Consider the following 72,089-nt stretch of genomic DNA (forward strand, 5'->3'; position numbering starts at 1 on the left):
CAACTAGCTGCTGCGCCCCTAGAGGCCTATAGTGCATCTTGAGAATGCGGGGAGAATTTTTTGTTGGGGAGGGGGGGGGGGGGGGGAGTTGGAGTGTCCCCCCCTTCATTTTTATTTTTAGTTAAAAAAATAAAATTATTTTCATCTAGGGGCGATTTCTTTTGAGAGGGTGGTGGTACGCTCTCCCAAAATAGTTATAAACCTTTCCAGGTAAGCTACCCTGTAAAGGAGAACCCGATCGGTTCATCGGTTACCGAGATCCTTCAATACAAACATACACACAAACACACAGACAAAGAGACATCCTGTTACTTTATTGAAAGTATTATCTTTGTAAAAGTAAAAGTTTTTTTAATAAGATTATTTTTCTCTAAGCTAGATTTCAACTGGAAGATTCCCTTAAATAACCCACTTGGTCCGTGTGTTCGTCAGTATAAACCTGTAATTCCTATAGTGTAAATGCCATCTTCTTTTTAACTAACTTTGTCCGTCCGTTTGGATAACTTTTACTAATTTCTATGTATATAATAATTTCTTTGCATCCCTAATTATATATCTTATCAATAATTCAGACATGCATTTTCTGTGTTATTGTTTTCAAAATTATACAATGATTCCTGTGACATCTAGGTATAATTTAACTAAACATCTATTCAGCGCTGTTACCCTACATTTAACCTCTGAACGTCTGATTTTTAAGTTTATCTGTTATGAATGTTTTCTTACAGTAAAATCGGCATTTTTTTATAGACAGAATATAATTAACAATATAAGTGAAAATATGTATTAATGATTTTCTACTAAAGAATCTATTAATTTAATTTGGAATTTTAGGCGATTTTTTATATTATCTGGGAGAAAGGGATATGTCAATTATTGTATAAAAGTAACAGGATGTGTGTCAGTCTGTCTTATTTGAATAAAGTTCTCGCTAACCGCTTAACCGATATGGTACTCCTTTACAATGTAGCTTCTGGGAAGGTTTATAACTATTTTTGGGGGAGAGAAATCGCTCCTAGAAAAAATGACTACCCCAAACTCTGTTATTTTGTACCTTCTACAAAATATTTGAGGATTGAAAATATTTTTCAGTTACATGTCCCTGTATCCTAAGATTTAATAGATTTTAAAGAAAATAGGAAATTAAATAATTAATCAATAAGTAATTGGAACAAAGACGATTGCGTTGAGAAGTAGCGAATACCCATCCCCTCCCATCCTTCTGGATAAAAGAAGTGACCAATAAACGAGGACCATTGTAGCAACCTAAAATTAGCGAAGTATCTTAACCCACGGCAGTAGTTAACGTCAGGGAGGTGAAGGGATCGAGTCTTGGCTCAACACCGTGTCAAAACAAAAGACATTAAAAATGGTTGTTAATGCTGCGAGACATTGTTAGAGTAAGGTGGAATGCCTTGGTCCAAAACAGGCGCAACTTATTACCATGCACAGTTATATAGAGAATACATGGAGGACAAAGTGTCTCAGTCTTGTGATGTCATAAAAATGAGGGAGATGACAGGAGATGTGGGAAAGAAAACCCCTAAAAAATAAATGGAAAATCCCTCATTTTTATGGCGTCACATGGCTGATTTGTCCCCCTACTTCTCGCATACACTGATAAAACATTTATTCCAGCTGGCTAATATAACCATACCCCCCATCCACCACCTTTACCCCAGCTTCTCCCCTCCAACTGGAGGAACGAACTGGCCAATCTTCGGTGCAAGTATGGATGAAAAGACACGCCCATAATCTTAAATAGCTGCGCTGCTTAATTAATTTGAAAGGAAGAAAATTATGTTATTATGGTAAAATCTAAAAATAATGAAAAACTTGAAAATATAAATTGGCCTTAAAATCATGCAAAAGTGAAATTTTCATACATAATAGACAATTTTTAGAATGGTTTTTCAGCATTCTTTTGAATTTTCCATTATAGCTTCCAAACCGATTAATATCCGGTGGATTAGAACTGGTTCCCAGCCTTACTAAAAAATCATGTAAAACATCGTATTACAGACAATTTTCCAAAAGAAAAATCTTAAAGTTAATTGATTATAGTAAAACCAATTAATGTTTAATAAAAGTACCCAAAGAAAAAACGATAACTTGGTTACAAAACTTCGGGTCCTAGTGTAATTTGCAGTCCACCCCTAATGATTATAAACCAAATTACCTCTTATGTAGATTACAATATTATGTTGATTAAAATTTTTGGATACTTCTAGTTAAAACCAACCAATTAATATTTTAATAAAAGTTAGGTTTAGTGGGATTTAAAAGGGGCTCTAGCAGGTTTAGATCAGAGAGGGACGGGATATCGGGCTTTTTATTTCAATAGTCCCCAAAGTTGCTTATTCGTTGACTCAACAACTTTGAAGACTTGTATTAAAGTTTGATTGGTTGGTTTATAAGGTTAAGTGTTCAAACATTTCAACCACTATTTGTAATCGAAAAAGGTGTATTTTGTGTATCATCATTGAGGAAATACATTAAAGATCAGCCATTGTCTTATTCACTTAAATCCCCGCAGAAGTTGTGCTTATTCTTTACATCAATGGTCTAATATGAATGTTGAAAAAACAAGGCAAATCTTGAAATAGATCAAAGAAAGGAGGCATATGAAAGGGTTCAATGCTTAAAACTTTAAATTTTTCAATTAATTGACATTTTAAATTACAATTTTTAGAATAGAAGAAATATTTCCAGTATGGCTTTGAAACCTATCATTCGGCCATCTGGTCTAAAAAACTGGTTTTAATCTTATAATTTTTCATCTTAATATCCGCGGAAGGCTGTCTATGATACGATGCGATATTTAAGTATTCCAGTAAAATTTTAACAGAAAAAAAATAGAAAAGTTCTTCTTTAAAAAAACGTTTAAAATAACCCAAAAACCAGCTAAATAACAATGGTTAAGAGAATTTTTATAAAAGCAGACGACTATCTGTTATCGCAGCTTAGAAAATCCTCGATGCAAAAATAATTTTAAGTATCGAGCTTTAACATGTAAATTATCATTTCCCTCCTATTTTTGCAAATCTAAATATTATTGCAATTTTGAATTCAGCAAATCAAGCCAACATTATGGAGTGTTCATTTAATCTCGCTAGCAAAATCTAGCACAAAACCTGCCTATGAGGATTGTTCAAAACAATGAAGAGTCACAGTTTTCCAAATATTGCAGACAACCAACCCTCGTTGGCACGACTTTTGTTTGGAAGTCTGGCTTTAACATATTAAACAATTGTAAACACGTCTAAAAAAAAACAACAAAAAATTTGAATAGTTCGTAAATTTAAGTACACATTTATACATTAAGTACTCATTTATGAATTGTTATAATTTTGTTAGCTATTAACACTAATGTTATTTTCATTTCGCGTTTTGCTATTTTAATGCTTATATTTTTTGGTGAATGGTAATAAACACCGATTATAGCGGAGAGAAAATGCTTATAATTTGAAAATTTTGACGTCCATTCTTTTCGGCCAAAAATTCTTAAAATAGTTAAAATACCATATTGGAAAATAGTAATTATCCATTAGTAAATTTTAACATTCTAGCAAATAAAGTAGTAAGATTTTAATAACTACTGAGCTGGTTGAGTTCCCCTTCTATAGGAAACTCCACATAGGTCCGGGGATGGTTTTAGGCTATTGTTTAATATTGAGCTTCTAGATTCTATGAGCGCAGCCGCAAGTCAAATTGGATTCTAAATTTGAAAATGTTTGGGTTTAAAACCAATTAAAAATTGCTGGATTAGACCCGGTTCTGGGCTATACTGAAAAATCATGTATCGTATCATAAACAATTTTCCACGATTATTGAAATAAAATTTATTATCGCATGATTTTTCAATATGGCCTACAACCGTTTCTAATCCACTGGATATTAATTGGTTTCTAAGCCATCTAAAAAAAAATAAAATGTACTCAAATCCAGCTGTTAAAAAGACATACATTTTTTTACATTTTAGAAACATGTATTTTACAAATAAGGTAAATACTTAACTATTTTGAATACAACTATTTTAACAACAAAATTATATACTTTGTAAAAGAATTAAACTTCAAAATCCTTTGAAAAATAAACCAATTATGTAGATTAAAATAGCCTTAAACCTGTAAAGAATATATATAAAGTTTTCAGAAAAGCAAATAACCTTCGCCCCTAGTAACCTATGTGATGCTCCCTGAAAATGGAGAACTCAATCTGTTCTTAAGATACAGACAAAAACAAACCTTTTTACAAATTTAAATAATAGGATTAAATATCTTTATATCGCAAAAAGGAAACAGTTTTATTCTTAATATTCATATACTAAATTTCAAGATTCATTTCTTGAATATAATTTATGATGATATTTATGTAAATAGACATAAATTAAATACAGATATAGAGTCGCTACGCTGAGCTTTTAGAGCGCAGTGATATGTCAGACATCAAACTGACAATAAAACAGAGAAAATGGAGATGGTTGGGGCACACTCTAAGGAAAGGGCATGATGATTTAACCAATCAAGCCTTAACTTGGGACCCCTTCACAGGGAAAAGGAATCCAGGTAGACCAAAAACAACCTGGAGGAGGGAATCCCTTTAGAAACTGAGAGATAAGAATTTTTCATCTTTCAGTGAAGCCTCTACTGAGGCCCAATTCAAAGATAAATGGAGAACCATTGTGCGTGGCCTATGCTCTGGAAAGAAGAGATAAATGGCGATGATGATGACGCTCCTATTACTTATTGATAGGTAAACTTCCTCAATATACATATACATTACTTCATCAGTTATATAGTTGCTAAGCTCCTAGTACTTATTAATGGGTGAACTTTTCTCTCCCAAAATTAGTAATAATCCATTACTTCATGAGCTATATAGTTGCTACGCTCCTAGTACTAATTAATAGGGTAAACTTATCTTCCCCAAAAATGCACCTAACAACCTATAAATATTTACAGTGGGGGGGGGGGGGGGCGGGGGTTTAAGGGATAAGTCAATAGACGATAAAAAATATAAATATTAACCTGGGATCTTAAGGGATAAGACTATAAACAACAAGTTACTTATAAACAAAATTACCCTTCTGTAGATTAAAATTATTGAGTACCAGTATAATTTACACTGTTCCTTTCTGGATCAACATTTCACCCTCTTAGTCATTTTACAACACACAGAAAATTGTAGAGTAGCCTCGCAAGGGAGAAAAGTAGATCCAAATTTAACTTCTATATTATTTCTCAAAGAAACATCAAATAAATAGATAATCCAGATAAATCTAGTTATGTTTAAAATGAGTAATAATTATGTGCCTATAACTTTTCCACCAATAGAATATGTTTATTAACTTGCCTTCTTATTTATGATGAAATTATATTTAAAACAAAATAATTCTATCAAAAATAAAGATTTATAAAAACATCTGGTAAAGTACGAATTCAATAAGCTGAAAGGCACCATAAGAGTTTTCCACGAGTTAACACATGAAAATATAAGCCTTCCCCCATGTCATAATTTTACCCACATATGTGCCAATTACCACTTCCCTTTGAAGATCTCTCCCTTATGCATTTACTCATTGAATCAAAACTTAATCCTTTTTATGGCAATTCATACAAAACCACGAAAAATAGTAAAATCAATAGTCAAATATTTTCTAGTATAACAATAACAATAGTGTGGATTTTTGGTTTCAGAGAGTTTTGCTTGTGATATTATGTAAATTTAATAGTCCTTTAAGATCACGAGAACAGTTATTGGTCTGAATCTCTCAAGCATAGGACTCGTTGAAATCACTGATTCCATATTTTTATGTTTAACATGTGCAAAAATACAATGTGATCACTTTACAATCTTTAATTTGTTATATTATCACTTTGTATAAACACTCCATGACTTTTCAAATGTCTCAAAGAGAAGTTAAAAGAGAAGCATTTTGGTGATACTCTCTAGGCTCAGCCGAAGAGAAGCTAAAAGAGAAACATTTTTGGTGATTCTCTCTAGGCTCTGCCCAGTTAGCTGGGAAGTAAGGCCTATAAAAGGTGGCCCATTCGGGCTATTCAGGCAGTTGCGATATAGCAAGACAGATCGCCAGTCGAATTTCTTGAGGGATAAGTCGGGTTAAATCTTTGACTAGAAACTTAGCTTGAGTAAAACTTCTCTCTGAGATCTTTGGCCATAACATACCTAAAATAAAATAGATTTTGTAAAATAAAATTAATTAAATTTCCTTAAAAATAAAGATCTGAGATATTACAAAACTTTGTTTATACTTTAGGTATAGGGGGGAAATAATAGGGTTTAAGCCCCTGTGGGCTAATATTAATAGGTAGCTATTAAGATTAAGTAAAAAGAATAATATTTGTTCGGACCTTAAGATACCACAATAGATTCCATATTCCGGGATCGCCTGATGGTTTCTAAGACTCTGACAGATTTTATTTCTTTAGCAGTATAAAATTCCTATACCATAAGATAACACCAAAGGCTAACATATAGTGGCCTAAAGGCTGGTTAGTGAACCCTAGTGGGGATCTTACTCTGAGGTTGGACGGAATTTTACTTCTCAATAATTTGTATTAAGTTTCTGACATAACACCTCAGATTGTTGAGGCTGGTCAGCCGGGTCTGCACTCTCGTGATTATCTTTTCGAAGGTAAATAGATCTAGCTTTTTCGACGAACCTTAGTATAAAATATTGGGAAATCTGGTATATTTTTGTTATATTTGAGGCCAAGACTTTAAGATAACACCGTAGGTCGGCCAAATTATCGTGGCTGCAGGTTGGTTAGTGAGACCGCCCCATGCATTGTGTTAGTCGGTGATAACTTACTCTATAGATCTTGGTCTAAAATATTTAATCAAAATTCATATAGGGCATCAATAACTTAAAAGTTTGAATTCCAATAGACGTATGATCGTCGATATACATTCCTGAAACCGCTGATAACACGTTATTTTCGGAATAAGGTTTTAAGACAAATTATATATCTACTGATTAGTAATCTATTATCTGGTGATTTGGTTTTTAAAATATAAATAGTCATTTCATTGGATGGTATTTCTAAACAGACAGGTATTAGTGTTTCGCTGAATCGAGCTTGGACCGGGAGAGGAGGTGAGAGCGCAGCGCCTTGGCCATAGTAGTGTGACAGAAGGACGCGACTGTTCCGGGAACCGGGTAGTGAAGCATTTCCTTCCAGATTAATACTAGAATTGGAGAGTTTGTCAACATGAATCAAACCATTTCAAAACCGTGAAGAAAAATCATGTCTATCAAAAACGTAAATTCTAATAACATAATCCTTTGCCTATTAGAGCCAAAAAACATCATTGTCATATGATTTTTCATTGACGTATCCATGGTTAACTTATTCATTGTTTGTTGTAAAATCTAATAAGAAAAGATTCAGTGCTTTGTCTAGCGAGAATATGACCTCCCTTTAATGCAAAATAAGACAGTGAGGGGTTCTTTGCTTAACCAGGCACTTTTAGGGAAACCACCATTGATTCTTCTCGTATTCCTATCTGTTTATCCGTGTGTGTATATGCTTATCTGTAATAATGCAACGAATGCACATAAATAACTGGGAATGCACGCTTACTAGATAACTTTATTTTTTGTTAGCGAAGCTTATGTATTACTATGGTATGTACGTCCTTAAGTCTCAATATATACCAGTAAACACAAAAATACAAATTTTAATTACTATTATTTCTTAATTTGTTGCAAAACTGCATTAATACAGAATACTGCTTAATGACGTATATACACTAGGTGAGGACACTGTGATTAAATAGACTAGCGGCTTCGCCCCTAGCCTCTAGGGGCTTTGCCCCGAGAGGTATAATTACATCTTCTATTACTTACCCAGCAGAATGGATCGCAAATTTTCGCACCTATCGCTACCCAGCAGGAAAACATTTTCTCGTTTAAATAACGAATTCGCAAAATTCGTAAAAAAAATAGTCTAATGTGTTCTCAAGAAACTACTGGTGCTTCTCATAGTCTAATGTGTTCTCAAGAAAATTTTTATTTTTTTTGGGGGGGGGTAATTTTTATTTTGGGGGGGGGGTTGGGGGTGTCCTACCCCCCAAGAAAATAGCTTAAAACCACCACAGGACCGATAGGTATATACCCTGAAGAGTAGAATCCAATTGGTTCAGTGGTTACTGAGATCTTAAGCTTCAGACGGACGGACGGACAGACAGACGGACGGACGGACGGACGGACGGACGGACGGACGGACGGACGGACGGACAGACATCAAGCTACTTTGTATTATAGATGGTTAGATTTTAACATTAGACTTTGTTGTCTTAGGAATCAATAAAGTGTAGTGTGTCAAGACTGAATAATTAAAATATAAATGTCAAAGTATAAACAAAATGGTAAATAATTTTCTTGCAAAACTGCTTAAATACATGATATTGTTTAAGGACATACTTACATTTTTAGGACTTTACTATAGAGAAGCTTCGCTTATAACATTGTACCTTGTCGTAATAGGAATCAGTATACCAATAATCAGATGAATAGGATTATTTTAACATACAAAACTTTGTGGTCAAAAAAGTAAAATTCGTCATGTGAAAAATGGACGTAGGGACTTTCTGGTAAATATTATAGAGTTGCTGCGCTTTCAAAGTCTTACCTAATTGTTATACGAATAATCAAACAAATTTAAAATCGATAGGACAATTCTAACATGTCTAAATGAACGAAAAGAGCTAACAGTTCCGAACGGATGGACCGGCCCTAACAATAGAAAAGCTTAACTTTTAAAAAGTAAAATTTGGAACAGTTTATTTATCTTCCAAAATAGCTGAAGGGTTAGAATGTTATTTTCATAAAATTTTGTTAAAATATTTAGAATTCTTTGGACTAAAAAATGTCTTAAAAAGCACATATTAAAATTAAGGAACCTACTTGAATTTGAAATTATATAAATGTGTCATGATGTCTGTTTGTATGTGTGTAGCAAATGATCTGATCTTGCTAACCATTGAACCGATATAGTTCTTTTTTACAGAAAGCCTCATATTGGTTCAGGGAAAGGTTTATATTAATTTTGTGGGAGGATACATCCCCCCTCGAAAGTTTTACCACTTATCTCAATCAACTTGTCTGTATTAATATTTACGACGTTATTGGCTGAAATTCAAAGACCCAATTGAAAGTCGACACAGGGTCCACGGATTGGCAACATACAGTTATAATTCTCTTCCCCCTCTATTGTTTTACTTTATTATAATATTATTGTATTTATTATATTCTTATTGTAAAGCCTTTACTAACTGCATAATATGATACAAAAATGAGGTATTTTTTTTACAGAATTTTTATTTAAACAAGGATGACAACATCCATAAAAGCGCTGAAATGGAAGGACAAACGGACATTAACACTTGTATATTGTCAGAACTGAATTAGCAGAATATTAATGCAGATCAGTACAAACAAAATTGTAAGTAAATTTGTTGCAAAACTGCATAAATAGATGATACTGTTTTAGGACATACCTTGCAGAGTTTGAAATCGATAGGACAATTCTAACATGCAAATTAACGAAAAAAGCTATCCGTTACGGACCCGACCCTATTTATAGAAAATCTTCACTTTTTAAAAAAGTAGAGAAAGATGGATAGAGAAATAAAATAGGGAGAGATGGAGGAGAGAGAGAGAGAGAGAGAGAGAGAGAGAGAGAGAGAGAGAGAGAGAGAGAGTAAGAGAAAGAAGGGAAGAGAGAGAGAGAGAGAGAGGCGAGAAAAAGAGATAAACAGAGTAAAAATAAAGAAAATTATTAAAGGTTTAGGTCAAAAAGGGTTCACTTTTTACCTTCTTCACATATTTTAAAACAGTTCTTTACAAATTTACAAAAAAAAAATATTAAAATAAAATGTGGTACTTAGGTAGATCAATAAAAGGCATGGAGTGAATGGACATTTAGCTGTTTTTTTACTGGTCCCCAAAGTTTTATAATAAGGGTTTCTTATTTGTTGGCTTTGGGGACTTTAAATTTTGATGTGTTGGTTCATAAAGTTGAATGTTCAAACGTGTTTACAACTAATTAAAATCGACAGAAGGGTTAATTTTGTGTATTATCATTGAAGATGTACAATCAATTTAGCGGCCATCCTATGTCTTATCCCTTTATAGTCCTGGTAAAAGGAATTAAACACAAAATCATTTCTTTTTAAGGGTTTTTTTTTGAGGGGGGGGGGGGCATATTATCCTTCTTAAAACACAGTCTTTTAATGTAATATATTAAATAGCAAAAATTTTCTAATCTTTTGAAGAACACTAATTTATCTAAAGATGCAACTCTTTGAAGTAAAACAAGGGCAATTTTGTACATAAATAGCGAAATAATTTTTTTAGAATGGAGGGGATAAAGGGGGGTTATAAATTCTTATAGGAGAAGACATTTAACTTTGGGGCAGGGGTGGTGTAAAATGTTGAAAAAGCACCGAAAAAGTTTTTCTTATAGGGTATGGGGATATTTATATATTTCAAAAAATTTATTTAGAGGGGAGGTAATCAATTTTATCCCCCCCCCCCCCCCCACTTGTACATCCTTGCTTGTAATTATTGCACTTCTCATGAACCATATTGTCCTTGTCATATGTCTTTGCAGGTCGAATAAGATACACGGACACATCAAAATTGAAGAGTAGTTTTACGCTTTTTACAAAATAATGTTTTATGACATTTTTTGTCCTAAAAATATGAAAATAGAAAAATTATAGTTTAACCGCCTAGTTTTGTAGCTACTTTACACTTCATTTTATAAAATGGGTTTATTTTATACTTTACTAGCGGCTTCGCCCCTAGAGGCCTCAAGGGGAAGGAAGAAGGGGGGGAGGTTCATGTTCAAAAATATTTTTGGAGAACCATATCGGTCCAGCGGTAAGCGAGATATAAAGCAACAGACACAGACAGACAGAAGGACATATTTTTATTTTTATTTTACTTACATAACAAGTATACTATTGTCCATAAGTATGGTAGCAATGACAAACTAACTTTCAAGATGCTTTCCCTCAAAGTGGTTAATGAGCACTAAAAATCCAACATTATTTTTTTTTGTAAGAATTGAAATATTTGATTTAAGTTTGATCGTTTGTGAGTAATTGATTTCCCAACTTTTTTTTAGCAGTTCTTAAAAGACGTTTTTCTATTTGTGCGTTAAAATCTCCAAATCTGTCACTATTATATGGCGAGTTAGTTAAATATTAGTGATGCCAGAAAATTGCAGAAGATGGTGGATACCACCTCGATAGAAACTCAATATATCCCTTAATTAACAAGGAGGGGTGTTAAGTTAAAATGTCAACCCCCCTCCCCCCGTTAAAGTTTACACTATCCCAGCTTAAACCAACAATGAAATTAATTCAGAAAAAAATCACGAAACCTATACGTGTTTTTCAGCTGTCGTTGGGAGCAACACATCGTAGAAGTGACGACCTCTACATTTGCCCCCCAAATATTACTTTAGATTTTTTTCGCTTGTTGGTTATACCTTTTCCTGACACTATCCACGATTTGGGTTTAAGGAAGGTGTCAAAATTTACACCCCCCCCCCCCCTTTCTGGTAAAACCCTTTGCACGTCACTAAAATATATTTTTAAATTATTTAACAAACAGGAGACATCCCATTTTGTCCCTTTTTTGTATCATTTTGAAAAGTGCGACACCCTATGACGTCATCAACCTTTTGGGAAAGAGAAAGGGAAGAGGGGAAGAAAATCTCTTCAAAAGAGATGGGAGAAAAGGGGGCTTTCTTACTATAATAGGCTGAGTCGATTAGACAAAAAAAATCATATATAAAGATGCAACGAGTGCAAACTGCAATATTTGCTATGCTCTTTGTAATTCTACTTTATGTTGCCTTTCCATAGAGAAATTAATTTGTACTTTCTAGAAATTAATTAACTTTTAAATTCATCCAGCTTGGAAATGATTTAGGGATAATCTCGTATTTTGCTGGTTTATTGCCCCTACAGGGCCATATCCTAACCTGCGTTCGACTCTTACCCTGCAAGAACCTAATTTAACCCTGCGGGCAAATCTAACCTTAACTTAATTCTTCATAGTTACACACTATACCTCTTAATATTAACCGCCATGCCAAATTTTAGTGTTGTAACTATTTTTTAGTTGAGTTCCTTTTACTTTTGGTATCTTTAAGTGTCACACCCTCCCTCCCCCTTTGAAGGCTATAGATAAGTAGTTGTGTTGTTTGCATAATTTTCATAATACAAGGATAACCACATCCATAAAAGTAAAGCTCTAACAGTAGGATAAAAGTACATTTACACTTGTAGAGTTTCAGAACTGAATAATCGGAATATAAATGTTTAATAGTCAAAACAAAATTGAAAGTAAATTAGTTGAATAACTGTCTATATACAGGATAATGTTTAAGGACATTCTTACATTTTTGGGACTTGATTATAGAGATGATTCGCCAATAGCATTATAACTTTCTTGTTCTAGGAATCTGTATTCCAAAAATCAGATGAACCATAAGGATGACAATATCCATAAAAGGGAAGCTCTGAAGTGGTAGAACAAACAAACATTAACACTTGTAGAGTGTAAGAACTGAATTATCAGAATATAAATGTACAAAAGTCGACAAAACATTATAAGTAAATTTCTTGAAAAAATGCTTGAATACAGGATAATACTTACATTTTTAGAACTGATTATAGAAATAATTTGCTTATAACATAACACTTTGTTGCCATAGGAATCAGTATTCTAACAATAAGATCAATAGGATTAATACATCATATAAAAATTGTTGTTAAAAATATAAAAATAAACATGTCTAAAATGGAAGTACGGACATTCTAGTAACAATTGTTGAGTTGCTACGCTTTCTAAATCCTACCAACTACTACAGGTATCACTATGCAAAGGTTGAAATCAAGAGGACAATTCTAACATGCCCAAATTAACGAAAAAGATATCCTTTCCAGACAGACACACCCTAATTATAGAAAGCTTTGCTTTAATATTTAGTGGTAAAAAAGTTGATAATGTTTCAAATGGGCGTACGGGCATTCTGGTAACATTTATAGAGTGGCTATGCTTTCAAAGTTATACCTAACTATTATAGGAATCATCAGCTAACTGTTCCGACGGATGGGCATACGTAAGGACAGACCCTAATTATAGAAAAGGTTTAAAAATCAGACATCTGGTGCATTATTTGCCAAATGTACCACTTTTCTGCACTACCTCTCCGATTTTGTTAATACTCTATATTTTGGTCCGTTGGGTCATTCAAGGATGCTGGATGGCCAAAAAAAAGTTTCAGAGTCCCTGGATATCTAGATATCTAGCTATCTATGAAGGTAGGTAACAAAAATGTAAAAAACACCCATTTTTTCACAATTTTAAAAATTAATTTTTTCATCAATCTTACATCCAATCTATACATTTTATACACCAAAATGATCGCTTATTCATGTAAAAAGCGCACATAATGCTATTTTGGCCAAAACTCTAATTTTACAGGGTGTCCAACAAAAAGTGTATTTTGGATATCTAGCGTAATACCCAAAATACCTGTCCGAAAAAAATCATTTTTTTTGGCTTAAATCCTGTGTTTTATCTGTGTGCATATGTGGTATATAACGGTTCAGACCACCCGGGACTATAAGGTTGTCAAATTTCACTTTGGGACACCCTGTAAATGTGATTTTTGCGTCTGTAGAGCTAAAACTTGGTCCAAATTGGCTATTTTTTCAAATTACTCTAAAATGTGTCTTAGTATGTTTGGCCATAGTGTTTTCTGACCAGATTAATATTTTCATATTTTTTGGACACCCTGTATTTTCAAAAAAAGAGAAAAAAAAATTTTGTTTTTTTTTTAAATTTTTTTTCTATTTTTAAGTTACTTAAAACTGTCATATAGATACAGATTTTGACTAATAACAATAATATTTGCCTATTTTACATTTTTTTACACTTTTGGGACACCCTGTGCATGTTTTTGAAAAATGATGGTTTTTGCCCATTTTTTGGGGGAAGGGGTCATTTTAGGGCCATAGACTATTTCTTCATTTTTGTAGAACTTTTCAAGACACATCATTTGTTATTTATGCAAAAACCGCAAAAACCGAACCGTTTTGCCGTTATTCACCGCCAAAGGCGGAATTTTTTACGATTTTGCCGTTCCGGAGGTTGTAATGGGCATTTGTGGTAAGAAAACGTTGATTTATCAAGATCCCTCTTAAATACTTTTATTTAGGTAATTCAATTTACTAAATTTCATATTAAGTAAAATTTTTTGTGCAGCTAACCGTTTTTCGTCGAGATGGATTTCAATTGTTAAAACAAGAAAATGAAGTGAATATAACATAAATAATTGCTATAACATAAGTGATAAAAGAAACATAAATCATGTGCATTTGAAATTCCTTTTGACAAAAATCGGTTGGATATACAAAAAAATTTACTTCACATGAAATTTAGTAAATTAAAATGCCTAAATAAAAGTATTTCACAGTTATCTTGATAAATCAACGTCTTCTTACCACAAATGCCCATTAGAACCTCGGGAACGAAAAAAAACGTAAAAAATTCTGCCTTTGGCGATGAATAACCTCAAAACGGTTTGGTTTTTGCGGTTTTTGCATAAATAACAAATGATGTGTCTTGAAAAGTTCTACAAAAATGAAGAAATAGTCTATGGCCCTAAAATGACCCCTTCCCCCAAAAATGGGCAAAAACCATCATTTTTCAAAAACATGCACAGGGTGTCCCAAAAGTGTAAAAAATTGTAAAATAGGCAAATATTATTGTTATTAGTCAAAATCTGTATCTATATGACAGTTTTAAGTAACTTAAAAATAGAAAAAAAATTTAAAAAAAAAACAAAATTTTTTTTCTCTTTCTTTGAAAATACAGGGTGTCCAAAAAATATGAAAATATTGATCTGGTCAGAAAACACTATGGCCAAACATACTAAGACACATATTAGAGTAATTTGAAAAAAATAGCCAATTTGGACCAAGTTTTAGCTCTACAGACGCAAAAAACACATTTACAGGGTGTCCCAAAGTGAAATTTGACAACCTTATAGTCCCGGGTGGTCAGAACCGTTATATACCACATATGCACACAGATAAAACACAGGATTTAAGCCAAAAAAAATGATTTTTTTCGAACAGGTATTTTGGGTATTACGCTAGATATCCAAAATACACTTTTTGTTGGACACCCTGTAAAATTAGAGTTTTGGCCAAAATAGCATTATGTGCGCTTTTTACATGAATAAGCGATCATTTTGGTGTATAAAATGTATAGATTGGATGTAAGATTGATGAAAAAATTAATTTTTAAAACTGTGAAAAAATGGGTGTTTTTTACATTTTTGTTACCTACCTTCATAGATAGCTAGATATCTAGACATCCAGGGACTCTGAAACTTTTTTTTTGCCATCCAGCATCCTTGAATGACCCAACGGACCAAAATATAGAGTATTAACAAAATCGGAGAGGTAGTGCAGAAAAGTGGTACATTTGGCAAATAATGCACCATCTGTATTACATTGCAGGGAAAAAAAATTTCCGCTTTGTTGATATCATGTTTTCTAGCGCACTACAGACTGGCTGACCAAGTGGGTTGTATAGTAAACGCAGATATTATAATCTTCACCTAAACAATCATTTGTAAAACCAGCTGAAAAAAATTCATTTTTCTTACGGAAATTAAGTTTAGTCTCCAATTTTTGTTTTCCCCTAAACATAGCTAACAGACAAACATTTCTAATCTTAGAGTAGCCACGCTAGTAAAGGCTAAACATCACAAAAACAAGTAAATCTTTCAAAAATGTTTTATATTTTAAATTAAAATGGATTGTGATTAATGGCATTTAGGAACAGTTTTGGCATTCTCCTCTTAGAAATATTTTTTTTCAATTTTGAAAATTTTTATACCCTCCCCCTTCCCCCCTGACAAAACAACTATTTTAGGTTAGGTTAGGTTTTAGAATAGGGAGCCGAGCGCTGCGATTAGGTAGGCAAGGGTGCCGAGCGCCGCGGCCAGAGTTCATAGTTCTGTCAAGGGGGGGAGAGGGGGGGGGGAATTTTCAAAATTAAATAAAATATTCCTAAGAGGATATTACCACAGCTTTTACATAAAGGGATAGTTGCATGAAGTGCATTTCAGAAAAACAATTTCAATTGATATTTTTAAAACTACATGTACAAAATTAAAATCTTTTTAAATATATGCCCTATAAATATAGCTTAAACCATTTAAAAAGAAAATATATGCAGTTCACTAATTTCATAAATAAATGCATTTCGTGCAACTAACCCTTTAAATATACAACAAGTAACATTTTGATATTACATAGTATATAGTAAATATAATTATAATTCAACAGTTTCACAAAATTTTTAGTGACCTTAAATTTTATAATTTCAATATATTTTGTTTGTAAAATTCATTATTTTCTAAATTAAAAAATTATTTAATAAAAAATCCTTAATTTTAAGTTACAAATGCATGGAAGAAATGAAAGAATTAATATTTAAATTTAAACTTGTTCTTACCTACTTACAAACTATGAACAATATTATTTTAACAAAATAGTTTTTACTGAGAGAGAAAAATTTACCCGAAGAAAAACAATTTAACTATTTGAAATTATCATTTTTAGCAAAATAGCGTAGACTACTGTACACTATTGTTTTAGATTATAACTAACGAAAAAGTTTGATTATAAAGAGTTTTTCATTGGATTAAATATCGCCCCCTGTATTTTTTTCTTACATGTCTAGATTCTTAAGAAAATACATTAGATAATGTTCTGAAAAAAGATGTGTTAAATGTAGTTTCACTAAGTATAACACGTTTTTTATGCCAAATTATTAATTATGACTTAATAGATTAAAAAATGAAGACTGAAAAACTGTAGTTTCAAGTTTTGATAAACAAAATTATATAAGGATAGATAAATAATCATTGATTACAACCTTGCATTTATAAATCTTGTAATAATTATAGTTTTCTGTATGACCCGTACAAATATTAATAAGCTTTCAATTATAGCTTAATGACAAACCGAAATGACTGTTATGTTAACTAAAATTTTACAGATATAAAAAGTCTGTTTTTTATTGTGATGTAGGTTGCGATTAGAAACCAGTTTTCTGCAGGGCTGTTAGCATCTGAACAAAAAATGATATTTAATACAAAGATTTATAATAGATGAAATGACTTCAATTTTTAAAAGAGAACTTAAAGGTTCGCTTTGTCCTTCATTAACGGTTAGCACTTTTCATTAATTTTTTTTAGGTAGTTTTCGAAGTACATTCTTGCAACTTTTAATGGTGTATATGAATGAATAACCATGCATAAACTCTATTTCTTCCTAAGCAATTTTAAAAAAAGGTAATATCACCTACGAATACAAAAATTTCGTGACATCATTTCGTTGTCATGTCATGAAATGACAGACTGATGAATAAAACAATGAAACAATTCAAAATCATATTCATCCTATATCGTTACGGATTGAATGACGGACAGACAGAAGAAAATTTTAGAGTGGCTTCACTTAAAAAAGTAATTTGAGTAATTTCACTTATGATCACTGCATGATAGACTCGAAATAAAGTATTACCAAACTTTACCAATAAACTGTAAACAAATATGATAAATATACAAGCAAAATAACAAATTAATGTTGAGATTCAATTCCTTCTCGTTCCTTCTTAAGCATAAAATGAATTTGAAAATTTTTAACATAAACTTTAATATCCTTATCAGGATGTTGATTTTATATGTCGTCTTTATGACAGGTGAAGATGTTATGAATATATTTCTTAAATTATGTATATAAAAAAATATTGTACGGTAATATCAAATTAAATTAAAAATGATTTATTTTTTTTGTTTTTTTTGTACCAGAATCATCCCTGCAATGAAAGAAGAAAAAAATTTGTTTTGTTTTACATAGCAGACTAAATGTATTATGATAACATACAACGTCTCTTTGTGAGTTCATATTTATAATATTGATTTTTATAAATGAATTAATGAAAAAATATTTGTTTGAAATTTGACGAAATGTCATATTGTATAATTTACTTAATTCTTAACAGTCGGGCCCCTTGGCGCATCTTTATCGGTCGGGGGTGAGGGGTGGTGTTCGACGCCCCCTCCCCTATTATCTGAGCCACTATTAGAGCTAGAGGTCTTAAAATTTCTGTGTATGTCCCCTGTTTGATAATAAATTTCCGACTATAAGTGAGTCAAAGTAAATTTTCGCTTTCTTCATCCTTTTATTTAACAACCTTGGTTTTTAGGTCCTTTTTTACTTAAATATTACTAACGGCTGCCTTTATTTTATTTTTTATTAATATTTTATTTTCTACTGAGAGCTACAATTGAATTTTCATCAGAGCATATTTAAATAAATTTGTAACTACAAATAACTTTCTTCTTTAATTATAGTTAAGTAGTTAAGTGCTGCTACTCTATAATTACAATCTTCTTTAAAAGGACTGTTAATGTTTATGATAATTCATATTAGATTTCAGCAATGTGAAGCTGCTTTGTTTAGGAGTGAGGGGGTGTTTGAGCTAATACTATTCAGAATCAAATCTTTAGTGGTGAAGCTACTCTATAATTCACTTTTTCTGTGTGTTAGTTAGTCCGTAACACTAAGGGGAAAATGTAATTTTCTTAGGTCTTATTGGAGACAGCTGAAATATTCAGTGAAGATTCTTTTGACATTAATTCTTTACAATGCCTTTTTGTCTGTCTGTTGGTCATGCTTCAAAGACATATTACATATTCTCTCCTCTCATTTGTATTTGTTAAGAAAACTTAACATCTGCTCTCACTTTGTGCATTTGACCATTACAAGATTTTTTGTGCTTTGCTACTAATGGTTGTTGTCATAAATGTTTTATTTTGACAATGATCAAAGTATAACCCAATAAATTTTAGCATGTTAGCTTGTTCTGACATTTTTGCAAGGGGGTACTTTCATGAATAAAAATATATCACAAATTCAGTTTGTCAAAAATATTAATAAGAAGAATGTTCATAAAAAAATAATACTAAAATTTTTGTTCTGATCCCACAATATAAGTTTCAAGTTAGTGTGAAACTGCATTTTGATACTCCGTGCATCATTTTACCCACAAACCTGTCGCATAACTCTTTTTTTAATTTGAATCCCAAAAAAGCTTGGGTGTCTTTGATTTTATCCTTATATAACAGTAACATGATGTCTATTTATCTATTTGTCTCAAAGGATCTCGCTAACTGCTAGACAGATATGGTTTTTCTTTACATTAAAGCTTTATATACATATGTCCTAGCCATGTTTATAACTATTTTGGGAAAAGGTACCTCCACAATATAAAAATTGCTCCTAACAAAAAATAACCCTCTAAAATTTTTGAAAAACTATGATCTTAAGTGTAGTTGCGACTCTCCACCCCCCCCCCCCCCCCCACTCCCTCCCCTTCATATCCCCAAGTGTCCCTAGAGGATTTAAGGGTACGTAGCCGCTAGTCCTTATATGGAAATAACGGGATGTATGTATATCTGTCTCTAGCAAAGGAACTCGTTATTCGCTGAACAGATGTGGTCCTTGTTTTTTTTTTGTAAAACTTAAATTAAAAAATAGAGGGGATTAAATTCTAGTGCCCATAATGATTGCTGGGGGCGTAGCGTTTTTAGCATGGCAAGCATCGTTTTAGAATTAAAAAGAAAATAAATGTTTCAGTTAATAACAGCCCAACAAATAATGTCTATAGCAATTTGATCAGCTGATTGGTTTTAATACTAGATGTTTTTTTAAGTAGCGCAGCTACTCTAAAACTAGGAAATAAATCTAATTTTGCTTAGAATTTACTTTTAGGTGTTTTAAACGTTGTAAATTGAAGATTTTATTTTGATAATTAACATTTTACAACAATACCCTCTATAAACTGTGAGGAAGTTTGATAAAATTACGTTTGTTTTGCAAGCTTTTTTGAAAATACTTCATTATTTTTATAATTCTGACAAAATAGAATTTCTGTTTAAGTAAATAACATGGCCACAAAAAGGTTTAAGCAGTTATTGAAATATTTTATTACCATTCTTGCTAATTAAATAGTCGTTAACTATGTTTAATTTGCATTTTTTTAAAAGACAAGAAAAATATTCTACTTAAATGCTACTTTTATGAAGTTATCTTAAACCTTTTCCAAAAGTTTGTTTTATAAAAATATTTTATTTTCCATTGATTTTATTGATTATATAGGTTAAAAATATCAAAAGTATTTTTGAAAGGCTATAGATTAATTTTGATTAATTCCGATTTTTAATTTTTTAAATTTTTTTCAAATCTGAAAGAATATGCCTGTCTTTTTAAAGAATAGATTATATAAAAAAACTAAATTAAACATATTCAGGCTATCAAAAAGTTAAAAATATTTTTTTTTTACTATTAAATCGCTAATTTTTAAAATCATTAGATTTTAAGCTTATTTTGCATGGAAACACACTTTTTCAGTCATTTCTTCTCAACAATGGATCTTAAATGATTATTACTGAAAACTTTTATGAAAATGTTATTAACCAAAACTCCAAATAAAGGAAATAATTGCCGTTTGCGAAAATGTGTGCAAAAAGTTGCCAATATCTCGTTAGAAGGGACTTAATGGATTTTAATTTTTACTGCTTACGACTTAGTGGACTATAAACTATAAGAAAAGTATCACTTCAAGGTGGAATTTTAAGGGTCAACTTTTTTTCTTTTAAAATTCGCAGTGTGATGATAGCAACGAATCTTAATAAACCTTAAAATAAAAGTTTATACCTGAAAATAATGGCAGGTTTGGTGGTTGTGTCTATGTGAGCGGCCGCCAGGCTGCTTTTAGGTACTACGCAATGCGCGCTAGGGCCGAGAACACGCGGACAAAGGCTAGCTGTCTTGGACTGCTGGTCTCCTAAAACAAAAAAAAAATTTATTTTCACGACAAAAATATCTTAAAACATTTCTTTAAATAACAAAAAAATAATAAAGAGCTTTAAAATTATTTGTTGAAAAGTTTTTACACTTCAGGTTTGGAACCAACCAATCAAAATTAAATTAAAGTATTGAATGTTTTAAGCCAACGAATACAATAACTACAATAGCGTGGTTGTTATACTTTGGGTTCTAGTGATTTTAGTAAATATGATTTTTGACTTTCTGACTTTCATCTGACCGTATAAATGAAAATATTATATAACTAATGTTAACTCATCAATGTTTATGCACAAAATTACTCCTACTGCAGATTACAATTAGTGGTTGAAACTTGAAAATAAACCAACATATCAAAATCTATTAAGAGTCACCAAGTTGTCAAGCCAACAAGCCAAAAACATTTTCTTATAAAACTTTTGGGACTAGTGTAAAAAAAAACAATTTTCCCGGACCTCTAAGTACCTGTACTGGCCATTAATAGGTGGATTGAATGGCAGGTTATTGGAGACTGGAATGTGATTATCCTCAGGATGAGGAACTGGCCGGCTATCTTTAACCTGGACAGAAATTAATTATTTAAAGGGGGGGGAGGGGGCGAAAGTGACACTTTTTGAAACCAAAACTAAAAGTCAAAGGAACTCAACTAATTTAAGAGTTACAGATCTGACATTTTGCATGGCAGTTGCTTTATAGGGGTACAATATGGAACTGTGAAGAAACGGCGTCGCAACCGCCGAAAACCGCCGAGAAAAGGCAAAAAAAATTAGGCGGGAAACGGCGGTTGCGCCGCCGTTTCTTCACAGTTCCATATTTTACCCCTATAAAGCAACTGCCATGCAAAATCTCAGACCTGTAACTCCTTTTTTAGTGGAGTTCCTTTGTTGACTTTTAGTTTTGGTTTCAAAAAGTGTCACTTTCGCCCCCCCCCCCTTTTAGTTTTAAAAATCTCAAGAAGGAAAATAAAAACAAACTAGGAAATGTATTTAAAGAACAGATAGAAATTTTTTGAGCCAAGCTACTTCCAGTAGCGACTTCAACGAATAAACAAAAAGGTAGCGTTTTAATATTTTTAATTAAAGCGTTTTCCATTCAACTTAACATTACAGGAATATGTATTCGTTATGAATGGCTGAAGTAAAAGATCTCAAAATTTCAAAGAATTTTAATTCCATTGGTCAATATAGGGCTTAAAGCTATTTTGAGGACTGAAAGGAAAATAAAACAGCCCAACCTATAAAGTATAGAAGTAACACCCAAATAACCTAATAGAACATAATCGCTCAAAGCCACATGAACAGAAATAGGTAAATAATAGCTATGATGAGATGATCACAGACTCAAGAAAAATCAATTTGTTTACCTTGACAACGTCGAGATAAAGATTTCTGTTCATTTCAGTAGCCAGGTTCATATTGAACATATCACTATCCTTCTCAATATCTTTAACCTAAAAACAACAATGTATAATAAAGATGATTGTAAAGTGTAATCCTAATAAAAGGTCTGCCATTTTCGGTATGAAAGTGCAAGAGTGTGTATGTGTTTATATTCTCTTTAGGTCCCTGAAGGGTTTTAAACTATTAATAAAAGGTCACGTCTACCCTCCCAAGATCAAATAAATCCTAAAAATCTCCAATCTAATTTTATTATCCCTAAAATTATGTGGCGAAGTCAATCTCACCTTCGGGAAGAAGTATTTGTTGTACATTTATGTTTTATTATCTCTGCTAAAAAATGAATGGGGAGACAACGACTAATTAAAAATAAAACAACTATAATGAGCTTATTTTCGCTGGATTTTAAACCTTTAGTTATATAAAAACAGATTGAATTTTATACAAATATTAAATAAGAAGAATGAAGGAAACTAAACATTACAGATAAACTCTTTATCACAACAATAAATATTCACCTTAATTTGATTCCATTGATTGCCATTCAGATTTTGAAAACTTGTATTAACAACATCATTCTTGTATGTACCTTAAGTAATATTTGATCATTAATAATTAACTAGGGTGACAACATCCTCCAGTGGCGAAGCACAAAACATTCGTGTGTGTACATTTATGAAAATAAAATACATGCATTCAATATTTTTTAAGTAATAAAAATTAAAAATGTCCTAATCAGTGAAGTTTCAACAAACTAATAAATTAAGTTATTAACTGTCTTCCCTGACATTTTTTTCTGTCCTAAAATAAGACGCTTTTAACTTAAAAATTATGCCCTATAATATTAACTAGGGTTGGGCCGGATATCCGGTGTGGCCGGATATCCGGTGTGGCCGGATATCCGGCCATTTTCAATATCCGGCCGGATACCGGATATTGAAACTATCCGGCCGGATATCCGGTTCTATAATTTTTAATACTTTACACCAAAAATCTCTGCTTTTAAAAATTTTAAATGGCTATAATTTTCTTATTATTGAAGCTAGAAGAACTTTTTTTCTGAACAAGTTTAACTTTATGTAAATTTGTATAAGATTTCTTAAGAAATTTTTTTTGCTACTGTAGTATCTAGTAATTTGGCCGGTTATCCGGTAATTTGGCCGGATAACCGGATATCCGGCCCAACCCTAATATTAACGTCCTAGAAATTGCTCTATACAAATAGATCTTGGGACCAAAACTAAGCTTACTTATGTCTAGCTTCATTCTCTTGGTGTTGATGATGTCCAGATCTGGCATGTTGATTGTCTTGTTGAACATGGAGGTCACCTCGTACGGTTCAGACTGACCTAAATTTAACGGAACGTGTTTAAGCTGGACTTTAACGAGTAGTAAAATATTACTAGATTTAAATCAGGAATAAGGTATATTAATATTAATCTAAGAAAATTTGGGTGGGAGGGTGGCAGTCAATAGAACAAAGATCAATTATCATATCCAAATTGTATACCTGCTTTTTACAATATAAAAAAATGTGTTTTAATTTAAATTTACGTACCTAAAGCCCTGTTGTAAACATCGTTTACATCAACACCAGAATCAGCACTGGATTCGCTGGATTTCCGCAGAGATTTCGTTGGCATCAAAGGTCTAAACAATAACAATTTTTATTCAAAATTTTAACATTCGTTAATAATTAAGTCTAGTAATAGAAAACTAGTCTTTGTTAGAAATAATGAAATAATATTTTCTTTTCGCACAGGAAAAATAGCTTTAAACCAAGGTGTAAAAACTCACCTGAATCCAGATTGATGTTCTCCAACTCTTGTCTTCTCTGCAATGTGTTGCTCCTCTTCCTGGTGAATGAAGTTGCATCTGAACAATTAAAGTTTGTGAGATTTCAAACAAAATACATAATTTTAAATTTTTTAACTCTTTGAATAATGAATCCTTTGGATAAATTCTGTAAAAGTTAAGATTATGTTTGATGTAATAAAGGTAAATCCCTGTACTAATAATCAGGGATCTAAAGGGATAAGACAATGAATGATAAATTGATGTACATCCCCAATGACTACCGTTCTGTAGGTAACAATTATTGTTTCAAACATTTTGACATTAATCTTTATGAACAAACTACCTAATCAAAATTTAAGTAAATGTTACTCCAAAACTAACCAATAAGAAAACTTAATAAAAAATTTTTAGGAGACTAGTGTAAAAATTATAACAGTCCAATGACCCCCTCTTGACTTATTAAACTAATAGACAGGTTGCATAAACATGGAAAGTACCTTGTGCCATAAGCACACCATCCCTTGATCCAATATTTCTGGCACAGCTTTGTCTTGTACTTGTTGTGGCGGATCATATCATGCTGAAAGTAATTTACGTATTTTATACAGCTTTCTGCGGATACTAAAATAAAAAACTTAACTGTTTTAAACCGGATTTAAACTTCTTTTTTAGCCCTTTCGATATTGGATATTTAAAATTTTTATTTAATATCTTACCCTTAATTTTGCTTTGCCATGAGCGAACTGGCACTGATTTCCATAAATGCATTCACCCTTCTCTCTAAAGTTGCGACAAAACTCTGTCTTAAACCTTAAAGACAAAAAATATGTAAAAGTGAATAAAAATAATCTCGAAATACTACCTATGGAAGTAATACAAAGGGGGGGGGGGCGGATGTGCCACTTTTTGAAACCAAAACTAAAAGTCAACAAAGGAACTCAACTAAAAAAAGAGTTACAGGTCTGAGATTTTGCATGGCAGTTCTTTATAGGGGTACAATATGGAACTGTGAAGAAACGGCGGCGCAACCGCCAAAAACCGCCGTTTCCCGCCGAATTTTTCGGCGGTTGCGCCGCCGTTTCTTCACTGTTCCATATTGTAACCTTATAAAGCAACTGCCATGCAAAATCTCAGACCTGTAACTCTTTTTTTTATTTGAGTTCCTTTGACTTTTAGTTTTGGTTTCAAAATGTGGCACATCCGCCCCCCCCCCCCCCCCTTTATAATGATTAATAAATTGTGTCTATACCTGGGATTTGGGGATATAATCTGGCCAGGCTTTCCATCCTGTGAGATCATTTGACTTCCCTAAATTAAAATAACAATTTTAGACCAGCTAAACGACGGATTTTAAAATACATAAGTTTCTTGTGGTGGCAAAGTAATAAATTAGGAATAAACAAAGATTTTATTGAAAGCTTCGTTAATTAAACTTACATCTTTAGATTCATTATCAACTCCACTGGCGTAACTAGCTGTATCCATATGCTGAACCTAAAAAGTAACATAAGTTAACTGAACGGAAACCCCAAAATAAATATTAGAATAGGTATTTAAGTGGCTAAATAAACTGCACACTTTTCATAGAACTATTACATATTTATTAATATAAAGGGGATATTTCCTTAACACTAGTTTACACTTAATTTACCTTATAAAAATAAAATATATAAACCTGTAATAATTTTTGTGCCAGTCTAGTAGCACTGTCATGGTCCCATGTGTCAGGATTACTGTCCCACAATGGAGTCTCTTCGTTTGTACCCCAAATTTCCTGGGAATCACCGAGAGTGGACCATTGAGATTCGCCTAAAATTCAAATTCGCAAGAAAATTTTAAAATTTGGTTGGGTTCATACAGGTACTGCAAGACCTGATCATATAAATACAACTTAGTTAATAATAATAAAATGCAACCTTATTTTATACGTCGCCCCTAGTTTCTAGAAGAAGGTAAGGGAAATAGCTTAAAACCACTCTAAGATATCCACTTAAATTACATCAAATTAGGACCAGCAATTAACAAGATCTTTAGCTTCAGACAAAAAAAAACTAACTACCTTAATTACAGGTTAGTCGTGCGTTAGTTGACAGGGAAACTACTTGAACATATTTCTATTACCATTCGGCAACTACTTGTTAAACTAGTGTCTATAATGTATGGGGGGGGGGAGATTCTAATGGTAAAATGTTGTTTACTTGTCAGCAGCACGATGAGCCAAGCCCTCAAAATTTCTTTAAAAACCTTTAATCTATTAATAACGCTATGTGTAAAGCTTGATTTCATATGACTGATATTTAAAATTTAGGAAGTAAAAAATAACCTGTTTGTTGTTGTACTATAGGTAAACTAGAGGCATTTTCTGCGGGTGTTGTTGAAACAGGAGCTGTTGAAACTTGTGGAGTTGTTAGAGGCGTCTCTGATTCTGTGCTTACTACTGTTGTACCTTATCAAAATCATAATTTGAAATAAAATCTTTTAAGTTTTTTATTTAACACAAATAGAAACTTAAACTCATATCAGAAGTTCATTTTATGAAAAATAACAAAAAATTTGGCGCGAGAGAGGAATTTAAGCTTTAATGTTCTTATCATGGGGAGTAATACTATGAACAAAATGAAGTAGAATGTTATACATACCTGATTCTGTGCTCTGTTCAGTAACCTCCTGGCAGTGGCGGCAGTGGCTGCTGTTGCAGTTGCAGCTTCGTCAGTAACATCTCCAGGATCCCCATCAACTTGAGAACTGAACATACACTCTCCGTCCAGTTGGGAATTAAACATTGACATATATTCAGCAAGATCTATATGATGAAATTCGGTGTTGACATCGCCCTCTTGAGGTGTCACCATGCCCCCGTCAACCTGGCTGGCACCAACGGGTGCTGGCAGCATCACTAGTTACAGGGCCATCAACGGAACCTAGGAAAAAAAATATACATTTTAAAGGACATTCAAATGTAAACCTTATTTACTTACATTAATCTATAAATATCTTTCCTTAAAATATATGTTTCAACTTCCTTTGAATTTTTCTAAAAAGGTTAATTAAGAAGTCTCAATACCTGTAACACTAGCTGTAGGTTGGTTGCCAATACCAGCCGCCGACATAACGACCATCTGCTGGCCGCCTCCTGCGCTGCTGCCAACAACAACCTGTTGGCCGCCAGCGGTAACTAGCTGGCCGTGGTTTGATGTTGGTTGGCTGCTGACTGTGTTTACTAATTGAACTGTTTTACCTCCGTGAGTGGCACTGCCAGCTATGCTGGTCAAAACTGTTACGGGTTTTCCTCCTGAGAAAAAGATCAATGTGAAGTTGAACAAACAAGTAATGCATTGTATTTTTAAGAGATAGATCTTAAAAAGTGAATTTTATAAATAATCTTTTGCATGATTTGTTATTTCTATTTTATTTGATAATAGAATTTAGGTGTGATTGTAGAAAATTAAAATTAACATACCAATCATCATAGTCTGTGTGCCGCCAGGTAGAACTCCCTGGCCTGCCGGCAGCGTCAAAATTTGTCCGGCTCCGCTGGAAATTATCTGAGATCCGCCCCCCGGCTTACCCAACACATTCACTGTCTTCACCCCCTGCTGGTTAGGTATGCTAACCATAACAGGTCTGGAGAATGATGTTCCAGACAATTGTCCACTGCTCACAACAATCATTTTATCACCGCCCCCGGCGCCCTGTGTAGCATACATTGTCTGTCCCGGACCGCCGGCGGTTGAATATTGGGCGCCCAGTGATTTGACCGCTGCGCCGCCGGCTGTGGTCATCACAATGACCTGTTAGCCACCGGCGGTGCGGATGGTTTGACCGCCAGATTTGTTTCTAACTATAGTTTGTTTGCCGCCGATATTTTGAACTTGTCCTCCTTGTCCTAAAATTTACACAAAAAAAATAATTTTTAAGATATTGTCATTCTTATGTGTTATGCGTGGAGCTCATACACAAAACATACGTATAAACCTAACATCCTATATCATTATTTATACACATATTAGTCAAAACAACGTTAGCTTTTGAAAAAAAAGTGGGCATCATCGTGAGTACACAGTAAAAATACGTAGGTATAACAATACCATAAGTTTAGAGTTATAGCCAGGGATATGAAGTCATAAGACAATGGACTATAAATTGATGTACAATACATTCCGCATGCAATGTTAATGCACAAAATTACCCATACTGCAGATTACAATTAGTGGTTGAAACGTTTGGACACCCAACTTAATAAACCAACCAATCAAAATCCATTAAGAGTCACCAGGTTGTCAAGCCAACGAATAAGAAAACGTTATTGTAAAACTTTGGGGACAATTGTAATAATCAGCTCATCTCTCTGGTTATAGAACTGCCATACAAACAACTAAAAATAATGTATACCTGTACGCCCTGAATGCCTCCAGATTTAACCATTATGCCAGCTGTATTTATTGTCTTCACACCAGAAACTGCTGGTTTTGTCAGCTTTCCAACTAAAGAAATTAACACATTAAATTAATATAAATAAATGTTCCCCCCAAACTTCCAGAACTCGATTGTTAGATGTAAGGTGGTTTAAGGTTGGGAAGGGACAATTCTAAACAAAATAGTATCAAAATCTATTGAACTATTGGTTCATCATTTACAATTGAGGTAAGGAATAATTCCCCCCCACAGGGTTGGTTATAAGGGGAAAAATTTTTCAAAATTAATGCAATAAAATTTTTTTTGGCGGCGGTGGCGGAAAACGGCGGCGGAAGTTAATTAGAAAAGTTAATTTTCTCTAAAAATACACATGAACCACCAGAAAATTTTTTTACGTCTTTATCTGTAACAGGAGCCGAGATAGAGGGGGGAGGGGCTCTTGGAGCCCCCCCCTCCAATCTATTAAGGTGGGAATTGGGGCCCGATCTGTAAGGGTTAAAGGAATGTGTTAACATTTAAATGCATCTTATTTTGATGGTCTCTACCTGGCGCTCCAGCTGTGGGTCTACGGAGCAGTGGCCGCCGTCAGAGGACTGCACAAGTTTTTACTCAGTTAATTTACATTACATAATTACATAACAATAACAATAGCAACTTAACAAGAGGAGCAATTTATAACAAATGATAATTAAATTTTTAGCTTTAGCTAATAGGAAAAAAATTATATCACTATTCATCCCTTAGAAACCTTTAATTAAAGGTACACTGCAAGAAATATACCACTTTAACTACTGATAGACTGCCACGAGTAGACCCAATACCCAAAATTATGGTTTATTTAAATTGGTCATTGACAGTTATTATTAAAAAATCACGCACTTTGGAAAAACCAGTTTTCAGGCATAATATGTTGAAAACAATGAATTATTTTGTTCTGATTCAAAATGTCCCATTTCAATGAAGAAAATTAGACATTGATTATTGAAAATTATGATAATTAATTTTTGTACATGCCTATCTTGAGTCACTAGAAAACAAATCTCTAATATAATTTTTTCCTTATTAGAAAAAACTTCTTTAAAATATGTAAAAATACACATTTTTATTTTATGTCCATAGAACTTCTTAGCCATTTTCATTCGGTCTGCCATGCGTTTCAATGTTTCCAACTTTCGTCTGGGGGCACTCCATTTGTATGTACTTTTTGAAGCCTCCAACCAGGGATCACATGTCAAAATTTTTTGTTACACTACTTTCATACAACAAAAACACTACTTTACACAACTTTTTTTTTTTTTTTTTTAACCCGCGACCGTGGCTCAACACGTAGCGCATTCGCTCGTCGTCGGGAAGGTGATGGGTTCGAATCTCGGTCCGACACCGCGTTAAAAACTAAAGACGTTAAAAATGGTTCCCACTGCTACTATGTCAAATGCGCGATGTAAATAGTTAGAGTGGGGGGAATGCCTTGGCCCAAAACAGGCGCAACTCGTTACCATGCACAGTTAGGACTTCTCAGACAAAGGTCGTGCATCACAGAGAGTTGGTTGTACTGTACCACGGGTATGAGGTGAAGGACCAAGAGTCTAGCCTTGAGTTGACAAGTTGACTGTTCAGTCCAGGTGCAACTCACCCATACGACATTAGCATTACACGACTTTTTAAAAAGAGAAGGGGGAGGGAGAAAAAAGGGGGAAGGGGATAAGTAAAAAGGGGAAGGGGATAAAGGGGGAAACTTTTTACTTGCATCCAGATTTTTAAGTAAACATAAGTAACATTCAAATTAAACTACAATATCGATTATTTCCTAAAAATCTGCTGTGATTTCATAGAAGGAATGTTTTAAATATTTGTATATATGTGTTCCAAAGGAGATAAATTTAGAGAATTGCTGGATGAAGTTTATAATACCCCCTAGGGTGAAATATAACTCCAAACAATAAAAAAATGTGCACTTCATTATTCAATTTTGGTTCAAAGAGAATTTTCTTTGGACATATTCAAAATTTAAGAAATACACAATAATTTTGGAAATTACATGACTTTTAGCCAAAAAAAAGGTTGTGTCATGACTCAATAATTTTTAATTGCAACCAAAGTGAAATACACAACACGACATTGTGATCCATGCCTCTATCATATCTTCGTGTGCCTGTATGTCAAATTCTAAAAAAATATTACAGGGGTGTATATTTTGCACAAGATTCATTTTTTCCCTTGCTGCCAAAATTTTAATTTTTTTTCTCATCCTATTTTTTCCAGCAAGGAAGGGTATAAAATGAAAAAATATTTTCAGAACTCTTTACTTTATTCTTATTATCCTCCCTCCCACATATTTTTTTAGTTGTTTTTTACCAATACTTATAGTTTTCTTAATTTTTCCATTTTTCCCCCCAACCAAATATTATTTTTTACGCCCCTTTAGCAGGGTAAAATTTGCAGAAATTACACCCCTGAAATATTATCACTCCTCAACTTAAACCTTGTTAATAGCATTTCCTTATTGAACAAAATATATCATCTATTATTAATACTTTTTGTAAACATACAAGCTATTTAAAAAACAAGTAGCGAAGCACAAAAATCATGTATGGGAATACATAAAAGTAGATTTAAAGTATATTTATTAAAATCAAGAACAGATTTATCGAAGAAAATAAACACATGTTTTGTATAATAATGACGGTCAAAGTAAATTACATAAAAGATGCTCATAATAATAGGAAAAATTATTTTGATATCCCAAAAAAGTTTTAAAATTGAACCAAAAACACCAAAGACATGGGGAAATATGTAAACTATATAAAATTAGCCGAAAACCTGATAAAATACAACCTGACCGCCATGGTTGTTTTCTTCAAACAACAGGAAATTTAATTTTTATATCCTTAACATAAAAAATTTTGAAAATCGGACTATATACATCAGAGATATGGAAAAATAGGGAAAAAATTTAAAAATAGCCAAAAACCTGCAAAAATCCCGGCAGTCTGACCGTCATGGTTGTTTTCTTTAAAGGGCGAATATAGGTTTGATATGATATGAGCTTATATCAAAGGTGCCATTACATAGTTTTAGAATATCTATGCCAAATTTAAAAATTCAAAAAAATCCTTAAGTAGATTTTGCAATTTTCTGTTTCAATTGAACATATAATAAATCAGATGGCTTACAAAATCATTTATTTTAGCCCTTTACAAGACTTTTTTTGACTAGTTTTCTTAAGTTTAATTGATTATTTCATTGGCATGCATCTTAAATGATAATTTGAATGTTTATTTTCTTTAATTATATACTATTTTAATCAAATTTTAAATAGCGTCAAAAATTTTGCTTTATAGTGCATCATAAAGATAAATATTAAGTTTTTAAATTTATTTTCTCTACTAAGATTTTAGATTGATTCATGATGAATACAATATATTTATATAGAAATATATAATATGTAAAATATATTTACCCTATGGAACCCACAAACATGATGCAACTTTTAGCAAACAAAAATAATATTTTAATTTTGAAATATTTTTTTAAAATTAGTTTTCAGCCCTCCCTTTTTCAATGTACTTTTACAAAATTATGTTATGAAAAATTTATTTGATCAAAAGTAAAAGTTGCAGCATCCTTTTTTTTCCCATTCCTTTCGTCTTCATTATGACTATGATTGAACAAAAGCTTTATAATACAACCTTCCGACGCAGCCTTGTGTGATGCAGGGATGTTTGGATTTCTTAGGGAACCACACTAGTACGCGAAATGGCGTAATTATATCAACGAATCAGTTCGGTTTTAGGCTAGAAACGGACTTATACAGTTAAATATGTCAATGTCTTTAAGTTATTTATAATCTATATAATTGCACGCTTGAAATAAGCTCATATCATATCAAACCTATATTCGCCCTTTAAATGACAGGAAATTTAATTTAAACTAAGACATAGGGACATACGGACATATTGACATATCAAATTATAGAGTAGCTTCGCTACTAAAAATAAAATCTAATAACACACACTTGTGAGAACAGCACAACAGTGAGTACCAATTAAAGAGTAGCGCTGCTACTTGAAATCAGATTTAACTTTTACACAAATGACAAGATAAATTACCTTTAAACCTTTCAAATGTATTGCATATGGTAGGCTTGCCTATCTGTCTCCTGTTGTATCGGCTGAAAAAAGTTTCAACCTGAAAAATTACAAATTATTAAGATTATCTTTTTATATAAAAAGGAAATCTTTTCTATAATTAGAGTAGGTATGTCCTTCCCTAACGGATAGATTTTTCGTTAAATTAGGCATGTTCGAATTGTCCTATTGCATGCTGATTTCTGTAGTAGTTAGATACAATTTAAAAAAGTAACAATTCTACAATCATTATCAGAATGTCCGAATGTCCTTTTTAAACATGTTGATTTTTTAACTTTTTAACAACAAATTTTTATGCTTTTCCCATTAATTCAGGCATGTTAGAATTGTCAAATTGATTATAAACTTTACATAGTTTCCTTTATTAGTTAGGTAAAATTTAGAAAACGTAGCAACTTTATAATTGTTACCAGAATGTCTATTTAAACATGTTGATTTTTTAAATTTTCTATAATTAGGGTCTCCGTCCAAATAAAACTGATAGCATTTTTTGTTAATTTAGGCATGTTAGAATTGTCATTTTCAAACTTTACATTGTGATGTAGTTAGGTACGATTAGAAAGCGTAGTAACTCTATAATCATAAATTGAATTCTACCAATGAAATGTTAAAAATTTTCATGTACTTATAAATGCAACTTTGTTATTGAAGCTAGAGACTTCAAATTTTGGGTATTGGGTCTACTCATGGAAGTCTTTCAGCAATTAGACAGGTGTATTTCTTGCAGGGATCCTTTAGGCATTAATAGGGTTGGATTTGATTTTAAAAGCTATCAGATGTTTGAAAACAAAAATATATAAAATGTAATGCTTTAAAAGTAAAAGCCATTAAAGGTTAGATCTATTTTACATTACCTTTAATTTTAAAAAAAAACTTACTTTATTGTTGGTTATATTCTCCTCATGTAAAATTCTTACATAGAGATTCCAATAAATTGGATTGAACCTATACAAGAATTTAGAATTTAAGTTTGTTTTATGTAAAAATAAGCCTTAAATTGATTAATGAAATAAATTATTCTGGAGCTCTATAAAAAAAATCTTAAAGTTGTGGGTATTTCATCATAATAGAATTATTTTATCTTTGTTAACATATCCTCTCAGTCCAAAGATAAAGCCTATACTCATGGTTTATGCAAATATGTCAAAACTTCACTTCCCCCCCCCTTAACAAAAATTTAACATAACATGTGTATTGACAACTTTTACATGTGTAGAAATCTGTGTGGGTTAAATTTCATTTTGACTATTCTTTCCTACCTTGTAAGCCAGGTTCTTTCAAAATAATCGCAAACGAACCTTCCCTCCGATGGACGTTGTAGCAAATAAGGGCGTACAATGCATCTGCCAAAAAAATATGCAATGATCTAAGAAACAAAGTAACTAATTTTAAAAGAAAAGTTTTTCTTTAATTATGGTCAGTCCGTAATGGATAGCTTTCATCGTTAATTTAGGCATTTTAGAATTTTCCTATCAATTTCAAACTTTGACAGGTGATTCCTATAGTAGTAAGGTATGTTTTAGAAAGCGTAGCAACTCTATAATTGATAGCAGATTGTCCGTGTGTCTATTTCAAACATGTTCATTTGTAACCTTTTCAACAAAAGATTTGTTCAGATTTTCAAATACTGATTCCCAATACAACAAAGTAAATTGTTATTAGCAAAGTATCTCTTTAATCAAGTCCTATAAAAAGTATGTCTAATATTCAAACAGACAGACAAAACACTAATAAGTTACCTGTACGCCCTTAGCACCTCATGGGGAGGAAAGAAGGGAAGGCAAGCTAGAAAAATCTCCCCTCTTTCAAAAAAGATGTCCCTTAGATTTGAGATTAAGTTACATACAAAATAGTACAAAAACAATATATTTATATGCCTGTAAATGTTTAAAAAAGGGAAAGGTGAAAGTGCTAATTAAAAAAATAATATGCTAAGATTGTATCTATTGATATCAAAAGTGACACAAAATTAGGGTTGGCAATCCATATCTGGTATCTGGAATCCGCCCATTTTTTGGTCAATGTTTTAATCTGAATCCGTATCCGGAATCCTTTTTTTAATAGCAGATTTGGATTCTTAATTGGTAGGCTAAAATTAGCTAGCGTCTTGAGTTTTTTCTTTCAACTCCCATTTATGAAGGCAAAGATTATCATCATTATATATAAAATCTTTGAAAATCTGGTTTGATTCTCAGAAGAAAATTATGAGAATACCAAGAACATTAATTTTTAGGACATATATAACACTTAATTTTTTTAAAAAGCCTTTTAAAATATTGGAAGAATCTAGAATCCGCCAATAATAAAAATCAAGAATCTGCAGGAATACGCCATTTTTTTTGTCGGATTCTTGGCTATTCCCTGATGTTAAATAAATGTATCTCAATTCCTGGCAATCAATTTTTTTTTCTTCAACTTTCTCATCTAAAAAAATATTGTTCATATAAACAAGATTAATGGAATTTTAACAAAACATTTTTAAATAATAGGGGGAGGCAAAAATGAAAATTTTTAAACAAAAACTAAAATTCAAAGGAACTCAACTAAATAAAGAAATACAGCTCTGAGATTTTGCTTTAAAGAGGCACAATATGGAACTGTGAAGAAACGGAACTGCCGTTTCCGCCGATTTTTTTTTTACCTTTTCTCGCCAAATTAGGCTATATTCACCTTAGATGAACCATTTTTATCAGTCCGTGTATTTGCACTTGACACTTTAATTTTTTTAATATTGACATAATTGAAAAATTCCAACAAAATTATCTAATTTTGCGAGAAAATGTAAAAATAATTCGGTAGGAAACGGTGGTTTTCAGCAGGAGCGGCAGTTCTGCCGCCGTTTCTTTAAATTTCCATGTTGTACCTCTTTTAAGCAACTGCCATGCTAAATCTTAGAGCTGTAACTCTTTATATAGTTGAGTTCCTTTTTGTTATGGTTTCAAAAAGTGTTACTTCTGACTCCCCCCTTTAACAGGAATCAACAATTTAAAGTTTAAATCAATCACTTGATTCTAATATTGTTAAATGAACTATCAGAACTACTTCATATAATAATTCAAACTGAACCTAATCTAGGATAAGCTTTACTTGAAAAACTTAACCTATGTGGCTATAAAGCTTAAAAGACAAACCTTTAACTTAACAGCTTTTAAAAAATGGAAATAACATCCATTGATTGAAGCTTTCTTAAACACATTTTTGATGCTGTTTATCACCTAAATGAGATAAAGGCAGTTATTTTTTTTGTTTAAATGGAATACTTTCAAGTTAGAAAATATGAAATTTTACACAAAGGATCAATATCATATATAGAAATGACGACAATATTTCATATTTTATAGAAATTATCAATTACAACATTTGATGAACAGGCATTAAACCTTCGCACCAAGGGATTGGAAAGAAACAGAATTTACTAACAATCAGGCAAAGAATAAACTTATAAAGCTACTATGAAATTCAGGGGCATTATAACTAATTTTTCTATTTGTTTGTTTTACTTTCAAATATTAAAATGTGATTAAAGCGAAAATAAATCAACCAATATAATACTTACAGTAATTTCAAAATCAATATTGATATTAATGGGTCGGTCCTGTCCGATATATGTTCTTATATGTTGGAACAAGCAATTGCTCATGTTCGTAAATTCCCACCCCTTATTAATTCCTATAATCCTTTAATTTGATTGACAGGTTAAGATATAACTTCATAATTTATCCATAATTTGTAATTAAATGCTTTAATAAAAAAAAATCAAACTTCAATAACTTTTTTGTCTTTAGAGATTTTTTTGTCAAATAAGAAGGAGTTTTTTTTCTTTTTACTATAACCTACGTTATTAAAGAAGATTCTTTTACTGCAAATGCATCACAGTCAAGAAATGTGAAAAAATGACAAATTGCAGTTTCTTAAAAATGCTTTTGTGAGGAGCTAAAAAGCATTTCACCTTTAAAACTCATTAAGATACTTTTCTTATACCTTATTCTAAATTAATATTAAAATTTTAAGATTTTTTTATACATAATAGAAGAGTTATTTTAATTAGTATTATAATAACCCAGCATATACTTTTATCGCATTATTTTAAGAAACATGTCGCATTAATACGTCCTTAATGACGTAACTTTTTTATAACTATACAAATGACGTTTCATATTTTTAAATTTTTTTTAAAGGACGTGTTGTGTACCAAAAACACGTCGTTATCTTTAAAAAAACGTCACAAAAAAAATATAAATAATAACAATATTTTGAATTTAATTAATGACATTTTATCTTAAATAACGGCGCATTAAAACGTCAATTTTTCCTTTAAAACATCCAGAAAAACAAGATGGCCGCCAAACTTTCAAAATTGTATTATAATTTTTTATTATTTGTGGTAAATAAAATGATTAAATTTGATTCAATTTAAATCATTTAAGGCTGTATTAAGACGTCAAATTTTTATAAAACGTCAAAAAAAACAATATGGCTACCAAATTTGGTAATGTATTATTTACTTACAAACAAAATAGTAGAAATAATTCAGGGTTAAAATTAATCTAACAATTTTGAATCAAACACATAATATGTTTCTATTATTTCATTGCTTACAGAAAAGTTTCATGACCTATATATATGGTTCTATTCTTTCTAGAAGGTCTCACCAAAAAAATTAGTTTTCATAATATACATGCATAAAGGAACTAAAATATAAATTCATAGTGGTGTCTGTAGTACTAATATCCTTCATTTCATTACAAAATAATAATTGTCAAACTAAAAATAAGGTCAAAACATTGAGAAAACAAAGCTAAACAATTAAAGATTTCAACTGCCATCTAGTGTCAAAATCAGTAACTATTTGATCCATTTCCTTATTAAATTTAGATAAGATCATTTTAATGCGTCCTTATTTATCAATACGTCATTTAAATTATTTAATTAATAAAGATGACTTATTACAAATAAAGGACGTTTTGAATCCACATTATTTATTTTATTTACTGTCATATTAATATGTATTCTATAACATATATATTAATATGTGGAAAAAATAGAATATGACGTATTGAAACAACCTTAAATTTTATATTTAATCAGGCATTAATTTGTAATTTCTTTTTTTAAGAAAAATAATGGCAAATAAAAAACAATTAAGGCCATATTAATAAGTCATTTTCTTTAAATACGTCACAAAAAAGACGTATTGAAAATTAACGACATGTCAATGCAACATTTCTAAAGAAACAAAACCACTTTAGTAGATGCTGGGAAGTATAGATGTATATTGTATACAGATAACTACCTGCCCCCCTTTTCCAAGAACCTTTTTGTCTGCTAGCAAATTATTTTTTCTGTTACTTGGCTGTGTTAATATTCCCGACAATATAGGTTGATTTTTAAAGACCCAATTGAAGGTCGGCACATAACAGTTATCTAACCCCTTCCCCCTCTAGTGTTTTACTCTGTAGTTTTGATTTACATTTTCATATTGAGATTTTTTACCTGGTTAGGGGTAGAAGGTGGTTTTGGGGTGTTGGCTCCACTCATTATTCCGCCATCCGTGGGGGGTCCTCCCATTTCTGGGGGCGGGCTGGTAGCCATGCTATTACGGGGACTGTTCCTGTATTCATTTGTGATTTTCAAACATTTTTATTTCATGAGAAATTTTGTGTAAATCATACCTATCTATAATTAAAGAAACGTCGCTTAATTTTTATCTCAAAGTGCCTTGTTTAATGTTTACTTCAAATACTCCCATACTATTGTGTATGAAATAAATTGAAAGCAAGGGAAGGGGGCGAATAATTTTTTTCTAATTCTTTAGGGCACTGAATCTATTTGCCCCGCAGGGGTTAGCAATAGGTATTTTTAAAAAACAGAATTTGGTACATTTGAAGAAATCATAATTCACAGATTATTGTTGAATCATTAAATCAAATGTATGAAAACCCATTCCTGTCATGCTGATTAGGGGGAGGTCCAGTGGAATCTCTGGGACTGGTCGACGGCTGCTGGTCATGAGAACTGCTGCCAGACTGCCGTCCGCGGTCCTAGATAGGTAATTAACATTAATGATATGGTGAAATGCAGCCAAAACAGTGATCCTCACTCAATCAGTTAGCATGTCACTGTTCATAAGTATTATTTTAAAATTATTAATATGTTTGAACATAAGTTAAGGCTATTATCTTGGAAGATTTTTAAAAAGTTTAAGGGGGGGGGGGGTTTAATGCAACCATCTCGTAATCAGTGATTAAATTGAACTGAAATTTTTCATGGGTAATCCTTGGTAGGTCTATTTTCCCTAAATCGAACAAAAAGTTGGAAAAGTAACGGCTGGCGGCTCAACCATTTACCCGCGTTTTGCCTATTTTCAGGGCAAATTCATCATTAATTACGTATGAATCAACTTTTAAAAACATATTTTTTTGTTTAATTCATGTAAAATGATAGCAATAGCCATTTTTTAAGTTTCTAGTACCAACAGCAACCGGCTAGAACTTAAATAAGATTTTTGAGCCAAAAAAAAGTAATATGTGTTCTTTTTGTTCGAATTAGGGAAAATAGACCTACCAAGGATTATTCATGCAAAATTTAAGATCAAAATTCGAATTCTAAGTGTTATTCAATCATTGATTACGAGATGGTTGCATTAACCCACCCCCCCCCCCCCCCCTCCTTTAATCCTAACATACCATGAAGAGTAAGTTTCCTTCTTCCTCTCTTCTTTTCAACTCCTTTAATTTGTTTGTCCATGAATTTTTACCCATAGTTCTAAGTTCTGAAATAAAATATTTTATGCTGATACTGTTGTTCCTGCCTAAATACACTTTACGACTTCCAACCATTTTTAAGATTTTTAAAGAAACCAAAAGTGTTCCCAATTTTCAGCCCATTAAGGGGAAAAGGGAAATGGGCATAAACCGGTTATAAAATATCTGAATCAATTAAGATATCATATGCCCAAGACCGCTAAAACGGGACCATGGTCAGAAAAAAACACCCCAAAGGAAGTTCCGGGAATGCCTGATTTTAGCAAACCAAAGGGGGGGGGGGGGGGGTTAAATTTTGACATAATTTGGCTTAATGTGAATATTCTCATTACAAAATACCTTATTCTATCCTTCAACTTACTAAAAATATTACTTTAAGATAATAAGTATTTTAACATTGTGTAAAAAAATTTTAAATTCAGATTTTTTACCACTAGCACAACAAATTCACATTTTTTAAAAATTTTTTAATCCAACTCTTGTTTGGTCTTATTAAAGACTTATGTTTAAATTCAAGCCAGTCAGGTGCCTAACTCTGTACATCAGGCATGTAATGGGAATCCCCCTTCCCTTTCATCCTTTCAACCAGGAGGAAAAGTCATCCCCTCTCATGCGATGCTCCACCCTTTATTTTTGAATGAAATGTATTGCTCAAGTCTAACCGGCCAATAGAGGAAGAGGCTTCCACTTACCCCCTCCCCCGACCCTCTGCTTATTTGACCGGTTGTGTATAAAGAAATTCTATGGATTCTTGGATATCTTGAAACCGGTTTGTGACCATTTCCTCTCCCCCTTTATGGCCCGAAAATGGGGAACACTTTTGCTTTCATGAAAAATCTTAAAAATGGTTTCAATAAGTGGGCTCATATTAACCCCTTAGCTGATGATAACGTGAACAGTCTTAAATAATTTATTTTAAAAATATTTTTTTATATTCATTTGGGGTTTATGGTTTTTAGTGTCGTTTTTTATGATTGTAATAAGTTTATTTGTATTCATGTGATATTAATGAAATTTTATTTAGAGACTACCAATTACTTTAACTAGCTATGTTTAAAATGTCATCGATCTACATTGAAAGGCCAACGAATTAACGACACTGAAAGACAATCAACATTTTTTATTTAATAGTATAAAAAAAGACTTTTTTAAATGTAGTACCTACGGACAAAGTTTGCATAATTAAAGGGATTTAAACATAAAAATGGATCATGAAGCATAAAAGAACTGCGATTCTCATTTGTCTAAAGAATCTACACAAAAAATTTCAGACTCCTTTCTTTATTTTTAGTGGTTTATTTTTGCACGAAAAGTTAATGTAAATTTTGTTACAGGAAAAAAATAATTGATCCGAAATTTAAACCTACTAAATGAAAACTAGCATAAATCCTGCCCTGTGGGTCTGCCCCCAACCCCTTACCACTTACAAATAAATGAGGTCCATATTAGCAACCTAACTATACAACATGTTCTACCTTGTAAATATTTCAATGAATGAGGGATCTTTTATTTTTTCAGTACAGCTTTGCAACCGATAAATATAATGGATATAGAATAACGTTTTTCACTTCGTTTTTAAGTTTTTAACTCTTGTATTTTTATTTTAATATCTGCGGACAGCTGTCTATAATACGATGTGATAAATAACTATTCCAGTATGGCTTCCAAACCAATTTATATCCGCTGGATAAGAACCTGTTCTAAGCCATACTGAAAAAGTCATGTATAGCATTGTATTACAGACATTTCCCACGATTACTAAAATAAAAATCCTAAAGAATAATGTCAGTTTTTTTTAGCACAGGCCTTAGGCAGGGAGGAAGGGAGGGGACAATGGGCAATTAATTCAATTTTATAGTTGTGACACTGTAAGGTTGAAAAACCAGATAATTCCAGATAAAACGAGTATTTCTGATAGTGCAACTTTTATTGGAATTTTTTTCATTTTTTAATTAATTTTAATTCAAAATGCACCATCCCCCAAACGCTACTTTACTAAAAGCCTCTGATTATCAAGATAAAGAACTTGGTAGCAATTCATTTACTAAAGAATATTAGTTTTAGAATTTAGCGTAGAAAAATAGCATAAAACCATCTTCAGATTTTAATGATGAAAACGGTCTAAAAGGATTTTAGAACCTTTATGCATCTTCCCTAAAATGTAGAACTTAATCGGATCGGTAACCAAATTCTTAAGCTATATATGAACAAAGCTTACTACTTTTTATTGGATATTAGCGCAGATTACTATATGTGTATCAGCATATTATAAATGGACGTATGGATTCTATGGTTTCTAAATCGTAATAAATAATAAACAAGAATCAGTTAAAACAATTGTATTAAAAATTATTAAAATAACAACAAATTCTACTTAAATAATACATATATAAATATAAAACAATTGAATTAAAAATGATTTATGGGTATAGTCCCATTCATGGCAACGCCCCTTAAGTGGCGATTCGTCGTATTTTCAAAATTGCTTGGGGCTAGAAATAGGAGAAAAGCTACTGTGAAAATACAAAGAAACTCCCCTTAAGGGGTGTTGTCACGAAAGGGGCTACCCTGATTTAATTACAACAAAATAATAAATAAAAATAAAATCCATTAGATTAACTTTTTAAAATCTAAAAAATTTGTCAGTTTAAAATTTAAAGTGCTTGTATACGACGTACCTACACAGTTATATACACTAGGTATAAACAAATTAACTTGATTAAAAATGTTTATGAATAAAAAAGGTTGCAGAATAGAATGTCTCAAGGATATTTTTAGTTTTGTATTTAGATTTATGGTTCTAATTCTTAATTATATTTGGTCTAGTTACAAAAAATTTACTTTTTATTGATAAAGTCTTAATAAAACATATTTTGGAAAGTATCAGATAAAACAAATGGATATAATAAAATAAACTTATAAATGGCCCCCTTTTAAATAAAATTAAACAAGGATGACAACATCCATAAAAGCAAAGCTCTGAAATGGAAGGACAAACAAACATAAACACTTGTAGATTGTCAGAACTGAATTAGCAGAATATTAATGCATCAGTACAAACAATATTGTAAGTAAATTTGTTGCAAAACTGCATAAATAGATAATACTGTTTAAGGACATACTTAAATTTTTAGGACTTGTTTATAGACATGAAACATTTTTATGTTAATTCATTTATATATTATAAAGAATTAATTTTTAATTAGTTTTGATTGATAAAATCAAAACATGTAACTTTACTGTATACTAGCATACAATATTTATGACGCAAGACACTCTAAAAGCTGAGTATTTTACCCACAAAGGAAAGAAACATCATGATTCAGTAAAATTTATTGAATCCATAGTAAAAAATAAACTTTAAAATCCTAATAAAAATCGACGTGGGCAATTGTTCTTATTTTTGGCTTTGCAGTATGATTCTACAGGTGTCACAGTATGTTTTTTATATACCTTTCAAAAATAGTTTAAAAACAGTTTAATTTTCCATTTTAATATCCGTGGACAGCTTTTTATAATACAATGCAATAAATAACTATTCCAGTATGACTTCCAAACCAATTTATATCCGCTGAATAAGAACCGGTTCTAAGCCATACTGAAAAATCATGTTTAGCTTCATATTACAGTCAAATTTCCACATTTTCCCACAATTACTAAAATAAAAATCATAAATAATATGTCAGTTTTTATATCACAGGCCTTTATCACAAAACTGGTTTTAATCTTATAATTTTCCATTTTAGTATCCGCAGACAGCTGTCTATAATACAATGCAATAAATAACTAGTCCAGTATGGCTTCAAACTGATTTATATCCGATGGATTAGAACTGGCTCTAAGCAATACTGAAAAATCATGTTTATCTTCGTATTACAGTCAAATTTCCACAATTATTAAAATAAAAATCATAAAATTAATGTTAATTTTTTACCACAGGCCTTAGGCACATCAGGGCCCACAAAAATGGTTTTATTTGTATATTTTTTCATTATAAATAACTGTGGAAAGCTGTCTATAATACAATGCGATAAATATATATTCCAGTATAGCTTCAAACCGATTTTTATAAGATGGATTAGAACTGGCTCTAAGCAATACTGAAAAATCATGTTTAGCTTTGTTTTACAGTCAAATTTCCAATTATTAAAATAGAAATCATAAAATAATGTTTAATTTTTTAGCATTGGTCTCAGGCACCTCAGGGCAAACAAAACTGGTTTCATTTGTATATTTTTTTATTCTAAATAACTGTGGAAAGCTGTCTATAATACAATGCGATAAATACCTATTCCAGTATGGCTTCCAAACCGATTTATATCCGCTGGATTAGAACCGGCTCTATGCAATACTGAAAAATAATGTTTAACTTGGTATTACAGTCAAATTTCCACAATTATAAAAATAAAAATCATAAAATTAATGCTAATTTTTTTACCACGGGCCTTAGACACCTCAGGGCCCACAAAACTGGTTTTATTTGTATATGTTTTCATTCTAAATAACCGTGGAAAGCTGTCTATAATATGAGGCGATAAATTGATTAATTTAAGCATGTTAGAGTTGTCCTATAATTTTCAAACTATGGATTTCCAGCCCAAAAGTTGTTGATCAACAGTGCAGTTACTCTTTAATTTATTTGCCTTGTGGCTTTTCTTGGATGGAATTAAATATCTAGGTTTACAATTCAAATATTATGCTTATTTTATTCTAAAATCTTTTAATCATTTTTAGTCTTTTAAAATCGCTAGGATTTGTAGTTGAACTTAAAAAAAGAGCGAATTATGAGATTTCCATTTTATTATTGTTATTATCATAAACCGGTTTCAAGATATCCAAGAAACCATAGAATTTCTTCTGCTACAACCATTTGACCTTCCCTGGTACACTGGAGAGAGTACCTCTCTCCCCCTTCTGGCGATTCCAGCTTCCGTGTCGCTGGGGCCCCCCCAAATTCTACACAGTGCCTAGGATGAGAGACTTTCCCTTTTCAGATGGAATCTTTTGGGTCCTCCACAACTTTACATATATGATCAAGGGATAGGATAGCCTAGCTGGCCTGGGTCCTTGCCAAAGAAGCTGGCCCCAACGTCATCAATTAAAATAAATTTCATCAAATAATATAAAGTTCTAATGCTGAGTCTTCCCTCCCCCCCCCCCCCCGATGACCCCTTCGCCGCTCATTCCCCCCTCCGTCTGTACCCCATTCGACCCCATCCATAAAAACCGACAATTACTGTCAAAAGTATAATTTAAAGATGAATAAATAAACCCTTCTCTTACATCTACTTAATCAAACATAACCTAAACTGAGCATCATTTGTTGTCTAGATGCAATACAAATGGTATTTTTAAAAGTTTTCTTCAGTTTTGGTTTGTACTAAATTAGCTCTTATAATAATTTAAAGCTGGCAATATTATTCCTTTAATTATATTTTGTATGCATTAAGTAACAATAAATGTTTATAACGGACCTATTAATGATTATAAAGTACCATCACTTTCTATATTTTATTCTATATTTCTATAATTTTAATATTTTCAACAAATTTTAAAATTGTTATGAAAATTATAACACGCCTCTAATAACAATCAAAACAATAATAAAAAATAGAAATCAGCTGATGTGATGAACATTGAAGATTGAATTTATTTAAAAAGTAGCAAAAAAACTAATTTTGTTACAAAAAAAAGAAGCAAATACGTTTTATAGAAATTATGTATTGTTTTTAAGATTTTTAATATTTTTTTTAAGCATTAAAAATAGTTATTTTAAAAAAAGTTGTTAATTTTATTACGATCAACTCTTCCTATTTCATTGACGTCACAGGGTGTCGCACTTTTCAAAAGAGATACAAAAAAGGGACAAAATAGGCGGTCTCAACAAACAGCCATTTACCATAATTTTCTTTAAGTTATAAACGTATAAAAGTTCTGATGGACTGACGTATATACATACATCTTTTATAAAGTAGCTACGCTCCTGCAAACCGATTTGTTTAGCTCTGTTAATAATCAAGAAGTAGCACGATCTAATTCTCTCTACATTAAGGGGCGTTAACCACTATAATGGATATAATAAAAATATGAATATTATGACAGGGAAAAATTCAAGGTTGATATTTTTACTGTCATTTAATGGCCAGTTTGTTCATCCAGTAAGAGGGGTAGGATGGGGTAAAGGGGATGAATCGTTAAATTGGCAATCTGCAAGTTTCACCTGACAAGAGTACATGATAATCTGGTGTAAGATCCAGGTAATAATAAATCCATTGGGCGTTACCCACAATTTAGACCAATTAGTGTCCGCATAAAACAGCAAATATTTATTTGTTTAAAGCTAAAACTACTTTTCCCTACGTACATCCAAATAAGAAAATATTTTTACCGCAGAGGGCAGAAGCGAAGCTTTTCTATGTTTATTGTAGGTCCGTCCGTCTGTAACGGATAAATATTATAATTAATTAGGCATGTATGAATTATCCTTTCGTTTTCAAGATTTGCATGATGATTCCTGTAACAGTAATGTACCTTTATAAAACGTAGCAACTCTATACTTGTTTCCAGAAAGTTCGTATGTCCATTATAACAATAAGGTACAATATTATCAGCGAAGCATCTCTATAATTGAGTACTAAAATATCAGTATGTCTGTCCATAAACAAACTTCTGACAATCTACAAGTGTTAAAGTTCGTTTGTCCTACCGTCAAATTTAAAAGCTTCACTTTTATTGATGTTGACATCCTTGTATAAAGATATTTGGCTATATGACAAATATTGTGTGCAATGTATCAACATAACTGATACACACACACACACACACACAAACAGCAAATACACATACACACCTCAATCTTCAAAGTGTAACACGCCCTGATTTTCACTCAACTTTACCATATTTAGCTCAAGCGGTCGCGCATCTTGCATCTAGGGGCTCTGCATTTGAGAAGGATAGAAAAATAGCCTAAATAATACTAAAGATTTTATTCCAAAACTAAAGTAGCCTAAAACCATCCCGGGGTCTATGTGAAACTTTCATTTAATGGAGAACTCAATCGGTTCATTAGATATCGAAATTTCAAGATACAGACTTAAAGACCTTGCTACTTTATATAATAGGATAGATTAATATTTTAATTATAACGAAAATTGAAGATGATATGCAAGAAAATGGCAGATAAATTAATCTGCAGACTTATGATAAAATATTTAAGAAGGGATGGAGGGGGGGGGGGGGGATTAATGCTTTATCACTTTATTATTGACCTTGCTTTTGATGTTAGACTTTAGGTTATTTTTATGAAGAAAAATTTGACCTATTTTTGTATCATCATTGGGGATGTATATTATTTTATCGGCCAATGTCTTATCCCTTTAGATCCCTGGAAGTAAATACACAAGTCTAACTAACTAATAATACTTAAAGAAAGGTTGTTCTAGAAAACATTTGGCCTTAAATACTTAAAAATATATGAATGAAGGCACTAAACAACTTATTGAGCTGCTTTGCTACCAAAATTGTGCCTTAACCCCTTACAGTCGGGCCCCTTGCCGCACCTTAATCAGTCGGGAAGGGGGGCGTTCAACGCCCCCCCTTATTATCTCAGTTCCTATTAGAGCTAGAGGGCTAAAAATTTTTGTGCAAGTCCTCTGTGTTATGATAAATTTCCGACCTTAAGTAAGTCAAGGTCAATTTTTGCTTCCTTCATCCTTTTATTTAACAACCTTTGTTTTTAGGTCCTTTTTTTACTTATAAATTTCAAACGGCTGTAATTTTTTTATTTTTGAAGCTAGAATAAATTTTTTTTGCAGAAAATGTTTATTTTTATGTAAATTTTATTTTTGTAATATCAAAATATAATTTCAGCGGCCGCAGCTGTACTTGGCAGCTGCCAGCCGCCGCATTTGGCGGTCGGCGGGAAAACGGCGGCAGATCTTTATGAAATTTTAATACATTATGTAGACATGTAAGATAAGCTTAAGTTTAAAATTTGAAGTCTCTAAGTCAAAAATTGCGGCCACAGGAGCCTTTTAAAGATTTCTGGAGACCTGGAGGATCAGGACCTGCAGGATCATTCCTGGAACCTAAAATTGACTTGAACACCTGTATTTAATATGAGGATGTACTACTAGAGGATATTTTAGTATTTTGGTAAGATAAAATGCTTTGTTTAAGTCAAAAAATAGTTTTGCTCTTTACCTGAATGACCCTGCCAGGTTTGCTGGCATCCTGTGCCCGCCAGGATGGAGATATTCAAAAAATTTCAACTCTCTGTTATGTCTCATACCCACACTTAAAAAGTCAAGCAGTTTGGGCTCTTTATCTTTCACACACAGAAAATGAGATAAAAAAAACCGGATGGGGGGGCGTTCAACGCCCCCCCCCCCGATCGTTAAGGGTTAAATGCCATAAAATTTCATTAGACCAAATTATGTTGCAATGAAGTCATAATCGCATAGAAAATAAAATAGATTAAATCTTTCAACCATAGAAATATATATATAATAGAGTTGTCCTAGACTATTGAAACCCTTGGTTGTTCTTCTATAATAAAGGGCTCTCTAGGAAAAACGCAGGAGTGACAATCGACGGAGTGGACACTTAACCTAACCTAACCTTTTCAAAACCATCTTATAGGTTTGTTAAACCTGATACCTTAGGCGATATGGTACAATGTTGATAATACACATAACTCCTTTTTTTGTCTTCTTCTAAAGAAAATGAAATTTCTAAAACTCTAAATCTTTACAACGTGTTTATGTTTGTTTTTCTTTATTGTAAGATTTCTTATGGATGATGTCATTCTTGTTTAGTCTAAAACTCAGGGATTTTAAGGGATAAGACAATGGACGATAAATTGATGTACATCCCCAATTTTAACACATAAAATTACCCCCTTTTTAGATTAAATTAGTGGTCAAAACGTTTAAACACAATTGATAAACCAACCAATCAAAATTCAGTAAAATTCCCCAAAGCTGTTAAGCCAACGATTAAGAAAACGTTATTGTAAAACTTTGGGGACTAGTGTAATAAACACCCCATAGTCTCCTCTCTCTCGCTGTCTAAAACTACTTATTCTAATATAAATATGAAAATATACATAAATATATAATAAAACCATCTTCCCAAATCCCTATAAAGTCATCAACGAGGTTTTAGGCTTTATATTCCCCCCAAAAAATTTCTTGTCTATTGAAAAGTTTAAACATTTAAACTTAGATGAGGAATAATTTGTCATATTTAGTGATTTATTTACAATACCTGCTTAAAATTTTAAAGTTCTTCTATTTTGGCAGATCCAAAACACCAAAAAGAATTTTAACTATAATTATTTTATTAGCAAAGCTGCTATATAATCAATATTGCCTGTCAGTCCGTCCGTCGCTTAGTCAGTACATAATTCAATGATAAAAATGTTATTTTTTCGGCTGCTATTTGAAATAGACAGCTAAAATTTTCAGTGTAGATTCCTAGATGAACAGTGCGCACAAGATGTTTTTATTATTTTGTCAGTCTGTCTGTCGTTTATGCTTTCAAAGACACAAAATCTTATTTTTCATGAAGGTTTCGTGATTTGGTTGATTTTTTTTTATAACAACTTATTATCTGCTCTATAGTTCACTTTGTTTATTTGTACATGGTTTTTTTGTGTATCGCTACTTATAGATGTTGTCATCCTTGTTATTATCTGACTTAAAGTTAGCTTGTTGTTGCTGCTTTACTTATAGACATAATTGTCCATAATTGAATATCACTGGCGGATGCGCCCCTAACTTAGGGACAATACATTCGAATGGCAAAAATTGCTTAAAATCATACCCAGACATGTTTATAAAAATAAGACAGCCTAAAAACATCTCAGGACCTATTAGAGGCTTCACTGAAAAACAACACCACAGCAGTTCAGCGTTGGCGAGATACTTCGCTACAACCAAAAAAACTTACTACTTTATAATAGAATAATTTTGGGGGACTATATAAAGCCCTGAAAATTGAGAAATCGTGGTAATGTATATAAATGGGGGCATGGTTTCATCACGGATAAAGGGATGGACAATGGACAATAAAATAATCTCTGAACTCTGCCTTTAGTAATTTATTCCTTCATATAAGTTTTTTTTTGGCTGAAGCTAGAGATCTCAAAAACTTCTTGTCCGAGTTGATTGTATTTTTATCTTGAAAGTTACATGAATGTCTTTGTTTTCTGGTTTCAGGCTGTTTTCCTGACCTCTTTCGCCCTTTCCTAGATGCTAAGGGTGAAACAACTAGTGTTAAAATAAAGGTTCTTTAAAATGGAGAATCCAATCAGTTCTGTGGTTATTGAGATCTTAAGGTACAGACCAAAAACCTTACTAATTTTTATAATTGGATTGACATGCTCAAGTTATGTTGGAAGATAGAGGTGTATATCAATGTAATCATTATATGCCTATTCCTATATTCCTGCTGGGGTATATTCATTCTTAAATGGGTAATAATTGGAATAATAATCTTCAGGCCTCAAGATTAATTCTATGCCATACAAAAGGGGGGGGGGTTGCTACAAATTTTGTAAACTTGCGGATATTGCCAAAGAATCATGAATCTAAAGGGATAAGACAATGGCCGATAAATTGATGTACATTCTCAATGATGATACACATATTATTCTTTCTGTAATTAAATTAGTGGTTGAATCGTTTGAACAATCAACTTAATGAATCAACCAATTAAAATTCACTAAAGTCCCCCAAATTGATAAGTAAGTTATTATAAAACTTTTGGGACTAGTGTAATAGATAGCCCATTGTCCCCTCTCGTTTCTAGAAATAAAAGTAAAACAAAATCATGTGGTAGCGGTGGTTTTTTATAGGTTCAACATCTATTGACAGAGTGGATTAACCTTTCTGGGTCTAAAATACTGTTAGCGAGATCCTACGCTACACACAACATTTAAGGCAGGCAGACCCTGTTACTTTTATATGAGTATTAATTTTATTCTAATAATGATGGCTACATATTTTAAATATGAAACTGTTACATATTGACAACACAGTTTTGTACTGTTTTCAACAATAGGGATTTCTATACCTACATCTGTCCGTAAGTCCTTCAGTCATCCTTTTTCTATAATTAGGGTCGGTCCGTGCGTCCGTACATACGTCCGTCCGTCCGAGATAGTTAGCTTTTATTCGTTAATATAGGCATGCTAGAATTGTCCTATCGATTTCAAACTTTGCATGGTGATTCCTGTAGTAGTTAGGTACGATTTAGAAAGCGTAGCAACTCTATAATCGTTACCAGAATGTCCGTACGTCCATTTTAAACATGTTGATTTTTTTACTTTTTTAAGAACAATTTTTTATGTGATAAAATCATCCGATTGATCTGATATTTTTTATTACTTATTCCTATTACAATAAGGTACAATATTATGAGCGAAGCATCTCTATAATTAAGTATTAAAATGTCAGTATGTCCTTAAACAGAATTCTGTATTTAAGAAGTTTTGCAACAAATTAACGTATAATTTTGTCAAACCTTATATTTTCATATTTTGTATGTTCAGTTCTGACAATCAACAAAAGTTAATGTTCGTCTGTCATATCATTTCAGAGCTTCGCTTTTATGGATGTTGTCATCCTTGTTCTTTTATAAAAGAATAATTAAGAATGACAAAGGTTTATAGATACTATATAATTATTGCAGGAATCATATGATTTTTCCAATTTTTCAATTAATTTCATTTTCTTGTAGCACCCCTCGTTCTGCAAGCATAAACCATAAGAAAATGGTTCTCCCCTCCCCCCCCCCCCCAATCTAACCCCCGTGGACCCTCCCTTTACACTTACCTAACCCCTGGGCCCCTGCAGGCCCTATTTAGGGCATAATCATTTTATCGCGCCATAAATACCCTCCACTTATATTCAGATAGGCAAATTTGTGTGTGTTAGCATTTTTGCAGCGTGGCTACTACTCATTGTTAGGGTCTGTAGGTCGTTTTATTGGTCTGTAATGTATTAACATAGTAGGGTATGGTCACAGGTTTCCATTTGAGGAGCAAAGCTGCTTGATAAATCGTCTGTCTGTACGTCTATTGAAAAAATAACAATCATAATGGTTGGTAGAAAAATTTTGTCCAATAAAGTATAAAACCAAATCAAACTTATTGAAAAAAATATTTGGATAATGGAAAGAAAATGAGGTAGCGGGTATCGTTGTATTTTCACAATAGCTTTTTTCTTATTGTTAGCCTCTGCGAGGGGTTCTAACCATTTGGGGCAATAATTAACATTTACCTAACCTAAATTAACCTATCAAAAGATGTTGAATAGAACGAAAATTTCGTTTTCTTTCCATGATCCAAATATTTTTCAGTCGTAGGAATATAAATTTCAATTAGGGCGTTCTTATAATAATAAATGCTGCACTACTTCGACAAAGAATCGTTCTTGTTTTTAGGAAGAAAACGTGGTTTGTATGGTCTAGATTTCTACAAAAAGATTTGTAAATTGTTTTGAAAACCATAATTTTTCGTTTCTGCATTTTAGAATGATGACTAAAACTAGAATAGTTATGCCCATAAGTAGGACAATTTATCCAGGGATCTAAAGGGATAAAACAATGCAGGTATAAGGTATAACCAACAAGTGAAATAAACCTTAAATAATATTTGGGGGGCAACTGGAGAGGTCGTCAATTTTACGATATGTTGCCCCCCAACGACAGCTGAAAACCACGTATAAGTTTCGTGATTTTCCCCCGAATTAATTTCGTTATTGGTATAAGGTGAAAACAATGGTCGATAAATTGATATACATCCCCAATGATAATACACTAAATTACCCATTCTGTAGATTATTATTGGTGGATGAAACATTTGGACATTAAACTAAATGAACCAACCAATTAAAGTCCCCAATTTTGTTTAGCCAACGAATAAGAAAATGTTATGATAGGACTTTGTGGACTAGTGTAATAAACAGCTATTGTCCCCTCTTTTTCTGGGTATGAGGTATCCCCATGAGGTAAAAAATACAAAAAAGCTTGAAAAATCTCAGAAATGGTAAAATGTAAAGTTTCCCTAAAAAGACAGTTGGTGCAGATGTTTGAGAGATATTTTGAGGCATAGACGTGTAGAGATTGACTAATAAATTGTAAAATATAAAAGCTTTTTAAATATGCAAAAATAAGACTAAAAAAATGTCCGTTTTTTGTTAAATAGACAGATGGCAAAATAACATGAAATATTCTAACCAAATGTACAAAGTATTTTTGTAACATTTATAATTTTTGTAAATGGCCCATATCTCAATATCTTTATACTAAATGTATTTTTAGCTATTTCTTTCTTAGTAGCAAAGCTGACCTAAAAAATTATTTGTCCGTCAATCTGTAAGGTTATTTAGTCTTTTATTTTGTTCTTTGTTTAGTTTGTTCGTTTGGTTATAGCGTAGCTATTGACTTTTAGCAAAAATATACCAGAAAATTGCAAAAAAGACAAATAAAAAGATATTAAGTATAAAGAAAAGGTTCAATTTGTGCTGTTTTAATAATGTATTTTTCACATAAAAGGATGAATAGGATAATGGTGAAATTAAAAAATAATAGTTATTTCTCGCATTGTATTATAAACTGCTTTCCGCTGATATAGAATGTACAATTATGAGATTCTGATTAAAACTAGTTTTTTTAGCCCCGAGGTGCCGAAGGCACCGGCTAAAAAAACTGGTTTTAATCTTATGATTGTACTTTTCTATATTCGTAGAAAGCTGGATATAATACGATGCTAGACATAGTTTTTTCGTATGGATGAGAACCGGTTCCTATCCACCGGATTCGAATGAATACGAGAAATACTTTTATATATTTAGGGTCGGTTCGTACGTCCGTAACGTATAGCTCTTATTTGAGTTGTCCTATCGATTTAAACTTGGCTGCATGGTTTTTGGTTATTCCGGCATGTACGATTTAGAAAGTGTGGCAACTCTATATAATCGTTACCAAAATTTCTGTAAGTCCATTTTAAAAATGTTGTTTTTTATATGATTTTTGGAATACTGATTCCTATTACAACAACGTACAATCTTATAAGCGATACTCTCTATAATCAAGTCCCAAAATGTAAGTATGTTCTTAAATAGTATTCTGTATTTAAGCATTTTTGTAACAAATTTGCTTACAATTTTGTTTAGACTGTTTATTCAGTTCTGATACTCTACAAGTGTTAATGTTAGTTTGTCCTACCGTTTCAGAGCTTCGCTTTTATGTATATTGTCATCCTTGTTTAAAGATCATTAGATTTTGAAATGAGCTATGAACCTCTCCTCCCCCTCCCTCATAGATACCCAAAATGCAGGGTGAGGGGGACAATGGGTTGTCTATTATACTAGTCCCCAAAGTTTTTTCTATTTTTCCCTAACAACTTTGGGGGATTTTATTGAATTTCGTTTGGTTGGTTAATTAAGTTGAGTGTCCAAACGTTTCAACCACTAATTTTGATATATAGAAGTTGTAATTTTGTGTATCATCATTGGGGATGTACAACAATTTATCGGCAATAGTCTTATCCCTTCAGATCCCTGCTCAAAATGGCATGCGCTAACATAATAATTTTAATTAAATAAGGAATTTATATAAATAAACTATTTCAATGTATTATATGCATTGCATAAATATGTATAAAATTAGAATAAATAATTGAAACATCTGTCTTTTGCTTTGAGCGAGGCTACTCTACAGTTGTAGGATACGTTTGTACGTCCGATGGTAACGTATAATGCAGAGAGAGAGGGGACAATGGACTGTTTATTACACTAGTCCCCAAAGTTTTAAAATAACGTTTTCTAATTCGTTTAACAACTTTAAGGACTTTTATTTTTGATTGTTTGATTCAATAAGTTGAGTGTTCAAACGTTTTAACCACAATTTTTAATCTATATTTTCTTAGTCATTGGCTTAACAACTTAAGAGACTTTTAATTTTGATTGTTTGATTGATTAAGTTGAGTGTTCAAACGTTTCAACCACAATTCTTAAGTTAGTTCTTACATAGCCATTACATTTAAACGCTTTACGTATTTTGCAGTTTTACAACGGCGGATTGTATTTTGGATGTTGTCATCCTTGTTTTTAAAATATGTAAAATTATTAAAGTGATCTATTTTCAACGATAATAACAATAATGTTAGGAATTTTATAAAACTACCCTTTTAATAGGACACTATGAATTTAGGACACAGGACAAACGCAGGAGTGACAAACTTCAGAATGTGCAAAGGTGTCTAAAACATTAATTTTATTAAGTATTTCTATATAGGTTAGGTTTTAAGTTAAGATATGAATAAACAAATAGGCCCCTCAGCAGGGGTTATGCATTTTAAAAAAATCTATAAGACTGTTAAAAATTGGTTAGGTTAGGTTAAGTGACCACTACGTTATTTGTCCACTCTGACGTTTGTCGTTCCTGCGTTTGTCCAATGATCGAATTTTAGATTAATATGATATAATTGAAAAGCAAGGATGTCAACAGTCGAATAAAGCGCATCTTATTATCAATTAAATAATCATTTTCAAGTTTAAAAAACTATATATTGCTACTGAACTAAGTTAGTTTCCAAAAAAAACCAAGGATGACATCAATTAATATGACACCATCCATAAAGGCGAAGTTCCAAGATCAGACGGTAGACAATCGGATATTAACAATTTTAGACAGTTAGAACTTACATGCATTTATATGTTTAATCAAAATTGTATGTTGTCTTAGAAATAATTTTTTTTTTACAAAATCAGATGAATAGGATTATCATTTCATAAAAAAATGCTACGTTTTCTAATTGAACCTAACTGTTACAGGAATCAGCATGGAAATTATAATTTACCCAAATTAACGATTAGAGCTAGGGACACGGAAAGACAAACGTACTGACCCTAAATGTAAAAAAAACATTGCTTTCAATTATTTCTATTGGATTAATCTAATACTTGAAAAACACCGCCACTTACATCAATATGAAACAACACTACAGGATTTTCCTCAAGATAAAAACATTGGCAAAAAATAACCGAAATTAAATCAACCATGAAAAACAAATTATCAACAACTTAAGGAGGGGGGGGGGGGTTATCCCACCCATATGTTCATAGGGGTTTGGGGGGAGGGGGGGTTATTCAAGAAGGCGGTTTAGGTTTGATTACCGAATTCCTTTGGATTTGATATTTTTCCTAAAACAAATTTTTGATTGTTTCTGCAGAGGGTTTCATGTCACCAAATATGTATAACAAGGATCACAACATCCATACAAGCGAAGCCCTGAAACGGTAGGAAAAACGAACATTAATACTTGTAGAGGGTCAGAGCTGAATAAGCAGAATATGCATGTATAAGTTTGAACAAAATTGTAAGTAAATTTGTTAATATGGGATACTTTTTAGGGACATACTTCCATTTTTATAACTTGAAATTGAATTTATAAATATAAACAATTATTATCTTCAGATGACAAATAGAATTATGAGATAAAGAAGACTAATGTATAGTAAAGAAATTGGTCATAATAAAAAAGGAACTATTAGTAGTTTCTTTATTAAGAAATTGTAACAGTTAAAACCTTATTAGAATCAGCTAAAATCTTTCTGTTAAAAAAGAATAAAAAAACAGGTAAGGTAGAATCTTAAACGGGTTTAAAAATCATTTATTATTTTTCAAAGTTTTAATCGCCGCACGTTTATTCAGAACCAAAACTAGTTTAATAGATTTTTTTTAGTAATTAAAGAATTTTATAAATATTACAAATAATATTGCACATAAGAATTTTATTTTTTTTACTCTGCATATGAGAAAATCATTTTAGATTCCAACATTATCTTTTATTAAAAGTAATTAAATATTTGTTAATTAAGAACTGATATGTAATATTTTTTTAATAAGTGTATGCTAACAAGATTCTTTAATTAAAAGAAGATATTTAAAGAAAATTCAATAGGTTTGTGCATGGTATGTCTTTTAAGATCTCGTCAACATATAGAATAATAATTTATGCTTAATTTTCAGGAAGTGTTAATATCGGCTTGTAGTTTTTTTCATATTGGAAGATATCAGTGCGTAAAATATATAAACCGACGAAAGAAAAAATAAAAGAAAAAACACTCAATTATCATATGCCATATTTTTTCAATCTTTAATGTTAGGGCTACTTTCACCCACCTTTTTAGCGAATCCTCTAAAACGTGGACTAAAGCTTAAAAAAGAGCATCGTGACAATTAATTTCAAAATTAAAATTGCACTTATAAAAAATGGAAAGGGATTAGACTCGTTTTTTATTATTTAAGTTTGATAGAATTTTTCCCTATTTTTTCTGTTTTTTTTTTATGTAAAAAAATCTACAAAAAACTTAGGAGTAGTGTTACTAACATCAATCTATCACTAAAGAAGTTGTATCAACTTTTTTGCTTTTTATTTAAGATAGCTAGCCGGTCCTTTCAGTAAGTAGTAGATGTAAAATTTTTCATAGAATTCAGATATGCAATCGGTTTTTTTGTAGACCTCTTATTTTTTAAGTAATTTAAGTTTTTTAAAAAAATAATTAAGTCGGTTTTAAGGTACTAAAACGCAACAAAATAAAAGAAGAAAATGGCCAGTATGAACAAAAATAGTAAGATCTTTAATTTGACACCTTACTTTTAAAATTCTGTTGAGTAATTATTGAAAAAATCTATTTTTTTAACCTCGGTTTAATAAAAACTTTAGACCTAAATATTTTCTCAAACAGACATAAAAAACATTGTTTCATATATACCTTTAGAATCAGAAAAATATTACGAATCTATTCTAAGCAAAATTGAAAAAGTTTTATAAAACTATAATAAAAAAAATAAGTTTATTTTAAGAATCATAATTTTCGGCTTTAAAGGGTTAGCTTAAACCAAACCTGAAAAAAACCTAAACAAAAGACAATGCAATGTAGCAGATATTTTTTAAACACAAGAAACAATAATGTATTTTTAACTGCATTGTTTTGAAGTTTATAAACAGACTGATGCATATTTGTTCATAATTTTTCATTCTTTACATGTTCTTTAATATCACTATATTTATTGTAGTATCTATAGTATATATTGTATGAACGTTCTCCTTTTCTTCTGGCAATTCTATAGGTTAATTTTATAGATTAAGCTTCCCGATTCGTCAATTTTTGCGATTTGTGATTGGCTAGTTTAGTAGTTACAATTCTTAAAATAACTTTTTTATTTTTTCTATTTTTTATTACAATTTTTTTAAACTTTTTCAATTTTGCTTACAATGGATTCATATTATTTTTCTCATTCTAATGGTATATATAAACCCATATTTTTTATGTCTGTATGAGAAAATATTTAGGTTTAATGTTTTGATTAAACCGAGGTTAAAAAAATAGATTTTTTCAACAATTACTCAACAGAATTTTAAAAGTAAGGTGTCAAATTAAAGATCTTACTATTTTTGTTTATACTGGCTATTTTCTTCTTTTATTTTGTTGCGTTTTAGTACCTTAAAACCGACTTAATTATTTTTTAAAAAAACTTAAATTACTTAAAAAATAAGAGGTCTACAAAAAAAAAACGATTGCATATCTGAATTCTATGAAAAATTTTACATCTACTACTTACTGAAAGGACCGGCTAGCTATCTTAAATAAAAAGCATAAAAGTTGATACAACTTCTTTGAAAACTATTGAAACGAATTGATCTATGGGTTTTAATTAAGAAATTCGACCGTTTATAGCCGACAGGTCTGCTGGGTTCTCACAGGGAATTTTTATTGGCGGAGCCTGATTACCTCTCTTTCTTAGTACCTGTATTAATTGACAATTCCCGGAAAAGTATTTTCCAGTATGGATTTCATTCCTATTGGTTTTCGATGTTAACCGGTTTTTCAGCCATACTTAAAAAATATATATTGTATCGTATTATAGACAAATTTCCACTGATATTGAAATAAGATTATACAAATTATACAATTATACAAAGCCCTATTTTAATGGTACGCGCCTTTGGCGCCTCGGATACAACAAAACTGGAATTAATCCTATAATTTTTCATTCTGTTATCTACGGAAAACTGTCTATAATACGAATAGATAAATAACTATTAACAACAGAAGAACTATGAGAATCAAAATGATAGAATATAAACCAAAATTATTACTATTTCTGTTCCTTTGTTGAAAAATAACCATCATTTTGTCACCTGAAGCCAGGAATACTGGGATTGAACAATGGACGAAAAAAAAATTCCTACTGATGTAAAAAAATCTTCCCATCAGGGGAAATAAAAACAATAGGATAACTTGGTGATTTTGTAGGGATTAAGTTAAGTTTTTAAAGCATTGCTTCAAGATTCCTATGATAATTAAGCATAAATTAACAAGTGTGGCATGAACATCACATATTACTGTAATACAATTAAATGATTTTTAATAAATTTTTCAAAATAAAGTTTTATTCAGAAACGAATCCTTATATTCTTGGGCATAATTGAATACCATATTTGATTAAACTAACTAGATAAACTGTTTGACACTGTGTCATTTTCATATCAAATTCTCAACAATTTGTTCATATACATCAAGAATGACAACATTTTTGAAAGCGGAGCTCGTAAATTAATAATCTCCAATTGTAGAGTATCAATATTTAATGACTTATAGTTGCTTTGCACCTAGCATCTAGGGGAGGCGAAAGGTGTCAGAAAGATAGTCTAAAACCAACCAAATACAATATTAATTCTTTCCTGAAAAGTATAAATCAAAGGACAAGCAGTTTCGAAAAACTTTAGCTTCAGACAAAAAAGACTCACTACTTTATAATATAGGATTATAATGAAACAGAGTTTTTTTTTCCAAATATCGAGCAAGTATTTAATTCATGGACCTAAATGATACTGTTGCTTTGACGTACATAACATAATTGTAGAAAAGCTTCGCTTTTCAAAACTTCTGTAAACAATTACGAATTGAAAATGGGCGTGTCATGAGGGGGAGAGATAGGGGAGGTGTGACGTTATGGATTGTTATGGAGGGGGGCGGGGGGGGGGGGGGTTATTGGGGCGGAGTAAAGTTGAACCATAAAGAAAGTTTGACACTCAATGACACTTAACTAACCTAACCCGGCCCCGGGGGACAAGTGCCCAGGGAGGGAGGGGACATTGGACTGTTTATTACACTAGTCCCCAAAGTTTCATGTTAGCGTTTTCTTATCCGTTGGCTTAACATCTTTTAGGACTCATTGTAATCTTTAGGAGGGGTAATTTAGTGTATAAACATTGGGGATTTACATTAATTTATCAACCATTGTCTTATCCCTTTAGATCCCTGACAAGTGCCACTAAGTGATATGGAAAACAAATAGCTGAATGTTTAATTAATATGATTACAATAATTAAATGTCTTAGTCACAACTGCCAATTAGATTTTAAATAATCCGCAGTAAGCCACTTATCCGCCAATGAGCCGCAAACTACAGCTTTCCGCAGATATTAAAATGAAAAATTATAACATTAAAACTAGTTCTTGTGCCGAAAATTGTCTGTATACGAGTCTATACACAATGCTGAGAAAAGGTTCTAATCCAGTTGATTATTAATCGGTTTGTAAGCCAATATCCTAGCCCTAGAACTTTAGTGAGCATTACCATGACAATATGATCATAGTTAGGATAATATTTATTGAAAGCCATGCAAGTAGCAAGGAAGGGGAAATTGGGCTGTTTATTATACTAGTCCCCAAAGTTTTATATTAACGTTTTCTAATTCTTTGGCTTTAAAACTTTGGGGACTTGGTTTGTTCATTAAGTTGAGTGTCCAAACGTTTCAACCACTAATTGTAATCTACAGAAGGAATTATTTTGTTTATTATCATTGGGGATGAACATCAATTTAGCGGTTATTGTCTTATCCCTTTAGATCCCTGATTGAAAGCCATGTATGACAGGGATAGTTAAATGGACTATAAATTCCAAAACACTTTAGGTAGCGCAGCTACTTAATATTTGAACATGATCTGTCTGTTTGTCACAACGTCAAAAAAGGTTAAATTGATTAGCTAATCCTTACAATGTACATCGCCTACTGTATATTCCATCATAATTGCCATTTTTAGCCATTTAAACACACATATACACACACACACCCACACCCATACACACTCACACACACAAACAAAGACACACACACACAACACACACAAAGCTTTACAGACTTGTACTCAAATAATAAACACACACAACCCATACGCTTACAGTTGCTTTTGATTTAAATAAGCCAGTTTAATTTAAATGTTTATATTTATGATAAGGAAAAATTTAATTTATTTTTCATTGATCTATCCCTAAATTGCTGATTAAGGCCTTCTCTTTATAATAAACACTCTTTACTCTAAGTAGAAGTTATTATATTATTATTATTATTGGTGATGGGGAGGGGGGAGGAGGAGACATTTTTACATGATAGGTGTGCAAATAGAAGGTTAGAGGGGGCCGGGGGGGTCATGTCATATATATTGAGAGGGGTGTTTTTACTATAAATTATATTTTTTGGGTCGTTTTGCCTTTTTTTAACTTCGGCCCCTATGGGCTAACAAAACTGAGATTAATCTTAGAAATTTTAATTTTATTATTTACGGAAAGCTGTCTCTAACACATTGCAATAAAAAATTATTAAAAAAGTTAAGATAAGGTTTAGTTTAATCAATTAAACATTTTATGATTCAAATTCTATGTATTCATTACTAAATGTTTTTAAGAATTCAGTGGTAACTTTACAGTAGTAAGTTGCTAAAAAATTAGCCATGTGACGTCATAAAAATAAGGGAAATATCCATCTCTTTATTAGGGGTTTTCTTTCCCACTTTTCCTCTCATCTCCCTCATTTTTATGATGTCACATGGCTGATTTTTGATACACTTTAGTATCCCTATCAACACTTATTTTTTTAAAACTTGTTAATTATGGACATATTTATCCTTGTAAATCATATGATTTATTAATACAAAATTAATAAACTTGTGTTTCGGTTGCTTTGTAATATTACCTATTTAGAAAATTGGGGAAAAGGTGATTGGGGGCGTAGGCTTAGAAATATTAGGGGTGTAGGGGGGGGGGGCGCATGTCAATAAGATTATCCCATGAAAATTATGATTCACCTTATGTCCCGAGGTGTAGATACTCTTTTGTTAACCCAATCAAGTAAACAATGCCGCCCCCCCCCCCCTCATAACATTCCGCGGGGTATTACAGGATTATTACAACATATTTTACCCCCCCCCCTCACAACTAATTCTGTAAGATATGATTATTATTTAATCCGTAAGTTTACTGATCGCTATGAGTTAACCCTTCTTTTGTATTCTACCGCGCGGTTAGCGTAAAATATCGCAAAATATATAAAGTAGTAAGGTTTTTTTTTATCTTCAGCTTAAAATCTCAAAAACTACTGAATCGATTGGGTTCTCTATGTTAGATAAGCTTCACATAGGTTCTGTGATATTTTCAGTTTTAAGTTTTGAGATGGTTTTAAGCTATTTTTCTAGCCTTTCTGTGACCTCTCTAATCCAGAGCCCCAAGATGCTAGGGGCGTAGTAAATTCTTTATCTTTAGAAGGAGTAATTTACCCAATTTGAACTATTTTGCAACAATTCCGTCAGCATGCTAATGTATAAATTTGTCCGGATTGTATGCACGTCTGTATGTCAGTTACACGCTCCGATTGTCATATAGATGGTTAAGTATAGATTTATAAAGTAGAATCCTTTATGGAAATATTTATAAAAGAATGTATCCATGGATCTGAAGGGATAAGACAATTGCCTGTAAATTGTTGTACATCCCAAATGATGATACAGAAAAATAATCCTTCCGTAGATTACATTCAGTGCAGTGGTTGAATTTTTTGGACACTAAACTTAATGAACCAATCAATAAATGTCCCCAAGGTTGTTAAGTTAACGAATAAGAAAAAGTTAAAAATATATTTAATAAGACTTTGGGGACTAGTGAAGTAAAATCCCAATGTCCCCACCCTCACTGCCAAGATCTGATTCTAGATTAGCTTCGCTACTAAAAATAACAAGGACAAAAATAGTAGAACTAGAATTACAGGGCAAAAAATGCGAAAATTTGAAAAAAATAATACTTGAATTAAATGTAATATATACTTACTATTACTGCCAAAAAAACTTATAGTCGGCGTTGTTCTTTTTCTTAAGAAGAAATTAATTTACAATCCTTTCTTCTCCCAAAATCTACCAGTTATGAAAGGAAGAATTTTGCGCTCATAAATTGTTGGAAGATGTATTATTTGTCAATATTTTCATTTCCTTCAGTTTCTTTCATGTTTTTAAAAGCGAAGCTTTTCTGTAATTAGGGTCGGTCCGTCCGTACGTACGTCCGTCCGTCCGTAACGGATAGCTATTTTCATTAATTTAGGCATGCTAGAATTGTCTTATCGATTTCAAATTTTGCATGGTGATTCCTTTAGTAGTTAGGTATGATTTAGAAAGCGTAGCAACTCTATAATCATTACCAAAATGTTCGTACGTCCATTTTAAACGAACACCGTAATAGTGTCTGACTGATTATGACGTAACAAAAAAAAATGAGCCTATGAGAGGCCGTTATTGACTTATGGTAAAATTTAAAGTGGCCTCTCATTGGCTAATTTTTTTTGTTACGTCATAATCAGTCCGACACTATTACTGTGTTCATTTTAAACATGTTGATTTTTTTACTTTTTTAACAACAAATTTTTATGTGAGCTAATCTTCTGATTGATTTGATTTTTGGTATATTGATTCCTGGGACAACAAAGTATAATTTAGTAAGCGAAGCAACTCTATACTCAAGTCCTAGAAATGTAAGTATGTCCATAAACATTTTCCTAAATCAAGCAGTTTTTTTTCAACAAATTTACTTACAATATTATGATTATTCAGTTCTGACACTGTACAAGTGTTAATGTCCGTTTGTCCTACCGTTTATGCATTTATGGATGAAATACTCTGTAAAGTAGTTCTTGTTGTTTTGTCTTTAGCGTGGGATTTCCAACTGAACCGATTCATTTTTTCATTTCAGAAAAGCGTCACATTGGTCACTGGATGGTTTTAGTCTATTTAAGTTATAAAATCTATTCTTCGGATGGTTTTAGGCTATTTCAGGCTTTACCTATCCCTTCGAATACAGAGCTCCTAGATGCCGCTATTGATAATATAAGTTAGAGAAAAGCTTTAAAATTTTTGTAAATGTAAGCAGCCGTGTCATTATATTATTATACAACATTATTCTCTATTATTATTATGTCATTCCTTAAATTCTTTACATTTAAAGTTGGTTTGTCTGCCCCTCCCCCCTCCCCCCAACCCCTTCAACACAAATACAATATTATAATACACCCCCTCCCCCCCTCCCGGAAAAATAAGGATTTAATTTAGATGACAATTTTAAATTTAAATTGGTTTTGCTGACATTTTATTTATATAATAGAATACAATGGTTTCCAGGGGGGGGGGGGGTGGGGGTATTTTAAAATAGCGCACGCCGCGCATAAAATTTATATAATTAACATAACTTGCTTATTATGTATTATATAATTGTATGAATTTTATGACAATTTCATAAATATTTTTCTATTTTTATATCCTTAAATTGAATGATGGAAATTGTATCTTTAAGAAAAGAAAAAAGATGAGTTTCGTTATAGTTAATCATCGCATAGTATTATAAACAACTTTCCGCGGATATAAAAATGTTTTAATCGTATGATTGAACATTTTTATGAAAACTGGATACAATAAGATGTTATACATGATTTTTCAGTATGGCTGAGAACCGGTTCTAATCCACCGGATATTGATCGGTTTCGAAGCGCCACTGGAAAATAAATTAATAATATTAATGACTAAATATTTTTTCTTTTCTTTTAGATGATTATTCTCTTTCACAAAGAAGTAAGTTTTATTTGTTTCTTTAAACTTAACATCGCAGGGATTGTTCTTTTCAAGAAAGCTTTATACAATTCTTTCGCGGTTTTAGGCTATTTTTCTCTCTGCATTCAAGTATCCCATTCCGTAAAATAACAAGTATTAGTAAATAAATACATAAGAAGCAAAGTAAAAAAAATAATGGAATGGACAAACGGACAAAGTGAGTCATTAAGCAGCTGTTAAGCTGTTTATCTTAATGGCAGCAGAGAAAATCCCCTTTTCCCCATAACGTTATACAAATATGAATTATAGAGTAGCTTCATTACTAAAAATACATTTTCGTTAGATACTTATTTAATCTATGGTAATTTGATTTTGTAAATCTGTCAATTAACAATGCAAATATAGTTCATTCCCTTAATTTACTTTGACATACGGAGATAAGGTCACACCCTAACCCTTGAGTAGCTAATCTTGTAAAAATACCTATGGTATAAAAAGTTGAAAATCAACCGATATTGGTAATTTCATAAGAGACGATAATAATATATCTAAAAAAAGTTATATATGTAGAATTTTCTTAATAAAATACCTTTTCAAAAAAATGTATTTCATTGTACTGTACTATGTTATTAGGGATTAAGGGAAAGGTAAATGGGAATTTAAATAATCCTTTTTTGATCTTTTAATCAGGGATTGAGAGGACATTGGACTGTTTATTACACTAGTCCCCAAAGTCTTATAATAGCGTTTTCCTACTAGTTGGCTTAACAACTTTGAGGACTTAATTTGAATTTTGATTACTAAGTTAAGTATCCAGGCGTTTCATCCACTAATTTTAATCTACAGAAGACTCAATTTTGTGTGTCATCATTGGGAACGTACATTAATTTATGGAGCATTGTCTTATCCCTTTAGTTTCCTGATTAAAACATTCGATGGTTGTATTTTTAACTGCCATTTATCAATCCCCGTATACCTGATAAAGATTAAAGAATAGCTTAAGGAGATATCTAACTGATCATTTGAAAAATACAGGGATCTTAAGGGATAAGACAATGGACGATAAATTTTTGTACAAATATCTCCAATGATGATATATAAAATTACCCTTTCTGTAAAATAGATTTATTTGTTGAAAAGTATGGACACTTTTAGTCTGGAACCAACCAATCTCAATTCAATAAAAGTACCCAAAGTTAACGTGGCGATAAAACTTTGGGTACCAGTAAAATTTACAGTCCATTGTCCCCTCCTTCCCTGGAAAAATCTAGGGATAACAACTGATCATTTTTACCTAATCAAATAAAACCGTCCATGGGCTTATTCAAGGATCTTTAGGCATAAGACAATTGACAAAAATTAATGTATTTACCCAATTATGAAAAACTAATTTTCACCTTCTGTAAATGAAACTGAAACAATCATTGAGCTTATTGGTTATAGTTATTAAAATACAAAGTTTAGAATTCTACCTTATATAGCAGCCGAATTAATTACACAGAAAACAACCAAGTTACATTTTTTACCCTTATAGCGTTAACAACAGGCGCACAGACAATTTTAGTTACAAAGTAGATGTTCACACTTCACAGCCCAAGAAAATCAACACAAAAAGCAACTAACTTAAATAGCATCCGAGAAAATCTCCTTTTCCTTTTTTCAATGATAAGAAGGACTGAAAATTGTCGGATATATTTACGGACTAACGGACAAACGAACGGATGGAATCATAGAGTATCTTTTTAAAAATCCAGGAGATAAAGGTTTTAAAAATTTCCCCTGTCCATTCTATCCTTCCAAAAATGACTTGAGGGGCTTCAAAAAGGAATTTCTCTAAATGGTTGGGCGGGTAGAGGAACCCGTGCCCCTTCCCCCAAAGAAAATAAATCCCCAATTCCTCCCCAAAAATTAGCCGTAAAAGAGCTTAAAATGTTGTCTAAATAGGGGGAGTGAAGAAAAAAATTCCAAGAGATGTTTCCCAATAACTTTAAAAAGTGACTACACCCCTAGCATCTAAAGGCTCTGTATTCGATTGGGTTAGAAAAAGAAAAAAATAGCCTAAAACCTTTCCAAGAATTTAACAAAATAGCTTAAAACCACCCGAGATCTAAGGCTTCCCTAAGTTGGATAACTCAAAAGAATAAACCTTACTACTTTATATAACAGAACTAGCAACTTCGCCCTCAGCCTCTAGGGGCTTTGCCCTAAGAGGTTTAACCAAATCAATTTTTCGTATTTTAGATTTAAAAGAAAAATAAAAAAAAAAAATTTTTTTTTGGGGGGGGGGTTAGTCGACCCCACTATTTTAATTTTAGTTTTAAAAAGAAAGAGAAAAAAAAAATTTGGGGGGGTATTTTTCATTTTTTGGGGGGATTGGGGGTGTCCCACCCCCCAAGAAAATAGTTATAAACCTTCCTGGGACCTACCCTGTAAAGAAGAACCCGATCTGTTCAGCGGTTAGCGAGATCCTTCGCTACAAACAAACAGACAGACAGACAAACAAACATCGTTCTACTTTGTACTATAGATTAAAAGGAAAAAATCTTCTAAAATTCAATTTAATTAAGAATAATCTTTTTAAACTATGATTTTAGTGAAATGTCATATTTAGCGATTTACTACCATACTTTTTTATATTTATTCTTGTATTTAAAATTTTCTACTTAAAATAGTATCTCAATTTTTTTGTCATTTTATCAGGACGTCTATTTTGTAAAAATTATCAGTTTGTAAAATTTAAATTGATTGCACTTTTGACAGAGTAGAGAGATGGCAGAATGTTGGCTGCACAGTTTCCTAGACTGACAAAAACCCCACTAAAAACCAATAAGCCTGCCAATGAAACTAGTAGACTAGATCAAACTTTTGAGACGTCCAAAGAGTCTTCAGAAGGTTGGCTGCTGCATTTTTGACAAAATAGAGAGACGGCAGAAGGTTGGTTGCACAGTTTCCTAGACTGACAGAAACCCCACTGTAAACATATAAGTCTATTAATGAAACTAAAAGATAAAACTTTTGAGAAGTCAAAAAAGTGGTAAAAAGGTTGGCTGTTTTATTTTTGACAGAGTGGACAGACGGCAGAAGGTTGATTTTAAGATCTAAAGAAAATTGACAAAAAAGCCTTTTTTTAGCCAATCTTATTGTATAAATTATATAAAGGTTTTCTGTTTGTTAGTTAGTTTAGATCTTGCCCTTGCAAACCACTAAACCGATCGAGTTCTCAATTTTAAGAAACTTTACATAGGTTTTATGCAGGTATATTTTCAGTTTTAAGTCTTGGTATGGTTTAGGCTTTTTAACCGCTCTTTTAACCCCAAGGAAGTAGCTGCTGGTAAAGAAAAAAGGGCTAAGCTAAGGAATGGGATAGGAGATAATAGTTATTTCTTTCATCGTATTATAAACGGCTTTCCGCGGATATAGAATGTACAGTTATAAGATTAAAACTAGTTTTTTTAGCCCCGCGGTGCCAAGGGGCTAAAAAAACTAGTTTTAATCTTATGAATGTACATTTCTATATTCGTAGAAAGCTGGATATAATACGATGCTAGACATAGTTTTTTTTTCGTATGGATGAGAACCGGTTCCTATCCACCGGATTCGAATGGATACGAGAAAAACTTATTAACGTCCTTTAGGAAGTTTCTAAATCTTAATCGTTGCAGTATTTAGCACATTTATTAATTAATGTAAGTGGATATTTCAACCTTTTAAAATCTTTTCGACAATTCTTAAGGTTTTATTGGTTTAACTACAAATTGAGAGATATTTTTTTTAGTAGTTGCATCGTAGGGGGACAACGTTTCTCAAATATTAGCCATGTAATGTCATAAAAATGAGGGAGTTGAGAGGAGAAGTGGGAAATAAACCCCTTAAGAAAAGATGGATAATCCCTCATTTTTATGACGTCACATGGCTAATTTTTTGAGACACTTTGTCCCCCTACGTTGCATCTATCAGAAAATCTACTATGACTAAGTTTATCCTTTCAAATTTGATCTACTTAATTTGTAGTGTATTAAAGTGTATGTATCTGTCAGCTAATATCCCAAAAACGGCTGAAACAATTAATATACAATTTACCGACAGAATTTATTTTTGATCTATATCAGGCTTAATGCTATTTTCTGGCTTCATTGTCTTGGATTTGATCATCCTTGTTTTTCTTCACTCATCACTTGAAGCAAAAAATATTTATTGTTGAAACAATTAAAGATAGGCAAATTTAAATGAACATTTTTATCTGCAATAAAAGATAAAAACAACATTAAAAAAAGGAAAGAAAAATCAAATCTGAACATTTACTTTTTTCTTTTCAAAGATATCCTTTAAATTTTTTTCCTCCGAAATTTGCATGAAATGATAACCTTTTGAAATGAGGGAGGAGGGGGGGGGGGAGACCTTAATCCATCTTATGTGACAGACAGTCATCGTTCTACTTTTATTGTAAGCAACAATGAGAGAAGAGTTCAATAGTTATTGATTGTATCGTATTATAAACAGCTTTCCGCAGATGTTAAAATAAAAAATTATGATATTAAAACCAGTTTTGTTATCCCCTAGAAACTAAAGGCATTATTCGTCCCCTCGGGGCTTAATTTTTCAAATATTTTAGAAAATTGACTGTAATATTATGCTATACATAAGTTTTTAGTATGGCTAAGAACTGGTTCTAATCCAGCTGATCTAATTAGTACAAACCCGTACTGATAAATAATTTCTGTACCTTAAGGAAATATTAATATTATACTAATTATCCAACGAAAAATTTTTAAATCTTTATAAGTAATAATTAATGTTTATTTTGCCCTAAATAAAAAGATTTTATAATTAGTACACAGTTAGGGAGTTGAATCCATTTTTATAGAAGCAGAAATATAATCTATGATTATGGTTTGGACCCTCTAAAACTGTAATCTACCTTTCCACTTTCCCCTCTCTTGGTGAAGATATCTTCAACGCCGATACGATTTTTGAAATGTAAGATTCTACTTTCCCTTCTCTTGGTGAAGATATCTTCAACGCCGATACGATTTTTGTAATGTAAGATTCCACTTTCCCCTCTCTTGGTGAAGAAATCTTCAACGCCGATACGATTTTTGAAATTTAAGATTCCACTTTTGACTCTCTTGGTGAAGATATCTTCAACAAGAGAGACAAAAGTGGAATCTTATATTTCAAAAATCGTATCGGCGTTAAAGATATCTTCACCAAGAGAGGGGAAAGTGGAAGGGTAGATTACAGTTTTAGAGGGTCCAAACCATAATCATAGATTATATTACTGCTTCTATAAAAATGGATTCAACTCCCTAACTGGTACAAACACAATAATTAAAATTCTAAATGAATGCTTAAAAAAAAACAATTTTCATGTCGTGATTTAGGTTAATTTAAACATTTTTTGATGATGTGTTAATTTGCTTGTCCCTACTTCCTGTTTGGGGGTCCAATATATTCCATGGAGGAAATATGTACAGAGGATAAAATTGGCCCATTTTTTGGAATTTCTGCCTATTCGAATGGGCAATAATAGTTTTAAATTATTACAAACAAAATTATGTTATTAATCATCATGAAGTTTAATTGTCTCATTTTTGGATAAAAAGTCTTATCTTTTAGTTTATCGTTACATTATACTAGTTTTAATCTCCAATACTTATAGGGTCACATCTTTGTTATCAATTTCTTATTTTGCTGTATTTTGCGTATCTTTGTTCTTGCCTGAAATATTTTTTAACAAAACAATCGTGAGGTTTAATTTGAAATGCAGATGGCAAGAAAAGTCCATAATTGAAATATCAAACTCGACTCTCCCACTCATTCATCTTACTCATGTAATTCATATTTTCTTCATTTAACTTGATTATCCTAATTAATAAATATTTCTGCATTCCAAAACAACAACCCACTTAAAAAGGGAGTGGAATGGTGGTAGAGAGATAGATAGGAAAAAGAAAGAAAAAGTGAAAGAAGGAGGGGAGAGTCCAAAAAAGGTGGTCAATTTCCACTCCCCTAATTCGTCTTCTTGTTAACAAAAGGACTTTACAAACTTTATTAAACTTGTTGCTTTGCAAAAAACTTTTAAGAAAGGGTGGGAGAGGTTAATAAAATAGCCAAAAACCACCCCAAGACATATATATAGCTTTCTTGAAATTTATGACAAAATATAACCAGTTTTTTCTGAGATCTTTAGATTTAGACAAATAAAACTTAGCACTTTATATTAGGCAATATAATCAAAATTACAACATTGTTTTTAAGAACATCATAAGCATAAAAATAAATGTTAATCAAAATATCAAAAAGTCTAAGAATTTTATATATACAAAAATTATTGAATTTTATGTAAAAATTTTTTTGGGGGCAGTCCTTTCAATTTTCCCTCCCCAATTTACAGGTATCAGCTTGTTAAATGGGTGTTTATGTAATTTTGCTGAACATGAAAAATTAAAAAAATGAAAATTTTTTTTTTTTTTTAATTCCTAAAATTAAATTTCAATTAATAGATAATAAGAAATATAAGTTTTTGATGAATTAGGAGTTGGTTCTGGAAAGGTTTTAGGCTATTTTTCAAAGTAGAAGAGAAATTTTTTTAAACATCACAAGATATTTTTAAAGCCTACCCGAAATTGACTATAGGGTGAACTACTTACAAGGTTTTTAGTTTAAGCTGAAAATTTGTATACTATTTTATGAAGAATGCATTTATTGAATAAGTTATTTTAAAATATTTCTTGTTTTGTATAAACGCTACGTTAAATGTTATAAATTTTGTAAAATATATGATCTCAAGAGTTCAATTAAATCATGACAGGTTGAAGCTGTTCAACATTTTGCCCAAGGCAAGTCTCTCTCTACCCCTCTTTCTCTAGTTACTCAAGTCTCTCTCTACCCTCTTTCTCTAGTTACTCAAGTCTCTCTCTACCCCTCTTTCTCTAGTTACTCAAGTCTCTCTCTACCCCTCTTTCTCTAGTTACTCAAGTCTCTCTCTACCCCTCTTTCTCTAGTTACTCAAGTCTCTACCCCTCCTCCTCTTTCTCTAGTTACTACATCTTTCTATTTATTTTACATTTCTTTCTTCTCAATTTTTCTCTTTTTTTAGTTACTCTATCCTTCTATTTATTCCAAAATCATCCCAACCCAACTAAATTTAATCTTTTTTTGACTTATTTATTTCTACTCTTGTTTTATCTTTGTCCTTTTTCTCTCTTTAACACTGTATCTTTTTTTCTGGCTGTCTCTATAATATTTCTTTACACCACCAAGAAACATTTGACAAGCTTCTTTGGCAAGTAATATCAATTTAGACAGGCTTTTCCGAGATCTTTAGCTTTAGACAAAAAACCTTACTTCTTTATAATACAGCTAAGATTTTCTCGTATTCATTCGAATCTGGTGGATAGGAACCGGTTCTCATCCATACGAAGAAAATAATAACAATCACAAGATTAAAACCAGTTTTTTTAGCTAGTGCCTTCGGCACCTCGGGGCTAAAAAAAGGGGTTCTAATCTTATAATTGTACATTCTACATCCGCGGAAAGCCGTTTATAATACGATGCGAGAAATAACTATTATCTTTCTCTCTTTCTTTTTCTTTTCCATTTTGTTCTCATTACCCTCTTTAA

The 72,089-nt window shown here is 31.8% G+C and overlaps 1 protein-coding gene across 12 annotated transcripts; it reads right to left on the bottom strand.

The window, feature by feature from the left end:
* Positions 1-15,841: 15,841 nt before the first annotated feature.
* Positions 15,842-39,603, bottom strand: LOC145318793 (uncharacterized). 12 transcript variants are annotated; one of them, XM_080160373.1, is made up of 19 exons: positions 39,445-39,603; positions 38,699-38,799; positions 38,252-38,363; positions 32,720-32,798; positions 25,870-26,003; positions 25,632-25,688; positions 25,444-25,502; positions 24,911-25,004; positions 24,692-24,774; positions 24,195-24,272; positions 23,956-24,047; positions 23,648-23,746; positions 22,916-22,986; positions 22,364-22,450; positions 21,456-21,560; positions 20,851-20,980; positions 16,580-17,197; positions 16,341-16,431; positions 15,842-16,151 (listed from the first exon to the last, which is right to left on the bottom strand). In XM_080160373.1, the coding sequence occupies exons 1-16, from the start codon at positions 39,595-39,597 to the stop codon at positions 20,915-20,917; spliced, it is 1,470 nt and encodes a 489-aa protein (XP_080016499.1). In that variant the 5' UTR covers positions 39,598-39,603; the 3' UTR covers positions 15,842-16,151; positions 16,341-16,431; positions 16,580-17,197; positions 20,851-20,914. The 12 variants fall into 12 exon arrangements, with proteins under 12 accessions (XP_080016499.1, XP_080016498.1, XP_080016500.1 ...); XM_080160372.1 differs by having other exon boundaries at positions 16,341-16,480; XM_080160374.1 differs by having other exon boundaries at positions 15,842-15,919; positions 16,147-16,480.
* Positions 39,604-72,089: the final 32,486 nt, after the last annotated feature.

The sequence above is a fragment of the Acartia tonsa genome, chromosome 5, assembly GCF_053477335.1.
Source record: "Acartia tonsa isolate MP-2025a chromosome 5, ASM5347733v1, whole genome shotgun sequence".
Lineage (NCBI taxonomy): Eukaryota > Metazoa > Arthropoda > Copepoda > Calanoida > Acartiidae > Acartia > Acartia tonsa.

Excerpts from the sequence above, each read along its gene's own strand:
- LOC145318793 (XM_080160368.1), bottom strand. The coding sequence starts at position 39,597 with ATGGTTGGAAGTCGTAAAGTGTATTTAGGCAGGAACAACAGTATCAGC. Across the intron at positions 25,689-25,869 it reads TGGCACAAAAATTATTACAG|GTTCAGCATATGGATACAGC; the intron begins GTTTATATATTT and ends GTTACTTTTTAG. Across the intron at positions 22,451-22,915 it reads ATCAATGGAATCAAATTAAG|GTTAAAGATATTGAGAAGGA; the intron begins GTGAATATTTAT and ends TGTTGTTTTTAG.